The sequence below is a fragment of the Castanea sativa genome, chromosome 7 (assembly GCF_040712315.1).
Source record: "Castanea sativa cultivar Marrone di Chiusa Pesio chromosome 7, ASM4071231v1".
Classification (NCBI taxonomy): Eukaryota; Viridiplantae; Streptophyta; class Magnoliopsida; order Fagales; family Fagaceae; genus Castanea; species Castanea sativa.
Window position 1 is genome coordinate 28,513,141 of NC_134019.1, and position 72,089 is coordinate 28,585,229.

A 72,089-nucleotide genomic window follows, 5' to 3' on the forward strand; every position below is an offset into this window, starting at 1 on the left:
CAGAGAGATAGAGAGGCGCGAGTAGAGAGATCTCTATCCTACCCACGCCACGCCGACGCCGCTACAGCAGTACCCACGCCACGCCGACACCACTACAACAGTAACCATGCCACGCCGACGCCGACGCGAGACGGCGAGAGTCTACCCTGACCCAGTACAGCAGTCCCACGCCGACGCCACCAACCATCATCACGCTCACGTGAGATGGCGAGAATCTTAGTTGTTGCCACCTCCCACGCGAGCCCCATCTTGCCACCGCCGCCGGTTGCTCGAGCCTTCATAGGTATTTAATCTATGATCCTTTCCTAGTTTCCTTCAAAACCTAAAAAATAAATAAAATGTTTGTGCTTGCTTGTGGAGTGTTTGTGTTTTTATTGACGACTGATGATGAGTGATGAACTGATTACTGATGTTGCCATGTTGGTGATTGTGATTCTGTGAATTGAATTTGTGTTGCGGCTTGTGGTGTCTTTTTTTTTTTTGGACTTTTTGGCTTTGTGACTCTTTGTCACTTTGTGTGTGTTTGTGACTCTCTCTCTTGTATTTTATAGATAAGAGAGAGAGAGAGAGAGAGAGAGAGTAGAGTTTGTAGAGATTACTTTGGCTGTTTGTTTGTTCTTTCATCTTTGTTGATTGGTGATTGGGCATAATAGGGACAAGTGACACTGTGACAAAAAAAGTAAAGTTAAGAAAAGTTTTTTTTAGTTGTGCTGATGTCCGCTAGTGCAGAATAAATTTGTAGTATCGGTAGTGCCTTAGTGGGATTGGGTTAGTGGGTCAATGTCAGAAAGATGGAGACAACACAAAGACAAAGATAAATAAAGGCAGACCAAAGAAAAAAGAAAAAAAACAAATCATAAAATATAGAAAATTGTCACACAAGTTTAATATATATGATTCTTATTTTATTTGTAGATTATGAAAAAATCAACTACAATGCTTGATTTTTTTAAAAGAAAAGATTCAAATTCTTTCGAAGTCAACGTGGGATTGCCAACAACTAATGTTGCTATTCCAATTCTAGAAAATGTGAATGTTCCAATTCTAGAAAATATGCCTTCTCCAATTCCAAAAAATGTCGATGTTCCAATCTCTTAAACACAATTTCAAAGATACTTGGTTGATAATTTATTAATACTATATGGATGCGTATTTGGAATTTTTTTTTCACTTATCTCCGCCCCCCCCCCCCCTCCAGCTTGAAATCATGGGTCTGTTCCTGAGACAGAGGGAAGGAAGAGGGGAGGTAGTGGAGGAAAAGGGGGAGGGAAAGGGGAAAGAAGGGAGGGGCGGTGGTGGAGGAGAGAGGGAGAGGCGAATCGGCAGCGGCGGCGGTGGCTGGGAGAGGCGGCTATGAGGGAGAGAGTGAGAAGATGTGAGGGAAAGTGAGAATAGGGTGAGAGAGACATGAAATATGCTTGGTGGGAAAGTGAAAAATATAAGTGTGGGAAGTGAAAAAAAAAAGGGCTGAAATATGTTTAAAAGCTTTAGTGACACGACTTGTATTTCGTCATAGTGCGGCCCTTGTGGTAGTATGGATACATACCCTTATATATTTTATTATGTCTTTGCCTGAAATTCAAACAATAGGAAAACTATATATATATATACAATCTTATCTAAAGGCATTCATCCAATCATCACACGAAGATCTTAACAAAAACTGCTTGATAATGTGAAATAGGACCCTCAATAGTCAACACCATCAAAAGTGGTTACATACCTTGTGTATTAAAAAATTATCATTTGTTATAATCAATCAGACTCAGGGTACTTTATATAACTAATCATTAGGGAAAGGGGAAAAAAATAATAAACCACATTTATATACAAAGGAATACTATTATGCGCGATAATGTGAATTTATGAAAATGACCAAAAGGCGAAAGAGTAGATTAAACAGTCCAAGAGAAATGACCAAAGTATTTAGAGTTTGAACTACATATGAAAACCCCAAGCTCTACGACAAACATAAAGTAGTCCACTAAAAAAAAGTACATTTTCCGTGTACAAATAATGTTATACAGAATACGAAGCATGCATGCATGGTGGGTTTACAAACTGCCTTCGAGTTCGGTGCTTATGAAATTAGAAGTGTTTGAAAATTTACTCGTGATTGTTTGCCAGACCAATGGAGAATGCCAGGCCCGATAACTGAAGCTCATCCCATATCAGTGCTGTTAGTCAGCTCAGTACTAAGTTCATGAGCATAACATTCACTTACACTCATGGGAGTTCAAAATCAAGTCGATAATGCTTTGGTAACAATACCAGCGAGCATAATATATATATATATATATATATATATATATATATATATATATATATATATATATATATTTAAGGACAGAACTAGGATTCCATGTTGAAGGAGGCCAAAGTATAAACCAAAAAAAGTTTACGAAAATCGAAACTAACATCTATTTAAATGTTTGTCGAATTTCATCACCTTCATTAATGTATTATCTCATTTTTGCACAGTTTGGGATCACGTTGCAATGGACCAATACTGATTTTATTGATGGTGATCCTTTGGTGGTAAATTTTTTTGAAAAATTTCAAGAATTTGGACATCAACGCTGGCTTTGAATTATTCGTATTTGCTTTCTTTAAAAAAAAAAAAATTGTAGTTCACTTTCCCATTATCTACAAATCAAATAAATGTTTCATTATTTCCATATCATATAGTTCTAATGTTTTAAAAATTTGTCCAAAAAAAAAAAAAACATACCCCACAAGCTACAACAAAATTAATGTTAATAAATTGTATTCTAAAAATAGCTAATAATTCATAAAATAAACCAACGGTAAGGACACAATTAGTACCTAAGCCCAAAATAGGAAGGGAATAGGCCCAAAGAGCCCAATACAATTAATTTGTAGAGAGTGGATTTGAAATCTAGATTCTAACAAGATTGTATACCAATTATAATGGGCTAAGATCACAACAAAAACAAGTTTATGTAGGGTAAATCGTCATCGGACTCAATCCGAGGAAGCTAGCTCTTCTTTATACGTCTCCCTTACTTAATAACAGATTACAAATATTGTTCCTTAGTTTACAGTGTTTTTCTCTCCTTCTTTCCCGATCAATCTTTCCAGGGGTTTCCTATGCCTTTTATACCATCCTTCCTCCTTTCTTTACCCTCCACGTATAGATCAGATTGTTAGTATGGATACTTGTTCCATTAGCACCTCCCTGAAGCTTTTGAGAGTAGCTATAAGGTTGCACACTGCTGCACAATCATCATCTCCTTATTAATGCAACCAAAGAGTTAGCTGCAGAGCATTCAATGAGGTGATAGTAACTTTCTCCTAAATATTTCATAGTCTTTCCCTATTCTGTGCTCTTACGATGTATGTCCTTACCTACAGGATCTCCTAGAAAGTTGCTTCTGGGTGGTAGGCCATACCTTTCCGACCTCGGCTTTGCTCGGCCGAGGAAGTATTCCTCCTCGGACCATCTTCTTGGACGATCATGATCAAACTTTATTTCTTAACTTACCAACACGGATTCTTAGGAAGATATTTATTCGTCCTCAGACTACTTAATGTCCTCAGATTGGGCCTCTGGCCCAATATATACTCCTGGACCTATCACCCCTACGCCAACAAACAAACATTATTAGTTAATATTTAATAACATATATTACTATTCAGTATCCACACATTTGATTCATAGTTCCCACTAGCTTCACTTTTTCTTTGCCTCAGCTTTCTAGTTTTTCTATCTTTATATTTATTTCTTTTCTTATCTCATTTGTCCTTTTTATTTTAAAATTTTCAGTTAGATATATATACAATGTTGTATTTTTTTAAATTGGGGGGAGGGGGCATGGCCCCCCTCAGCCTTAACGTGGGTCCGTCTCTCTCTCTCTCTCTCTCTCTCTCTCTCTCTATATATATATATATATATATATATATATATATAAAGTCAAAGTTGAGAGAAATTTAATTTAGTTCGAATCTATAATTAGAGTTCAATTTTGTGTCATGTATTCCAAAATTTATATTAATTTTGGTGTCAAATGTGGGGACTACGTCATTAATATCCATCCAAATGTCCATTATGAATAAATCATTTTAAGATTTCTCTTGGAAAAGAAGATAAGAATTGTAGCCAGATTTTTTTCTTTTGCAAATCTTGTAATAGATTCTGAATCTCGGCGGATCAGGTGCTTCTAGAGGCACCATAAATTCCAGACCTACATGACTAACGGTACATATTAGCACACAGTTCAAAAAAATTGTTCATGTACAGCTCCCTTGGCTTTTTGATGAATAATATGAAATTCGAAAGGGATCTATTGAGATTAAGGATGCATGGTTTTAGGTATATATTCAAATGGTTACTTCTATATCTTATATAGGAAGAGGTTCTCTTCCCTTGCATTTTCTTTTTCTATAACTTTTTTATGCACGTTTCGAAGTATTGCTATGGTATTCTTACCCTTACCCCTTTCTTTCTTCTAGCTTCACTTAATTCCTGTTTAGTTGCAGAGAAAATCATGGACTATGATATTGAAAGAAAAAGAAATGACCATGTGAATGTCAATGCAACTGACAATTGCTAATTCACAAGATATTCTCTACCCACAAAAGAAGCTATTCTCAGATTTTCTCTATATTTAGAAATTAAATGTTATGATAATTCGTGATTGATAACATTTTCTTTTTTATGTTTTAGCACAACAAATGAAGCGTATTGATATCTTTTTTCTTTTCTTTTTTGTGAATTTGGAAAGTGTTTATATCTTGATCGAATGACTTTCCTTTCATGTTTTCTCAAGATCTTATGATATACCATTGATATATATATATATATATATATATATATATATATATATATATATATATATATATATATATATGTTATTTTTCTTGAGTGAGTTTCGACTTATGGCGTCTGCTCTTGATTGAACTCTAGATCTCTTATTCAACCATCAGAGACTTTATCAGAGATGTTATTGATATACTTGTTCTGGCCGAAACTCTTAGGTCCATGAAATGAAAGAGACTAGCTAGGTGTTCATTCTTGAGCAAAAGGGGCGTCCATCAAGTGGGAATGTGGTTGTATGAATGTTGTGGCTCCTTCGTAACTTCCTTCGATTGTTTTATATTATTATCTTTTTAAAATTTTCTTCTTTCTTATTGGTAGGTCAAATGATGGTTGGCACCTTCCAAGAATTTTATGCCCATGGTATTATCTTTTTCTTTTGGCTCATTATTTTGGATTGGCCTTGATAGTTAATCTATTGATATGACTATAATTATTGTTCAAAATTAATTAAGAATATAAAAATTCAATGTTTTATGTAGGAACCTAAAACTCCTATATCCATAATTTGAATTTGTGGCTTAGATTTGCTTTTTCAATAGCTATTTAGTTTAAAATGCACTTTTATTTTATTGCTTATGAAATAAAGGGTAGAATCAAGGAAGTCAATACCGTACCGGAGGCTGTACTAGTTTGGCCACTGGTACGATATATTTCGAATACCAGTCAATACCGGTGTACCGGTTCGGGTTTACCGCTATTTTATTTATATATATATACACACACACACACACACACACCAAAATCTCTAGAACCATGTTTATAAGCATATAATATTTCACTTATATTATAGTAAATATAAAAGTTTATCATAAAACATTACCTCAATTCAGAAAAAATTATTCATAGTTTTAGACTTTAGTATCAATTAAAAGGAAAAAAATACACAATATAAAAAATAGAAGGCTTAGTTGTTCATTGCATACTAAGAAAACAAATAATACTAATAAGTTAATGTAAATAAGTTACCATTATGCCCTTACGAAAATTCAAAAATTACAAAACTAAAAAAAAGAAAAAAAAAAAAAAGAAGCTTTTTTCTGTACTGGCCGGTACGCCCGGTATTGCCCGAAATTGGCCGGTATGGCCAGTACGGCTGGTATTTTTTCCGGTACAAAATAAAAGTGTACCGGTACCGGTGCACTGGCCGGTACCGGTACGGTATCGATAACCTTGGGTAGAATTTTGCAAGACTTCCTCTATATCACAATTGTTAGTATTATTTTTCCTTAATGGATGCTTTATTATCATGAAGATTGTAATTTATCTTCTTCTTTTTTTAGAAAAAATTGTAATTTATCTTAAGGAACATTCTGAATTTTTGGTTAGATCAAATAATGTAATGGGTTAATTTGGAAGATAAAAGAAGGTACAGGGACAGACAAATGTTTTAATGCTAAGAATTTTATAATTCAGTATCACCACTTGTCCTCCTCAAGGAAAAGAGTTATGATTCAAATCACTAATCCCCATCATTGTATTATTGTATTATATTAATAAATAAAAACGAATGTTCCAAATTTGAAAAGCTAGTGTAAAATCTAAATATACAGGCAAAAAAAAAAAAAGGGGGGGAAGAAAAGGTTGAAATAAATTAATGCATCTAAAATTTCATGAAAGTTCTAATTAACCAAGACCTTACCTTAAATATTTAAAAAATAAAAAAAAACCATCCAACATGAAATGGAATCAGCAATTGGCAATTTATTAAAGGAGATTCCAAGAAAGTTCCATGAACCCCACCTCCCTCGCCCTCCTGGGCCTTCACCACCAATATCTATCTCAAAGATGTCACCTCTCCTCTCCACCACCTCTATTTATCTATCTCAAAAACTTAAGAATTAAGCTGCCGTGAAACTTCTCATCTATATCTATATATTACTAAAAGCTGAAGTGTAGCGTTTAATGCTGCTACGCTCACGTTGAGCCACGTCAGCGTCCATGTCATTATTTTTTTACTTTCCATTTTTTTATAATTATTTTTAATATTTTTATTTATTTCATATTTACACTTCTCCAACCTTTCTCCCTCCCTTACCTTTTCATCTCCCCACTACCCTCTACTTTAATATTATTCTTTATCTTTCCCTTCATCTTCCTCTATTTTTTCTCTTCTTATTCACACCCTCTTATTATAAATTTGTCACTATTTCTTTCATTCTATGCATAGTTTTCCTTTACAAAAAAAAAGGCTCTCTCTCTCTTTCTCTCTCACTCAATTTTTGGGTGGATTTTTATTTTTTATTTTTCTTGCATCTTCGCTTTAGGTTGATAATTTTTTATATTCTTTAATCTACTTTAGGTTAATGCGATTCAGTTTTGTTTTTTTTTATTTATTTAATTGTTGTGTTTTTTTTTTTCTCTTTAATTGTTAAATGTTATCCTATCTATATATTACTAAAAGCTGAAGCGTAGCGTTTAATGCTGCTGCGCTCACGTTGAGCCACGTCAGCATCCATGTCATTATCTTTTTACTTTTCATTTTTTATAATTATTTTTAATATATTTTTATTTCATATTTACACTTCTCCAACCTTTCTCACTCCCTTACTTTTTCATCTCTCCACTACTTCTCCAACCTTTCTTCTTCCCTCACATTCTTATCTCCCCACTACCCTCTACTTTAATATAATTCTTCATCTTTCCCTTTATCTTCCTCTATTTTTGTCTCTTCTTATTCACACCCTCTTATTATAAATTTGTCACTATTTCTTTCATTCTATGCATAGTTTTCCCTTACAAAAAAAAGGTTATCTCTCTCTCTCTCAATTTTTGGGTGGATTTTTATTTTTTATTTTTCTTGCATCTTCGCTTTAGGTTGATAATTTTTTTATATTCTTTAATCTACTTTAGGTTAATGCGATTTAGTTTAGTTTTTTTTTTTTAATTGTTGTGTTTTTTTTTTCTCTTTGATTGTTAAATGTTATCCTATTGCGTTTTAAATAATTAAATATAGCATATAAAAATATAATATTATTCTACTACATAGCATGATTTGAATAATTTAATTTGGTAGTTATTGTAATTTGATAACATGATTTTTATAGTGCTCAATTTAGATGTAAAACTATGAGACTTTAATTATTTTTGTTTATTTTTTAATCATTTGTGGTGGACAAAGTACTCTTAATAATTGAATTAGAAGTACTCTATAATGCCATTTATTTAGAGAAAAGCAAATGTTGGCTAAACAAAAATTATTGGATGAGAAACAAATTTTATCTTTCGCAATTTTACTTTATTATTATTATTATTATTATTATTATTATTATTATTATTATTATTATTATTATTATTATTATTATAACAATGCATATATAGAAATTTAATTCTTAGGTTTTACTAATAATTGCTTATTTGATAATCTGTTTTGGGTGGACGAAATTACAATTTCTGCAAAGAAAATAACCTTAGTAGATTATAAATAACAAATTGTTTTCCTAATTGATCGAATTAATCATAGTTAATTTTTATTATTATTTTTAGTTACTTTTTTCAGTTTTTTGGATTGTAGGCACAAAAATAAGTTTGAGAAAGTTTGTTTAAAACTAAAAGAATAATTTCCAAATTTTATATTATTTTTAATGACTCACACAATGTTATAAATAAATTTTATTAAAAAAAATACATATTTTAGTTAACTTACCTTTTGAATTTCTGAGAAAAATTGTATTTTTTTTCATTTTAGTACAACAAAAATTATTAAATTTATGATTTATGATTATTCTTATAATAAATAAAAATATAATTACAAAATACATTACTCTTTATTAAATTAGTTTAAATTGTATAAAAAAATTTAATAAAACCATCATAAAAATAATTATCATGCGCAACGCCCAGGTTCACGGCTAGTTTACCTAACAAGTATACATTTTTTGGGATATGCCCACTTATTGCTTTGCCATTGAAAAATATATTGAGATATTACCTAACTTAAAAGCTAAACACCACTCATATGTTAATCAACCAATAGCAACTTTATATGTGAAGAATAGAGCGTTTTGTATTGGCATTCTTTTTTTCTTTTCTTTTTTTGGTATAGGCATTCTTTTTTTTTTATTGTTGATAATATATATATATATATATATATATATATATATATATATATATATATATATATATATATTAAGTGGAAGTATAATTAGAATTCAAATTGAACCAAAATTAGTTTCTAATTGCATGTAGTCTACTTAGGGCGGAGATGACCACCTTATTCACATAAACCATCTTAATATCACTATTATTGAATGTTTCATTGCGTAATTAAGCACAAACTACAAGTTATTAAAATTACAGAAGGGACACTCTAAAGCCATTAAAAATTGAGGTTAGCTAGGGATATGCCCACTTGTTGCCTTGCCATTGAAAAATGTTGTGATGTAGAAGAGGAAGTTGATGGAAGGTCTTTATAGCATAATAAACAAAAGGTTAAAATACCATTAACCTCTTATGGATTTAAATTTTAAAAAATAACGTATGTGAACTTCCCTCATACATTGTTGAAATCAAACTTTAGTTCAAGTCAAATGATTCGGTTAGCAGAAAATATAAATTACCTTACCATGTTGAAACAAATATTAGGATTATGTTTCATTTTAATGAATACATTAAAATATAACATGTGCCTCATGGGGTAGAGAATATACGTTTAAGCCTTTCTGGAGTAGTAAAAGGTTACTTAAGATTCGCATAATAACAAGACTATATGGTATTTCAAAAAATAAACATAAAAATCTTATTTTAACAATGTTCAGATATTTCATACTAGGAAGAATCCTGAAACATGCTGGAGGGTTATACAAAATCTAGTGAGTTTTTCAAAGGAAGCCAAAAAATACTAGCAAGTCAAATATAGTGAGCTTTAAGCCTCCGGTGCCAATTAATAGAAATTGTACCATGTAATTTAGTGTTAATTTATGTCAAATCATTTTGCTTTATGTTAGATTTTTTACTAGTTTTATAAAATGTAGAGCTAATGGAGCTAACTTTTCTGAGTTCTATTTGTCACTTCAGTAATAATTTTTGTTCTCTTGCCAATTTATATCAATGTTTTTATTAGGTGGACTCCACAATATATCATCCTTAACAAACACCTTAAAGTGTCCATTAACATTTCCCTTCATTGTTTTAGCATTAACTTAATTTTATGTATAGTTTTTAAAACTTCAATTTTTTTTTTCATTTTTCTCACTTTTTTTCAAAATAAAAGTATATTTAAGTAAATTTTCAGCAAAAAACTTTTACTAAAAAGTTAGATAAGCTATGTTTAAATTGATAAATAAGAAAACATGTTGAGAAAGAAAGAGTCGATTGGAAAGAATCAACTAGGAATAGTTACACATATAGCCTGATGAGAAAGAAAGAATCAACTAAAAAGTCTAAAATGCAAAGAAAAATATGGAAACATATTGAAGACAGGAGGCATTACGCAGGTAATTTCCTACCAAAACCAAAAAATTTCTAAGGCATTTTGAAACATTCATTAGTATATTTTCTCTTCTGTACCATCATCATGCAATCATATATATGAAAATAATTCCAGGGAAGTTTCTTCAAAGCATAAGGCCACTTTAGGAATTACTTACGTCTACTGTCAAAAAAATAAAAAAGAAAAAGAAAAAAGAGAAAAAAAAAGTAATCACCTACGTCTAATAGAAATGTGAGCTATTTTTTTTTCCTAGGAAAGTTTCTCCAAAGTTATTTTTCACGAATGAGAGACTATAAATATATAGTCACAGAATAGGCACACTATTTCAGGAATAATTGTTGTATACACACTTACTGACTTAAATGGTAAAAAGAAAAGGCATAATTATTCGGTATTTTTAATATAAACGTGGTATTAATTTGTGTAGCCATGTGATGTAATAAGGAGTGGTCAATAAAAAGTCAAACACTTCGGCTTTTTATTATTATTATTATTATTATTATTATTATTATTATTATTATTATACTCTATCAAATTAATGGGACTTCACCTTATTATAATATATATACCAAAATAGTTCTATCAAAAATATATATATTAAAATAGTGGGCAAGTCACAAAATTAAGGAAAAACGTAAAGGAATTACTCAAAAGTCATATATCGAAAATAGATACATGTTTCAATGTAAAAACCAAGTATAACATTAACATCTAAGTATAAGGGAAAATCCAAATAACCTGCAAAATAAAAATAAAAATAAAAATGTGGTGTGTTACAAACTTACAATATCTCCATACAATTAAAGGTTCACTTTGTAATAAAAAAAAAAATCAAAGGTTCACTTTCTTCTTTTAAAAAAAAAATATAAATATAAATATAATAAAAAAGTAGAAGTAAAGGTTCATTTTATTTATTTATTAATGAGAAATAAGTAAAAGTTCACTTGATTCTCCGATGGAAAAAAAAAATTAAAGTTCACTCAAATTTGATCCTATTAATTATTATTTGAGTAAACTATGTATTTGGTCTCTAACTTTTACACCATATTTCAGTTTGGTCTCTAACATTTCAATTGTGTTAATTTGGTCCCTAACCTTTCAATACCATATCAATTTAGTCCCTGTTATTATTTTTAGGATGAAAATTATTAACGTTACTAATAGCCAAAATAAAAAATTAGTTTTTGTTGATGTGACAATAAACTAATTTTTTATTTTGGCCGTTTGTAATATCATTAATTTTCATCTAAAAGAAAATAGCAGAGACTAAATTGACATAACACTGAAAGATTAAGGACCAAATTGATACAGTTGAAAGATTGATAATCAAATTGAAATATGGTGTGACAATAAATTAATTTTTTATTTTAGCCGTTTGTAATATCATCAATTTCCATCTAAAAGATAATAGCAAAGACTAAATTGACACGACACTGAAATATTAGGGACCAAATTAATACAATTGAAAGGTTGATAATCAAATTGAAATATTGTGTAAAGGATAGAAACTAAATACGTAGTTTACCCTTATTATTTTCTTATAAAAATTGAAAGTATTCAAGAATCAACATTTTTAAATATTAAATATTTTGAGGTGAGCCTTTCTTATCTCCCTTTTTCTTTTTCTCCTCCAATTCCTCGTTAATTGAGTTATGCACAAAATAAGTAGTAGATGTAGAACCATTAAAATAAATAAATAAATAAAAGGTGAAAATATTGAATAATATGAGTATTGCTATCATTACATATTATTCCAATTTTTAAGGAAATTGTCTCTAAGAAAAAAGAGTAACATAGGTCTGTTACATGTATAAAAAAGAAGCTCACATCCCGTTCCCACTATCTACCGATTTCAACAAGAAGCTGCAGACTATATATATATATACAAATGAAATTGTTACGAGTATTGCTTATTATACTCTCCATTTTCTCTTATCATTACTCTGCCTCTCTTTGCAACAACCCTAAACTCTGTGTTTTCACAAAATAAACAAATAAGCAAATTCTCTTTGTGCTTTTTTTAGTCTTCGTGTTCACAGACACTCTCTTATCTCTCTACTAGGCTCCATTGCCATGTCTACGTTGAGGTTTCGAAAGCCTAGAGAGATATGTGATGAAACACAAGAAGTCAGGTGCTCAGTCTCCAAGAGCCACAAACGAAGATGGAGGATGGCTTTCACAGCCGCCGTATCTTTCATCAGGCTCCCTTTCACTTTGTCAAAGAAAGTCCTCGACAAGGATGGCTCCCTCTTGTGCACCCTTTCCTTCGTTGCCACTGACGTGCAGCTTATCAACGAGGACTACCCACTTGACAACAATGCCGTTACATTGCTTATTGTTGATCCAACAAAGCTTCCTGACATGGTAAGGGATAAAAACTTTGAATCTTTGTGTGAGTTTGGAGGGGTTCAAGAACTTGCTTTAATTCTTGAAACCGATGTCAAAAATGGTATCAATGGTTGTGAGGCTGATCTTATTCACAGACAGCATGTTTTTGGTGCAAACAAATACTTACAAAAAACCACCACCAAAAATATTTTTAAGATTTTTGTTTGCTGAATTAATTAAAAGATACAACTATTTTAATAATATTGGCTGCGCTGTACTCTCTCTTGGCTTTGGTATCAAGCACCATGGCTGGAAAGATGGGTGGTATGACGGTGGGAGTATCATTGCCTTTGTCTTCTTGGTCGTTTTTGTGTCAGAAGTGATTGACTTTAAGCTATGAAGGCAATTTCAGAAGCTCTCAACAAAGAGCAGTGATATAAGAGTGGAAGTTTTGAGAGATGGGAGGCGTTAACCTATATCAATATTTAATGTTGTTGTGGGTGATATAGTGTTCTTGAAGATTGGTGATCAGATTTCCTCAGATGGGTTATTCTTGGAAGGACATTCTTTGAAGGTGGATGAGTCTAGCATGATTGGTGAAAGTGACCACATTGCGATCACTGAAGGGTATCCCTTTATGTTATCAGGCACAAGGGTCACAGATGGCTTTGGTTTCATGCTTGTCACTTCTGTAGGCATGAACACTGGATGGGGCGAGATGATGAGTTCAATAAACCGTGACTTGAATGAGGAGACGCCATTGCAAGCACGCGTCAACAAGCTAACTTCTTATATTGGCATGGTTGGCGTGGTGGTGATTATGCTTGTTAATGTTGTTATGTTGATTCGGTACTTCACAGGGAGCACCAAAGATGACAAGGGAAACAAGGGATTCAAAGGTAGTAACACAAAGTTTGATTACGTGATGAATTTAGTATTGAACATTGTGACTGCTGCTGCCATTATTCAAGAAAGCTTGCCTTTGGTTGTCACTCTTAACTCTGGTTTATTCAATGAAAAGCATGATGCGGCTGACCATGCCATGGTTAGAAAACTATCTTCTTGCGAGACAATGTGCTCAGTTATAGAGTTTTGGCTTGGAAAGGAAGCAGGAAAGATGACACTTCTGCGGGTTTGGCAGGTAATATTCTCAAACTAATACAAGAAGCAGTTAGCTTAAACATAACTGGTACAGTTTACAAACCACTTCCTATATCAGTTCTAGAGATTTCTGGTAGCCCAACTGAGAAAGCAATTCTTTCTTGGGCAGTATTAAAATTGGATACGAGTATTAATATTGATGAAGTAAAGCAGAATTATCACACAATCCACGTAGAGACCTTCAATTCAAAAAAATAAAAATAAAATAAAAGAGAAGTGGGATTTTGGTGAAGAGGAACAATGAGAATACCATCCATACTCATTGGAAGGGAGCTACTGAAATTATACCGGCCATGTGTTTAGCTTATTATGACAGAGAGAAGGGGTGCTGAAAGTAATGGATGAGGAGGAAAGGTTGCAGCTAGAGATTATTATTAAAAATACTAATCGCTAACCCGTGTGATACACAGAAAATGTATTGAGTACAATATGTAATTTAATCTTGGTTTATTTTACGACAACACCAAAATTGAATTTGTAAAATAAAATCATATAGCTAAAACATTTGTTAATAGTTATACGTTTTAGACATTTATTAAACTATATTATTATTGTTGTTGTTGTTGCTGTTGTTATATCAACTTAATAGTATTTAAATATAGGATACCAACATGCTTCAAGAAAATGTCCAACACTGAAAACAACTTTGAAAACAAACTCAACTAAACAGTTTGATGAATAAATATATTACAATCTATAATATCAGCCAAGAAATAAACTTTAAAACCAATATGAACATAATCCACGTCAAGGAAAACCATTTTGATCATCTAAGAATACTAGTCACTAAAGTCATGAAAAACACAGGATTCATTATAAAAAAAAGAAGCATCTTTAGTCTTTATAGATTTTGCATAAGTACCAAGACACGATGACACATGCTCACACACAAACCATTAAAGAAAGAATCAAAGAACATACACAACATGTACGTATGCTATGAAAATAAAAATAAGAAAAACAAAAGATACATAAAAACACGGACAATTAAAGAAAAAAAATATTTAAAAAAAAAAAAGAAGAAGCTAGGAATAGAAATATAAGATAAAGATGGGTTACCCTCAAAATGAATAATCCATGGATATTCATTGAAATCTTCTTGACAATTTCAGATAATGGAAAAAATTAACTCAAAAGTTAAGATGTTAAAACTTTCAAAATGCCAAAAAAAAAATTAAAAATTAAAAAAAAAAATCAGAAGATTCAAAGCTTCAAAAGTATTGAAAAAGAATAATCCATGGATATTCATTGAAATCTTCTAGACAATTTCAGATAATGGAAAAAATAAACCCAAAAGTTAAGATGTTAAAACTTTCAAAATGCCAAAAATTTTATAAAAAAATCAGAAGATTCAAAGCTTCAAAAGTATTGAAATAAAACAATATATATATATATATATATATATATATATATATATATATATATATATATATATATATATATGCAGTAGAAAAATGCAATAGAAAGAAGGGTTACTCTCAAAAGAATAATCCATGATTATAGCTTTTTTATTATTGAAATTGGCCAGACAATTAAACGTAATGCAAAATGAACTGAAAAATTTATATGTAAATCAAACAATTAGAAGATTTTGAGCCTAGAATATATTGAAACAAAACAAAAATTATGTGACTACACAATGGAAAAATATAATAAAATGATGAGTTAGCCTTTAAAAAAAAAATCTATGTCTATAGTTGTTGAATTTTGAAATCTACCAGACAGTTTCAGATATTGCAAAAATTGAACAAAAAATGTTAAATTTTGAAAGGCAAAAAGAAAAAAAGAAAAAAGAAAAAGAAAAAGAAGAATCAACAAAAAAAATATGTCTACACAACATAGAAATATTAGAGGAATATGAGTTATCTTTTAAATGTTAAAATTCAAAATATTAAAAATTTTAAAAGGTTAAAAAAAATTGAAGATTTAATTAAAAGATTCAGGCCTAGCAATTAAATAAACAAAACAAACAATTGACAAACTTATAAGAAAAAGCAACAAAACTAATATTTTTATTGAACAAATCAAAAACCCTAACCTTGATGCATTGACCAAAGAAGGAGAGGAGTCCAATACATAAGTGGAATATGTGAATTGTGAAGCATGAGCCACCATCAAAAAAAATCTCGAAGAAAAAGAAGTTATAAGGAGAAAATTGTGTTGCGGCAAAAGAAGATAATAGTAGATCTGATCATTGAGCACTTTATGCACACAAGCGCGTGAGAATTAACAAAGTGAGACTTTGTGTTAAAAAAACAAACAAAAAAAAAATTAAAAAATTAAAAATTAAAAACTTAAATTCATAGAAAAGATAAAGAGAAAAAGAGCATTATTATAAGTTTGGCAGTTTCATTGGACCAAAGCAATTGGATTTTCTGGATCTTCATTGGAGATAGAGATTGGAGTGAGAAAGAAGGAAGGAGGCAATTGACGCTTAATTCACCATATGTTTCTTTAGGTTTTTTTAGAAACTTGGAGTCGGGTCTTAAAACTAGATAATAATGAGAGAGAGAGAGAGAGAGAGAGAGAGAGAGGTGTTTGTTTGTTAATTGGTAACTACCACACAACCGAAGAGACAAAATTTTGTGAAAATATCACTGAAACGTTTCTTTTATTCCACCAAATGAAAAGACACAATGTTTTGGTGTTGAATATACAAATAGGTGTTTATTGACCAAAAAGGTACATATTTACCGAAAATGTGTCTATTGAATGAAAATGTGCCTATTGAAAAATGAAAAGTCACAACTATTCAATATTTTTAAATGTATACGTGACATTAATTTATGTAGTCACATGGCGCAATAAAACGCAGTCAACAAAAAGTCAAACATTTCAATTTATGTAGCCACATGGCGTAATGAGGCGTGGTTAACAAAAAGTCAAACATTTCGACTATTAGTTATTATTAGTCATTAACCCGTGCGATGCATGTGTTTATCTCTTTGAGTTGCTTTTGATATGAAACTTGTAAGTTCAAGTAGAACATGTTCTTAGCAACAATAAAAGTCTGTTTGGATACAGCTAAAAACTGAAAAATTCTGTAGCAAAATAATTTTTTAATGTGTGAAAATCACTGTTCATGGCCAATGAACAGTGATAGGTGCGCATCCAGCAAAAAAAAAAGTGCTGAAACGCAGACGCACTGCGTTTCAACCCAATCCAAACCCATCCTAAATGCCACCATAAAAAGGTTCATACCCAAAGCATTTGTACGTATAATGTAGTTTTAGTTGATATAAAGTGTTTTTTATTTATTTTATTTTTGAAACCATTACAAAGTTGGCTGATAACAATTGTGCAAAATTTTTATAAATTGAAATTATGAAATGTCTATAGATTATAAGACACAAGTTGATAGTAAGTTTCACCTTGTGTAGTAACTCATAAAACAAATAATTAAAATCATAAAATCAAATTTCCAAAGTGAATCACACCTTTTGCTAATGAGACAAATTGAAGCATTCTAACATCTTAATTCACGTATAGTACATTGCAATATGTTGAGATATTTTTCTTGATGGATTCTCCTCAGATGTTTTGGTACATCCATTTGGAACATTCACTTTCCACTTCAATTGCTCATCATCTTAATCAAAAACTTCAATTGATACTCTACCCAAGATGAAAATTCCTAAACTTTTTTGTTTTCTCAAGCACTAAGATTCATACACATAAGTACATAAATATACACACACACGCACTCACATGTATATACAAACTAAATAATAGACTAACCACAAAAATATTTAAGCTCATTTGCTTCTTTTTCTTTTTCTTTTTGAGGTAGGTAGATAATGAGGGAGGGAAGTGTGGGGTTTAATCTAATATAAGGTACCCCAAAAATGCTATTATCACTTGAATGCCTGAGTTTTTATTTTGGTTTTAAAAATTAATGAAACTTTATTTTAGTAAAGAATTAGATTTCTTTTCTGAACTTCCAAGAACACCATCAATCTTAACTTACTGTTAGCCTTGCAGAAACGATAATTGCCAACCTACTTAAATGAGTTTTCAAATATTAAGTAAGCAACTTCTTCATATGGTCTGAGTTCTAAAAGAATGCTAGGCCTAGGAGTTGCACAATGCACTGAACAGTCTTTTTTTTTTTTCTTTTTTTTTTTTTTCAGATAATGCAATAGCCAGGTATTCATCTGCTATTTTCAATGGTTAGTTCTTTACTCTCTTCTTTTTTTTTTTTGAAAAAGTCTTGTTAGTATCATTAGGTATATGTTGTGTAATGAAATTTATTCATCTAAGAAAAATAAAATAGATAAGAATGATATTAGAAACAATCAAGTAGCAACATCTCAGTTAATACGAAAGGAAAAAAGTTAATTTTTTTTGAGGGAAAAAATTGAACTTAGTACTGTTTAGTAGGTTTTTTACGTATTTGTTGTGTGATGAAATCTATTCATCTAACAGAGAGAGAGAGAGAGAGAGAGAGAGAGAGAGAGACTTATTAAGCTTGAAGTTCACAATATGTCTCCATAAAACATGTGTAAGATGCTCAAGAGAAGAGATACAGAACTGCCACTGTCAGTCAATAAGGACTATCATGGTTTGTGAGGGCTAGCCAGTTATTGTTAAAATATCAAACGTGCATGAATTTTGTGCTCTATTAGGATTTGAGCACGGGATGGTCATTTAGTAGAACCATCATTTACATATTTATGGTATCTAAACAGTGGCAACCCAAACAAAGTATCATACACAATAGAAATGAGTTTTGCCAGGGACTGAGACTGGCCAGTTTTACAGCATGCCCCTGCCACACACAGGTGCACACGCATGCAGACACACATATGCATCTGATTATACTCTCGTGGCAAAAGGGGTGATGCTCACCATAGAGACTCAGTTCTTTGATAACCACACTAGTAGTTCAATTCTGTTTAGTCCAGTATATCACATAGCATTCCTAACTTGCAGCCAATGTAGCACTGCTCTCATGATTGGTTCTCTATATTTTGAACTCCCTCTAAACAACAGTTTTCCATATGGAGAACTTTGGGACTAAACAGATTGATGTATAAAAAGGACAACAACTCGCCCATTCACTCTTGCTTAGGTGGTAAATTGAAAGATATCATTAGAAAGTCAGAATTGGTAGAGATTTATTGGAAATTTAGAATTTAATTTAGAAAAATCACCTGAGAAGGAACCTGAAAAGAAAATTCAAAAATTCAGAAAATACAAAACATCGTAAAGAAGTAAACATTGATGATCTCAACTTTAAAATTTTCAAACTAAATCCATGCAGATTTGTACCAGCCAAAATTTGCTTAACAACTTCAATAGGGTAATCAAAATTCTATGATGGAGTGAAGCAGAAGAATCAAATTCAATGAAAAACTTCAATTGTTAAGCCAAAATTCTAAAGGAGAGTGAAGTAGAAAATCTCAACCGCAAATGAAAAGAAAAACAGCCTCAACTTAAAAAATAAAATTCCTATATCAAAACCAATAAATATGCAATCAGATTCCAATTTCAGATTCTTTATGGAAACATATTAACAATAAATATGCAAGAAACCGTACAAAATAAAGGAGAAGACGGGTAAATACCTAGCTATTGTAGTCTTGCAGTTTCTAAATTATTCTAGTAGTAGGATTTGTATAACGTATTAAGAGTTTTACATAGATACAGAGAATCCACAGTTCCAAATAACCCAAATAATAAAATGCCAAATCCCTGTAAGCAAAACAATAAGAATCCAATTTTCAACCCACATTCAGGAAACATTAATAGAAGAGAACAGATTGAATAAACCTCAATGTAACTGCAACTGGAAAAGAACTACACATGCAGTCATAAACTTCTTTCTGAAGAAAAAAAATGCAAGCCTTATAGGAGCATTAAAATATTTTTGCAACCCCATCAAACAAAACATTACAATTATCCTTTCAAAACTAACAAATCCCAGTAAATAAAAAAAAATTAAAAAAAATAAAAAAAACACAAAGGCTAAAAAGAAAAAACTGACCTCTTTACATAGACATGGAGAGTGCCACCTAATTGAAAAATAAAAAAGGAACAAAACCCAGAAACTGAAAATTCCTAAATCCTAATAACAATTCAGGTAGAACTTGATCTTCTAGGTGTATACTTCTTTGACCCACATGAACTGCACTTGCACATAACTCTAAGATGGGGGAAAAATAAAATAATAAATAAGCATCTTAATGAATCCTTCAACAAAACAAACAGAAAGTTGCTGTGAGGAGTGCATAAGAAGAAAATGAATGTGGTGGTGAAAAAGGAGTGCATAAAGGTCCTACAAGAATATCAAAGAAAAATATGTCAACATGCATGTAATATTTAGAAATGAGTTCAAGGCTTTCATATTTTGGAATATATGTTCCTTCCATGCCATTGCACACCACAGCTACCTTCTCAAGTAGAACATTTTGTCCACTATTTTCTAAAGACCTGCTTCAAAAATTGTCACAAAATTAGGCTTAAAACTTGATGATAAACTCTTTAGTCTATAAAGTCAAATATAAAATTGCCCCAAAAATTAACTGGAAGGAATAGAATTTTTAAGAAGGAAAAAGAATAGGAAAACTTATAAACCTAATTTAGATTTGCAAGTAATCTCACCCAATTATCGAAAAAGAACGGTCTAATATTGAGGCCGAGAAGGAGAATCTAAAAATTAGAAGAAGAGAGACAGAGATTGAAATTATAGTGTGTTCCAGAAATTTTATGCTAAAAATTCCAGACATTTTCAATCAATGCAATCAATGCAAACAAATTCTCACTTTGGTTAACAGTAATATCATTCTTTAGCTTCATGGAACACAGGAACAAACTACGAATAGTTTGGTACTAATCAGTTGCTCTAATGGCTTGACGTATACAATTGTTTTACTAAAATATTAAAACTTTGAGCCTTTCGATACTATTAAACATGTACCAAAAAAAAAAAATCAAATCTTGATGAACAAAACGAAATCACTCACTATCTTGCAAAAGATATATTATATTATGATACATATTTAAATAATATGCAATTACAATAATCTTATTCTCATGTTCAAACCCATGCAATAATAAAAACACTAAATAAAAAATGTTGTATTAAAAAAAATGACAAAAACCACAAAACTAAAAATACAAACCCACTTTTGAGAAAGCCGAGAACTGTTTGATGAACTGGAACCATTAGGACATATGTCATATGAAGAAACTTTCACTTCTCAAGCTATTGAATTCATTAAGCAGAAACATAAAAGGCAAAGAAGCTAACACTATCATATTGTTATGACATGGTAAATTTAATATTTGTGCACATGAACAAAAACATCATGGCTTTCAATAAATTAAGATGCAATCTTTTTAACATCAAATGTGGAAAGGGTCTTCACTGCCTAATCTAGAATACAGATCTGATTTTCTCATGTCATGCAATGAATTGAAAACTCAAAAACCTCTGTATGCAGTAAACATACCTTGTGAGCCTTATATCAAAACTAAAACCTATACATGAAATCTACCTCAATTTTGGACCCCTAAAGTCAACAATAAATAAATATGAAAAAAATGTTATGCAAGAATGAATGAAAATGATATAAGAATTTAAATCATCTAGCATATATTTAGTATACTTCCAAATACATGTAACCAAATCTAATTCACCTTATTCACCCCAATGAAAATAAAATTTGAGAAGTTTTGAAATTTCTTTTTTGTTGAATGTAAGTTCCAGGTTTTTCTAATTTAGAAAGGTATATGTTTTTAACAATTGTCTAGAATTCATGGTAAATGACCTACTATTAAAAACGACTTCTTCCTCTTTGCCTTAATCTATTCAAAACTGAAATTTTAATTTGAAACCAAAGCTTGTCAATAAAAGAACTACAACTACAAAGAATTAATGTTTTCAAGCAAATCTGTCAATCATACTTTATATGTTCTACCTTTTAAATTTTTTTCCCTTCTAATAATACCATTACCAACTCTCTCATATGTTATAGAAAGCTAATAAGTTAATTGTTAACATGTACCAACTATTACTATAATGATTAGTCCAATCATTAGACAACCAAATATCTAAAAATGGTATCAAAAGCTTATCGTAAAAATAATTAGAAAGACACATTCATTATCAATTCGTCAAGTTCCACAGCCATTTTTATATGGTCATGTGATTGATAATGGATCATCAACATGAAGGACACTGCATTTTAAATTATAATCAACCATGAATGAGTTAGTTCTAGGACAATGTTAAAAATAGATTTTGTTTTTGGCAACTTATGAAGTGTAATTCATGAACTTAAGGTTCTGACCTTTACAATGAGTTAGATCAAGACAACCTCATGCATTGTCTTCAAGAAATGGACCAACACCCAAAATTGCATTCTGCAGCAAAAACAGTAGGCTAGACATGTAGTTTACACGAATTAAATCAAGAATAAGAACAATCTGTCTCTTCTTTTTAGGGGCTGATAAAAACTACTGTAACATGCACATGGTTTGTAATCCTATTTTCCAACTTACAAACCCCAAAGGTGTGCCAATATTCATGGTTTTCATTTATATCAAGATAGGAAAAAAAAGAAAAGATTGAATCAAAGGATTATGTACCACCTGTCTAAGAGAAATTTCCTCAAACACATGACATGCAACATTTTTTAGAGTCCTCCAATCATACGATTGTTTTTCTCATCTTTCTAACTCCCTCAAACCAATTCCAAATTTTAAACCTTAATCAAAACCAAATCTAGGCTAGATGATGCCTTAATCAAAACTAAGCAGTCCATATCAAATTTTTTGTGCATAAGATAATACATTTACCGATGTGGTGACGGCAGTATTACGGTGGTGGGATGCCAACTGAAGGTGGGTGTTGGCTTGACAATGTTGGCAGCCCTCAGACTTCTCTCTTCGGCTCTCTATTTCTTCTCAAAATGCCTTATGAATGTTTTGCTTTGAGGCTTTGCTTGCAAATAGGGAAAAATTGTGTTGCAAGAAATAATGTATGGAGTGACGGAGAGGGGGATAAAAAATACAGAGACTGGGAGAAGAAAGGAATATGCAGTAATGGGCAAAATTTGTAACTGCCCAGTGGACAAAACGTTGTGTCTGTTGTTAGATTAGTCAATTGGCCTTGGGATTGTCAGTGATTTCTTGAAAGACCCAGGTGCGTGGTTTGCAAAATGAAACTCCTTGTGAAGGCTCTTCCAGACTCATTAAGGGATGGTATTTATTTATATAAATTATTTAAGAAATTTTTCCTATTTGAATCCGATTTTTTTTTTTTAAATATTCCTATTTTTTTAGATTTAAGTAGAAACATAATTAAAGGACAACAAAGTAAAAATACATTTTTAACTCCTATCAAAAATATTACCTATAAAATAGGATCACTCTCCCACTATCCCACTTATTCAGAAACAAACTTCGCGTTTAAACTTTTCTCTTTCTTTATTTTTTTAATTAGCCGATTTTTTTTTAAAAACCCACGGGAAAATTTTTTTTTTTTTAATTTTAGAAACCCACGTTAAAAAGTTACGATTTTTTGGGTAAAATTTTAATAATTTGCATCAATTATAATTTGGAATTACTACATTTTTCAATCATAAAAAAACTAAGGGGTGTTATGAGTATTATGCGTTTGTACCAAATATTAAAATTATAATTAATACAAATTATTAAATTTTACAAAAAAAAATAAAAGAACCTCTGGGCATGCGCATGAATGCGTGCTTAAAGGCTAGTAAGTAGTAAGGGAAAAGCAACGTTATTTACCCAAAAACCAAACGATGTACACGGTTACTTTAATGGCTTTAGCGAAAAGGCGCAATTTTTCCATTTTTTTTTTTTAAAAATGTAAATGTGGCATAAATTTATATAGCCACGTGGCGCAATGAAGTGTGGTCAACAAAAAGTCAAATGTTTCGACTATTAGTTATTACTAGCCGATATTCCCGTGCGATGCACGAGTACGTTATAAATTTATTTTAAAATATTTTATAATAAATTATCTTAATGACCATATGCATAATACTCAATATGTGATTTAATGCTTGAGGAATTAGTTGTTAGGATGTATTCCCTTAAATCCTATTGTATGATGCAATGTATGACTTAATGTTATGATTGATAAAGTTATTTTATTATTATCTAAAATAATGGTAACATGAATATTTGGACATTATCATATAGTCCATAAGATGCATAGTATGTGATCTATGTGAAAAGTCACAGAAGATATAAATCACAAATTCTTTATAAACTCAAAATTATAGTTCGTAGTCGATGATGAAATTGGGCATTTCATTTGCGAAGACTATAACGTATCAACTAAGATGATTTATCTTGATCATGGAAGTGGAGACTTCTAGTTGGTCTGTTGATATGTTTTAAGAGTTAAGACATATTAAATTGGACCAGATTTATTATTCTCCTAATAGCTGTCAAATGAATAATAAATCTCACGACTTCTATTTGCATGAATTCTTAGTCCTGAGAGAATAATGGACCCGATCATATGGTGTAGGTTGCTTTGATATATCAGGAGTAAGATCTAAAGTCACGATCAAAACTTTACTATATTGGGAAGTCATATTTAGTGTTGATGGAACATATATTCTCAAGATGGAATTCATAATCTTTTTACAGAAATATAAAATATTCCATTAAGAGAAATTTAATGAGTTTAGTTATTCAGAGTGTTAGGCCTAACCACTTTAGTAAGGAGTTACTAAATTATATATTTATGAAATTGAATTTCATAAATATATGATGAATAACTTAAAGGATTAAACTGGGTACTCAAGGATTAAGATGTAGTAATCTTCAAAGTGGCAGTCTACATTCATGACTTTGTATTACTACGAATATTTTATGAAGAAGTTGCATGTATAATAAAGTCTTGGGATATAATTTATTAATAAGGCCTAGAGTGCAATTATATTTATATAGTAGTATTTAATATAATTAATGGTAACTTTGGACTTATCAAGAGTTGATAGAAAAACTCAATGCCCATTGGAGGTAGTGTCTTATTAGTCCCTTTTAGTCCCACTCCAAGCCACACACTAAAGCCCAATTGGAAAGGCCCAATAGGCCAACCCAATTAGATAATCAGTTAGATATAAAGGGAGAAACATACATAATTTTTTATTAAAAAAAGAGAGACATCATTATGAAATGGTGTGTATATGTGAGTGAAGTCACTCAATTATTCTCCCTTGGAAACTGATTGAAAGACCACACTTTTTGGGCGTAAAGTGGAATTGAAGTGAAGATTAAAAGTGTTCCCAAGTAATTCTAATCCTTTGTTTTGAATTTCTCCACACCAAGGTACGCTATCTTGTTCTTAAATTCTGAAATTTATATAATGCATGTTATAATCATGAATGAAATAGATCCATATTTGTTGTTTCTGTTGTGTGTTTTGATACAAAACCAGATTTTCCAACATTAGTTTCAATTATATTACATGTTATTAAAAATAGAGTAAATATAATTTGTTAAGATTAATATACAAAAGAATATGAACCTAATAATCATATTTTAAATTGTTAAGTTTACTAAAACTAAAATGGCACCTGTGAAGGCTAAATAAAGAAAATGTTGTTCTTTCAAGATAGAAAGATACTTCTATAAAATAAAAAAAAAACATAAATATAAATATAAAAAGAAAGATACATGGCACAAATTTTGAGTTGCAACATAGGTTCCTACTTCATTGATTAAGCCTATCAATGCTCTTATGCCTATCAAATATTGATATGCATGTCGAAAAAAATCATAGTTGATAGGACTTCAAAACTTTAAATCCCAGTCATTCTGTTGAGTTTTCAAAAACACCAAAAAGAAAGACACAAATAGGTAAGTTAAGAATTTACTTTGATCAAAACTTTGTAAAAATGAACTTATTAATCTGTATCATGTTTTATGAGTACATCAAGGGTGACATCCAAAAACCCCATATTTGCTTATTTTTAATATCCCCTAGGGGACTAAGGTTATAGCAAATCTTGAGAAAATCAGTAATTTTTCAAAATAAATCACTCAAGGCAACATGTATTAGAAGCGTAAATGAACCAAAGTGTTGACAGTAAATTAGTAATCATCCTCCTACCTATTTTCGCAATAAACTTATTAGAATTATTACATGCTTAGGGTGCAGCATATAGATCGAATCTAATGATTGGAAATTAATATCGACATAAAAACTTTTACAAATGTAATAGTGATCATAAGGGTCCACATTGGAAGTGCATTTGCCCATAGAGGATAAAAGAAACAAATCAATGAAAAGGTAACAATAATAATATTTTTTTTTAAAAAAAAGAGTCAAAACAAATGAAATACAAAGTGGAAAACATAGAATCATATATCAAAACCACCATGGAGTATATGGAGCAACTGAAACTTTTCTTCTTTGGAAGCATTTTAGAGAGAGATAGTATTTTGGGGTATTGGTGTTTTTTTCCCCCTTAAACTAATCAAAGATAACTTGCATTAGATACTATTCATATTCATTACATCAGTGTTTAGCCAATCAATAAGCAAGTCACACCAATAAATACGCATGCTGATTCGCCTCTCACCTAGAAGTGCTTTACCCTTCATGGTTTGAACAGATTCATTCTTAATATTGCTTCCTCCACCATAGCTCCTAGCATGAATTATCTTCTTTCTCAAATCATAGCTTGTCAAAAAAACTTGCTAAATCTCCATCTAAGATGATATCTCTTGCACCTATTCCAATTGCAAAATTAATAGCCTGGCCAACTGCTACTAGTTCTGCCTCCTCCAAATCCATAATTGCTCTCCCTTTGCAACTCAATGCGGCAATGAACTACCAATTATCATCTCGTATAAAAACTCCTACTCCAAATGTGCTTTGTTCTTTAAACATTGCTCCATCAATGTTTATCTTGAAGGACATCTCTTGCAGCAAAACATATGGCCTCTTTGGCCATCACACCAAACAATTTGTGCTGTTATTTGAAAAGCAATTAATTTCTTTAATTGCACAACATCCACACTATCACAAAAAGTTCCTCCACCACCTCTTCTTCATTCCCTTCTAAAATTTTCCTGCAAGTTAATTGACAAAAAAGTTTGATGAAAAGAATATATTGATTGGAAAAATATGTAGAGAAATAAATATCAAATCAACCAATCCATCGTATTTAACCCATGCAATTCTGCATTAATTGTGCATTGAATCTATCTTAAACATGTAAAGTGATAAAGACATACCAAAGATTTGAGTTGTTTGGCTAATTTAATGTGTAAAAATTCCTTTCACTAATTAGCCAAATCCCTTTTACCCATTTTGTCAAAAGACTTTAATATAAGTTGAATTGAACCACCATAATCTTTGTTCCAACCAAAAAATAATTTTCAAGGAAATCAACCTTAAACAGTGTCACAAAATGGGAAGAACATGGCACATATAAAATATGAAATTTCACATATCAAATCAAAAAGAAATTTTTAATTAACATATGGCATGCAAAAATAAGTCAATAACATATAATCAAAATACCAAAAGAATGTATATAGAACACTGCAGATATTCCACTTATTTTGAATTAGAAGATAAAATCAAAGCCACCAACTGTGCTCTACCACAATAACCGTTATCAAGTAATATGCATTACTATTTTGTTGAGCTTAGGTACATGGGCTTGAGACCCAAGTGGGGGCTTAAATCAATGGACTTGGCGAAGGTTCAGGATTTTCATTAATCTAAAAAAATCAGAGAGGGAGAGAGAGAAAAGAGAATAAATAAAAATTAGATCTGGGAAGGAGAGAGATAGTAAGAGTCGAAGTGGGAATGAATCTGAGATGAGAAAGAAAAAAAAAAGAGTCAATGGATTACAAATCACGTCTAAGAGAATTTCATTAAACACATGACTTGCAACCATTTTTTCTTTCTATAAAGCTAATCTTCCAAATGAAATATGAAAATGAAGGGATAAAACAATTGCATAAATATAGTGACACATTCTTGTTTTCTTTCTTCCTGAGTAGTGATTATTTGCCCTTTTTTTTGGTAGTCTCATATGAGGGGGGTTAACTTTGATGAAGAGAAGAGGGGAGAGAGAGAGAGAGAAAGATAGTAATGGCAAAGAAAATTGGAACGTAAGAAGCAAGAACAACCATTTTATGAAGAATACTAAGAAGAAATAGGAACGACAGCTAAGTTGCACACATGGCAAGACCTCATGCTTTTGAACTTCAAGGTACACAACATTGCAACCCCAACAATAATAACTACCATTGTGTTTACCACATTTCCTTGTGTTTAAATGAAATGTTTCAACTTCTTGTGGCTAAGTGACCAAAGTTAGAGCCAAAACTATGGTTTGATACCATCAATTTTATACTAAAATAGTCCAACCAAAGCAACAGTCATGTAACAATTCTGTAAGTGTTAAGTTTTATATTAAGAAAAATATATGAATAACAATTGTAAATTAGATAGGAATAACCACTCTGATTGATTACCTTAATAGAAATGATAGCATGACCAAGAAGTGGAAGTAGATTGGGATGACTGAACAGTGAGGAAACACAGATATCCTCCCTCACCAATTCCAATTGCTCAGTATTCTGAATCAGAACTTTTTTCGTAGTGTAAGTGTCATCATCTAAACAATAAACCAAATTCAGATCAAAATCAAGATTTCATCCCCTTCCTCATCAACCAACTGGGAAATTTTAAAAAAAAAATAAAAAAGAAACAAAAACAGAAGTGTAGACACTCGATTTTGCACCCATGATTTAATGAAGGAAGATGACTGGAATGACCATCCATGTATCCCAAAACTCATGATTGCATTACATGCATCAATTTTTTCTTGCATTACATGCATTAATTTATTCATTGCATATCATAAAAATGATCTTGAGATTCTAATGGTCGCAACGGCGTGCCCGGTTTCCAAATTGAACCATTGGATCGAAAGGTATCGCATGATCAAGTTTGCACAGTCTGCATGCATTGTATGGGGTGAAGTCGATCGCGTGTGATCAATTGAAATTAATTTTGATTGGTTAATTATTAAAATTAATTAAATGAATTTATGTGAATGGTGGAATATTTTTCTTAAAGTGAGACCTGTTGCATGAGATTAAAACAAATAAGCTGATAATATTTAAAGACTGTGGATAATTAGGCTTTTGGGATAATTATATTTAAAATAATTATTTTAAAAGTCATAATTATCACTTCAAAATGAGGTTTATCATGAAAATAACTCTGAAATTTGTCCAAATACAGTCTTAGATTTGGAAAACACTTCAAAAACGTGCTAATCAAGTAGTAGATTTCAGATTCACGTTCGGAGACTCTTTTGGCATAGTAGAACTCAAAATTCAGACTAGCTATTTCTAGAAACGTTGTAGAGAATCAAATTTCCCTTCAGATGTCAAAATTTCAGCTTTATCCGAATTTTTAGTAAAGAAATATGATCAAAATACGAAACTGGTTTTGATCTGAAAAATCAACTTACTCTTATCCAAATCTCCTTTTTTTTAGGATTTTCCCCATACGTTTTTTGCAGATTTTTTTTCAGCATTCCAACCTCTACAAATAGGGGATGCCTCTCAAAATTTAGGGGATTCTTTTTACACTCAAGGAGGGACCCCTCTTGACACTTTTCACCCCCCAAGAAGAGACCTTTTTTTTACGCTCTAAGAGGCATATGTTTTGAGACTTACAAATTGCTGATATTCTTTGATCCTCTCTAAGATTTGCTATAAGAATTAGGGTTTTTAGGTTTCAAAGAGAACTGAATAAGTTTCTTTGAACCTTAAAACATTCTCTCAAGTAAAAGAGTGCTCATGCAAGAGGTTGTTTTCTAACCCTTCTGTTTTTATGTTTCCTTCTGTTTTTATGTTTCTCTAATCATGATGATGCATGCTTTCTTGTTTCTAAATATTCATATTCTGATTTGTTAATTTAGAGTATCAAAATATGTTTTTGATTTTTTATTGTTACTATAATCTATTTCTTAGTTTTAGAGATCTGCATGTACTAAACTAATTTTTCTTCAAAATGAAACAAATCTACATCTCCTTAGATGTAGATTTGAATTTTTTTTCTCAAAATAAAACAGATCTACATCTTCCTTAGATGTAGATCTGAATTTTTCTTAAAATAAAGATGGATTTTGTATCTTTTTTAGATACAGATTTAATTTTTTATGCATGCAGATTTTTGAAATAAAGAAAGAGATCATGAATTGTGGTTTTCTTGTTTGTCTTGTTCGAGTCATGTAGCATGAAATTATTTTGTGAATGAGATCCTCTACAAAAAAAAAAAAACATATCTTTTTCAAATATACAAAGCAGATCTGATCTTTTACAAAACTTGAAACCATTTTTTTATCTCTTAAAAAACATATCTGATTTTTTTTTCTTGAAAAACCTTCTTTTTACACATACAAAAACAGATTTGATTTTTTAAAATCAAATTTTCCAATCATTAAACCAGATCTGAATTTTTTTAAACAAAAAGAGGATACATTCATAAATGGTTTTGTGTTGTTTAGTTTATTTCACATGTTCAACATATCATTCATGACATGCATAAAATAGTACATTGGTCACAAGAGTCTAGAAGACCAGACTTTGCTTGGGCGGAATGGGTGCCTAACACTTTCCCATTCCGTAACCTAGCCTCCGGATTTAGATTTTTGGTTAAGTAGATCTAGCGTTATCTTTGTTTTTATTTTGGGTAGATTGTAACTAGGAAAAAAAGCTATGTATATTTGGTAGTTTGTAACTAGGACCCAAAGCCATGTAAAGTTCAAGCTTTCAAATTTGTATTTTTTTTATTATTCAATCAATGAAACGAAGTAATTTAGTCATGTATTTGTATAAAAAAAAAAAAAGTGTCCTAAAAAGCACACCACAAAAAATCTCTCTCTTTTTTGAGGGACACTCTCAGGCGAGGTCTCTCACAAGAACATATGTATATATAGTAAAAGAATGGTGAGAGCCAACTAAGACTATTATTTATTAGTGCAACACCCTGTCATAGTTCTTCATATATATAGGGCAAGACAATGATGCAGCTGTGCCTTATAAAATTCCCTTTTTATGTATAACAATCATATTCTTTAAAAATCTAAATTGTTCAAAAAAAACTATAAACATAAGGATGATCAATTTTTAAATTTTTCTTGAATCAACCAAGTTAAAGTAAAGTAATCCATTTCTTTATTTAGAATGAATAGTATTGCATATATGAGCCAAATAGTAACTTTTAATTTCAAGTAAACATAGGGATTCAATGTGTGTGATAGATATAGATACATACACACCATATGAGCATTCACATTAGTTGGTTGGATAATATCAAGTTATCATCAAAGAATAGCTGCTCGCTTAGCGTATAAAATCAAATAAAAAATTATATAACGAATTCAATATGAGATTATTAAGCTCATTTTCGTTCAAACATCAAGGCCTATAAAATTCAAAAGATGTAATTACATACACAGATCATCAAATCCCATATGCAGATATAAGAAAAAAGAAAAGAAAGGAGAAGATAAAAGAACCATAACAACACCTCAGAAAATTAGAACAAAAAAAAAAGATTTCAAGGCTGCCATATTGTAAGATCTAACATCATAGAAAGACGCCATAGTTCCAACAGAATTCCCACATCAGAGTATCAAATCACAATACAGAAATTCCAATAAGGCCATCATTTGAGAATTAAGACTTTCCCAAATGATCAAATCTCACCATGGAACCATAACAATAACAACCAAGAAGACCAAAATCCAAATAAAACTGAATCTAACACAAATACCTAAATCTATACAAATCCATCAAAATGGCCAAAACTAAGTCGTATTTTAAGCCAAATCTAAAGAAGGTAAAAAAAAAAAAAAAAACCTTTCTTGGTGGAGGCTTCAATGATCTAATGGTGGGCGTTGGCGTGAAAACTAACGGTCAAGGCAGCCCTTCTGCTTTATTTTACATCGGTCTTAACAGTGTATTAAGATTCCCAATACTGGTGTAGCCTTTTGCTTTTAAAATGTACATGCATATAATGAACAAAGCAGAGATATGTGGTAGAGAAAGAAAGCAGTAGGAGAAGAATTTAAGAAACAGGGTAGTTTACCTAATGTCCTAGATAATGTTTCCTAACAATCACCATAAGGAGTTGTTAAATGAAATTGGTGCAATCAATCATAGTAAATATAACTTGTACTAAGTTTCTCTACAATAAGTTAGGAATACAACTATATCTATACAGCAGATACACTTGCCAATGCAACTTGGATAGAGTTAGATCAAGAATTACCACTTCAAATAGTTATCTTCTTCTCTAATTTATTTCTCTCTTTTCAATTTCAATTTCAAATGAAGGTACATTCTTAACAATACTCATAGTGGTTCAAGATTAATTTGCATAGTTCCAATGGCTTTAAAAAAGGGACCATTCAAAAACTTTAAAATTTAAAATAAAACTTTAGTGTAGTTTTGATTACTCAAAAGATTTGCACTTTGAGTAACAAAGCAAATCTTCATTTTATGTGACCTCAATATCAAAGCAACCTAAATATCCAAAATCAATTCTAAATACCCAAAACATTGAGCCAAGCCAAATAACCTAAAAACAAAACTTCTTATAACCAAAATCCCTTAGTCAAAACCAAACCTTACCAAAAATACCAATCTAAATCATAATTAACCCCCAATTGATTCTCCAAATGAAAACCAAAAACCCTTAATTTTTTTAGTTTAAAATAGAACTTTACCCGTAGCGATTCTGGTAGTCTAATGGTGGGTGGAGGCTTACGGTGATGATAAACTTGTTGTGGCGCCCCTCTCTCAATCCATGGCGCATTAACTTAACAGTCTAACGATTATTCTTCCTCTTCTTCCAAAAAAAACTCCAATCAGTTAATCTCTCTGCACTCTGTGTCTAACTGACTCTCTCTACCATTCTCAGACCTTTGGCCTCTAAACCTTGATTATCCAAAGCCAATTATAAATACCCTAAAACTAAACCAAAATCAAACACAAAATTAATTGAATCCAAAAACTCCCAAAAGTTTTTAGTATACTGAGAAACTAAATCGAATCAAAAGAATCAAATCAAAACCAAATGTAACCCAAATACCTAAATACAAATCAATCCAACCAAATTTCTCAAAACTAATTCATATTTCATACCCAAATATAAGAAAGAATAAAAAAAAAAAAAAAAAAAAAACTTGCCAATGGCTTGTTAATTGTGAATGTGGTAGATTTTTAGATGGATCTTTTTGTTTACATGAAAATTCCTTCTTAATTGCAGGAAAAGACTTCTGCTTTTACATATAGTATTAGATTAGATTAGATTAGATTAGATATAGATAGATGGCACAAAAAAATTTGAGATGCATGGCATTTGCTTACAAAGAAGTTGAAGAAGAAAGTGGACAAATTCTTGAGAAGCTAGAAGAAAATGGGCTGACATTATTAAGGTTAGTTAGGTTGAAGGATCCATGTTGGCCAAGAGTTAGTATAGCTGTGGAGTCTTGTAGATCTGCTAGAGTGGATATCAAAATGATCACTAGTAACAATGTGCAAACAACATGGGCTATAGCTCTTGAATGCAAGATTCTCAATCCTGACGAGGATTTTGATAATAAAGCTGATGATGCAAAGAAGATCAGTAGACTGGATGCCTCGGACTTGAAAGGACTACTGGTTCTTTCTGCGGCCTGAAAAAAGAAAGAAAAGCGAATCAAAGGCGACCGGGGCTGCCGGCTAAAAATCCTCCGATGGCAAAGTTAGTTTTTTCCCTCTATGTTATTTGAGTTCCAACTTTTTTGGAGTAAAAAATGAACGTACCTTGGCCTTGTCTGAAACAGCCCTTTTATAGTGTTCATACAGGCGGTTATCAAGATTGGAACCTCCCCTAGATTTGAGGAGAGGTAGGAATCAAGTGTAACTTGCATAACCATTTGGGAGTTATGCTTCTGTTCCACAACGGATACCTGGCGGTTATGCGTGGGATAAGGGATTTTCGCGTCATGCTCGGAGATTTTCCTAAGTATGGTACCCTCGTCCTGGGGCTCCTTGAATGTGTACTGGTATGCGCAGGGGCTGTTTCGTCTAACAGACGAATTCTTTCAGGACGAGGTTATTAGCGATCTGGACGAGTGCATCATTCTGGTGATGCTTACCTCGTCCAGAACTCTTCTTCCTTCGACGAGGTAATTCTGGGTAAGTTCCTGAGGGTGTTTACAATGGTAGCCGGGTTATGGACGACTTGGAGATAGGCTAAATCAGCACCCTATCAGTTGCCCCCTATTCAAAGGTCGTCCAAAACCCTTTGGTTTCTGGACTCGCTTCAATATATTATTCCACGTGTCTCAAGGTAAAGGGTACCCCAAATTATGCCACGCGTCATTATTTACTCGGATCAACCGTTGTGTCGATTTGGGTTTTTGAGGAGGCTGCCACGTGGTTCTTCTTGATTGGACACTTCGTTTCAGGTTTTACTTTTCAACACCTATAAATAGTGGTTTTCCTCCCATACCCTCTCCATTTTTCAAATTCTCTTTGTTTGACATCTCTCGTCCATCGCCTCGTCTAGGAGTATTCCAGCGTCTCTAGTTTCCTTCGTCTAGAACCAGGTATTTTCTCTACGCTCGTCTTTAGGCTTCCCTTACATTTCCACAATGTCCGAGATTTTTTCTTCGTCTAGCAATAGTGTTGATAGGGAGATAGACGAGTATCGCAATACAACTAGCTATAGTGGCTCTAGTAGTGATAGGAATAGTAGCGATGGCCATACTACAGACGAGTATGTTTTTGGGGTTCCTGGGGTTCCCTTAGAAGTTTTCCAGGAGGAGTTTAGGACGAGGGTGTTGTCAGGGTCTAAGGCTGGCCCCTCTAGTGCCTCTTCGCCCACTAAGAGGGACGAGGTTGTTGAGACTGTTTATAGCTGTGCTGTAGGGACTCCGACTAGGACGGATGAGAGAAAATTAGCATCCCTACGAAGTTGGTACCAAATTCCAGACGAGCTAAATCCCAGATTGGCCGTACGTAATGAATGGTGTTGCCAACCTCATTTTGGTGTTGGGGTTTATGAAGCCTATCTCCTAGGGGTTCTTAGACTTCCTCTCAATGCTTTCGCTAGGGAGTTACTTTCTAGGTTAGGTATAGGTTTGTGTCAACTAAATCCTAATGCATGGAGGCTAGTTGTTTCTATGCAAGTTTTGTGGAGAGAGGTTTTTGAAGGGGATCGTCCTCTTACCGTGGATGAGTTCCTTTTTTGCTATAAACCCTCTGAAATTAGTCAATCTCGTGGATTTTATCAATTCACGGCCAGGAGAAAAGACTGTAGGATAATAAAATCTTTGGTTACCTCAGATAGGAGTTGGAAGACGGAGTTCTTCCTCGTCTCAGGTCCTTGGGCAGGACATCCTGCTGAGGTGGGCAGAGATTCATTTCCCCCATATACAGGAGAATTAGGGAACCTTCGTCCTGAAGGTATGCTCACCACTACCGTAGCATTACCTTTATTATATATCTTTCTGAGCTAATATCCTCGTCCTTCTTGCAGGTGTTAGAAGGCCGTCGTTGAGCAAATTCCATCTAGGACGCGTCCAGAAAGCTCGTCTTCATCCAGAGAGGGACTTCCACTCTTTGGTCACTTTGCAGCATCTTGCAACTTGGGGACTTGGCCCCGAGCCCTCTCCAGAAGCCTTAGCCCACGAAATTACAGTCCGTCGACGTGAGTTCTCGTCTTGCACTTCCTCTCCCCTTTTTTTTTTGTTTTTACACTTATTATTATGATTATTTATTTTAGGGATGGCTACAATGAAGGAAAACAAAGGCAAGGGAGTCGCAGACGATCGTCCTAAGCAAGACACCGAGACTAGGGCTTGTCCTGCTGCCGGCAATAAGAGGAGCCTGTCGAAGGCTATCAATCTTGAAAACCTCCCCAGCCGGAGGGCCAAGCACAAGAAGTCGTCTAAGTTTGGGGTCGTCTCTCCTGCTGTCCCTGTTCCTCCTCCTTAACTGCCGTCCGTCCAGATCTTCGACGTGGAGTCGTCTGAGCCTGCTCCCACTCCACCGTCCAAGACCAGCGTTCCTGCCTCGTCCCAACCTCCCGTTGATGTTGTGCCCAACCTTCTTGAGAGTGAGGGCTTGGCTTGGGAGAGGTTCCAACAGGCAGTATCTGACGAGGACGTGGCTGCATGCTACAACATGTCCCTGAAAGATTTCGAGCACTCGGGTGTCCACGATCTTTTCAAGGTAACTGATACAAATTTGTTCCCGTCATTAGCTTTTTATGCTTGTTTACTTTGCTTGATACAAAAATTCTTATTTGTTTGTGTAGGCCATGTCCAAGTTTATAGGTGCGTCCAGGCAGGCTACTGAGCTGGACAGGACGAGGTTGCTGTTGGAGAGGAGGATCAAGGAGGTCAAGGATGAGTGCAAGGGCTGGGCTGAGACGGCTGCCGAGGCTAAGGACGCGGCCAAGGGTTTGCTAAACCTCGTCGAGGAATTAAAGGCTGATGTAGTGGAAAAGGACTCTCGTCTTGACCACTTTCAGAAGAAGATCGACGAGCTAGGCAATTCCCTTGTGAGGGCTAGGGACGAGGCCGTGGAGGAATTTAGGGCTTCGAAGCAGTTTACGGACCTTCTGGACGCCAACTATGCTGCTGGATTTGAAGACTTTCGCATGGAGGCGAAAGAAAAGTTTCCAGAGGTTGATTTCAGTCCTATCGTCCTTCAACTTGGAGGTGCTGCTAGTTCTTTTCTTCAGACCAGCTCTGAGGATGTCAACGTTGAAGACGATGCCTCGACCAGACCCGCTGAAGACGACCCTGACGCCTGATATTTTTTGTTGTTGAAAGATTTTATTTCTATTTGTTCAAGTGTTTTGCCCCCCTCCCCTTTTCCTTTTTTTCTTTTTTTTTAATTATTATTATTTTTTTTTAGATGTGTAATGCATTTATCTCGTCTAGAGTACTTTTAGCAAGTTCATAGACAATTGCCTTTCAAGGCTTACTTCTTAAGGGTTTTTGGACGATGGTCGTCCACCCTTTAACGTTTAATGAATGTTTACTTTCGATTATTATTGTTGCTCCATGGACGAGTTTATGCATTTTTGTGTTATTCCATTGCCTTTTAAGCAATATTCACAAGTGTTGGGTGATCGTTTACACAATTCCCTCATGGACGACTAGATTAGGACGATGATGCTTATTTTGCCTGCCCTTTAGGCTATTATTACTCGTATTTTCACGAGTTTGTAATCGTCTTAACCATATGCTCGTCGTTGGGATGTAATGCGTTAATGCCTACTTTCCTTCTTAGACGAGTGGGCGTTGACTAAGGAAAGTTTGGACGAGCATGTCTTAACATTTTCTTTGCTTTATCGTCATTCTTTTCTAAGGGAAACTTGGACGAGCATGCCTTAGCATTTTTTTTTCCTTTGCTTTATCCTTGTTTAAAGGAAAGCTTTGGACAAGCATGCCTTAGCATTTTTTTCCTTTGCTTTATCCTCGTTTAAAGGAAAGCTTTGGACGAGCATGCCTTAGCATTTTTTCTTTGCTTTATCCTCGTTTAAAGGAAAGCTTGGACGAGTTAGTATTCGTCCAGAGATTTTACTTGTCCAAGGCTTTTGCCTCGTCCGTGGGTATTATCAGGGAAACTAGAACTCAAATACATAAGAAATCCAAACCATATTATTACATGAACATTGTTCACAAATTTGGCACATGCTCACAAGCTAGTGCCTTATTTAGATACTCAAGTACATAGCATCGTCTTTCATAAGCTAGTGCCTTATTAAGTAGTGCAAAAGTATAAGAACTAGTGCACTTTTATTCATAACACACCATAACAGTAGTAAAAGCAAAAGTAGATATAAACAAACACGCAAATCACAACTGTAATTTTGCCACTGACTTCCCTCGTCCTTGCTCATCACTGATAGTACCTTCGCAGATGTTCCACGTTCCAAGGATGTTTTAACTTCCGCCCATCCAGGGCTTCCAGGTAGTAGGACCCCTGCCTTTTGCAGTTGATTACCTTGTAGGGTCCTTCCCAATTGGGTCCCAGTTTTCCATGAGCTGGGTTCCTGGTCGCCAAGGAGACCCTTTTGAGGACAAGGTCCCCGACACTGAACCGTCTGGGTTTTACCATGGCGTCATGCTGTCTGGCCATGAGATTTTTGTACCTTGCCGTCCTTTGCTCCGCATCCATTCTTACCTCATCAATAAGATCGAGGTTAAGGCGAAGTTGTTCACCGTTGTCATTCTCCTGGTACTTCATCACTCGGTGACTTGCCACATGGACCTCCGCTGGTATAACAGCTTCACTCCTATAGGCTAGCTTGAAAGGGGTCTCTCCTGTCGGAGTTCGTGCAGTCGTCCTATAGGCCCAAAGAACACCTGGCAGCTCGTCTGGCCATATCCCTTTTGCCCCCTCAAGCCGAGTCTTGATGATTTTCAACAGGGATCGGTTTGCTACTTCTGCTTGCCCATTTGCCTGTGGATGGGAGGGTGAAGAGTAGTGATTCTTGATTCCAAAATGATTGCAAAAGTCCCTGAAGGGTGCGTTGTCAAATTGACGTCCATTGTCAGATACTAATACCCTGGGTACTCCGAACCTGCATAGGATATTCTTCCTTACAAAATTCTTCACGTTCTGCTGAGTGATTGCTGCAAGAGGCTCGGCTTCTACCCACTTGGTAAAGTAATCTATTCCCACCACCAAAAATTTCATCTGCCGGACTCCTACGGGAAAAGGACCCAGGATATCCAGGCCCCACTGTGCAAAGGGCCATGGGGCCGTCATTGGGGTCTGGTATTCTGACGGCTGTCTGGGCACATTGCTATAACACTGGCATTGGTCACATACCTTGACATAGGCTTTAGCGTCTGCTTGCATTGTTGGCTAATAGTAACCGACACGGACGACCTTATGGACCAGGGACCTTGCCCCTGAATGATTTCCACACGATCCTTCATGAACTTCCCTTAGAACATAGTTTGACTCGTCAGGAGCCAAGCATCTTAAGTAGGGTTGGGTAAAGCCTCGCTTGTACAACACTTCGTTAATGAGAACATACTTGGCTGACCTGACCCTTAACTTTCTCGCCTCATCCTTGTCCTCTGGAAGCCTCCCATCCTTGAGGTAAATTATTATCGGACTCATCCAATTCTCTCCTCCTCCTATCTGCTGTATGTCAGGGATGTCTATGCTCGGCATGTACTGGATGTTGTCGAGCTCGTCTATGACCCCTGCCGAGGCGGATTTCGCCAAGGCGTCTGCTTCTGCATTCTCCTCCCTGGGAAGTTGAATAAAACTTATGGCTGAAAATTTCCGGGCAAGGCGTTTCACTTTGTTCAGGTACTTCCTCATTCGATCCTCCTTGACATCACACATCCCATTTACTTGGTTGATGACCAGTTGAGAGTCTCCTCTGATTGTTAACGACTCCGCCCCTAAGGACTTGGCTAATTCCAACCCCTTGAGTAGAGCCTCGTACTCAGCCTCGTTGTTGGTAGTTGGATATTGCAGACGGGCCGCATACTCCAGCTTGTCACCCTCAGGGGACTTCAGTACAGATCCAATCCCTCCTGCATGCAGTGTGGACGATCCGCCTACATTTACCACCCACATTTCATTTCCTTCGTCCTTGTTCAGGTGGTCCTGACTGGGGGTGAATTCTGCAATGAAATCTACCAACGCTTGCGCTTTTATTGTGCTCCTTGGGAGGTACTTGACATCGAACTCGCTGAGCTCAACGGCCCACTGTACTAGCTGTCCAATAGCTTCCAACCTGCTCATTGCCTTTTTTATGGGATGGTCTGTCAGGACGTTGATGACGTGTGCCTGAAAATAATGTCTCAGCTTCCTGGAAGCCGTGACTAATGCGAAAGCTAGTTTCTCCATCATCGGGTATCGCCCTTCTGCCCCTCTCATCGCGTGGCTTGTGTAATAGACCGGCTTCTGGACTCTCCCCTCTTCTCTGACCAACGCTGAGCTCACTGCGTGTGGGGACACTGCCAGGTACAAGTACAACTCTTTCCCAGGTACAGACGGACTCAACAGTGGTGTCGTCATTAGATACGTCTTCAAGTCTTGGAAGGCCTTTTGACACTCGTCCGTCCATTCAAAAGCCTTCCTAAGAACTTTAAAGAAAGGTAAACATTTGTCAGTAGCTTTCGATACAAACCTGTTGAGGGCGGCTATTCGTCCAGTAAGAGACTGGACTTCCTTGGTATTTCTCGGTGGCTCAATGTTCAGTATCGCCTGGATTTTATCCGGATTCGCCTCAATTCCCCTGTGCGACACCATAAACCCCAAGAACTTACCCGATGAAACCCCGAAAGCACACTTGCTCGGATTTAACTTCATGTGGTACCGTCGCAACGTATCAAAAGTCTCTCGAAGGTCGTCAAGATGTTTATCCTTGTCCTGGCTCTTCACCAGCATATTGTCCACATAAACCTCCACATTTCGCCCGATTTGAGGACGGAACATATGGTTAACCAGCCTTTGGTAGGTCGCCCCTGCGTTCTTCAAACCGAAGGGCATAACCTTGTAGCAATACAACCCTTGGCTCGTAACGAATGAGGTCTTCTCCTGATCCGCTTCATTCATCTGAATCTGGTTATACCCTGAGAAAGCGTCCATGAAGCTAAGTATCCTGTGACCTGCCGTCGAGTCCACTAACTGGTCAATGCGCGGCAATGGGTAGCTATCCTTGGGGCAAGCTTTGTTGAGATCAGTGAAGTCCACGCACATCCGCCACTTGCCATTGGCTTTCTTGACCATGACTACGTTCGCCAACCAGTCTGGGTAATGAACTTCTCGGATAAACTTCGCGGCGACCAACTTCTGCACCTCTTCCTTAATGGCATTGTCTCGCTCGGGAGCAAAAACTCTTCTCTTCTGACGCACTGGTTTCGAATAGGGACACACGTTCAGGCTGTGGGTAATGACGCTCGGATCAATGCCAGGCATGTCCTCATGATTCCATGCAAAGACATCGAGGTTTTTCTTCAGAAATCGAACCAAAGCGTGCTTTGCCCCCTCTTTCATGCTGGCCCCAACTCTGGTAGACTTCTCGGGCTGGTCATCGTCCAAAGGGACGTCCTCTAATGCTTCAGTGGGCTCAGCCACGACCCTTCTTCCGTCTATACTCATCGCCTGCATGTGCTCGTCCATGGCCAGCATGGCTAAGTAACATTCTCTGGCAGCCAGCTGGTCTCTTTGTACCTGGCCTACTCCGTGCTCGGTCGTGAATTTGATGGACAGGTGGTAGGTAGAGGTTACCGCTTTCCAGCTGTTCAAAGTTGGCCTTCCAATAATTGCATTGTATGACGATGCACAATCAACGACAAGGAAATTCACCTCCTTGGTTATCTGCTGCGGATACGTCCCGACGACCACTGGCAACGTGATGGTGCCCACAGGTTGCACCTTCATTCCTCCGAATCTTACCAACGGCGAGTTCACTGGTCAAAGCCGATCTCGTCCTAGCTTCATTTGTTGGAACGCGGGGTAGTAGAGAATGTCTGCAGAGCTGCCATTGTCTATCAATACCCTCCTGGTCGTGTAGTCAGAGATGAGTAGGGTGATGACTATCGTGTCATCGTGTGGGTGGTGAATTCGTCCTGCCTCCTCGTCCGTGAAAGTAACAGCCTGTTGGTCTACCTCCCTCGTCCTAGAAGGTCGTCCAGACTGTTGGATGTTCTGCACCACCCTCAGGTATGTCTTCCTTGATTTGGATGACTGCGCCGTCGAGCTTCCCCCTATAATTACCCTTATTTCTCCTAGTGGGGGGCGTGATGATTCTTCCACCTTGGCCTCCATTTTTTCATCTCTCTGGTCTCGTCCAAGGAAGTTCCTCAATTTTCCCTGTCTAATGAGATTTTCTATCTGCTGTTTCAAGTCAAAGCACTCGTCTGTATCATGCCCATGGTCCCTGTGAAAACGACAGTACTTGCTCTTATTACGCTTGTTGGGGTCTCCCTTCATTTTGTCCGGCCACTTCAAGGACGGATCATCCTTGATCTGCATAAGAACCTGCTCTAATGGCATAGTCAGGGGCGTGTATTGCTGATTCCTTACGGAGGAACTGGCCTTCTTACCATCCTTATCTTTTCTCTCGTCTACCCGAACTTTCTTTGGACGAGGTCCCTAATCCGGATAGCGATGGTGGCCTACTTCCGAGCGCTCTGCCCTTTTTCTTTTCTTGGCTATAATGGCGTCTTCAGCATTTATAAAATTCTGGGCCGAATGGACAAGCTCGGCCATAGTCTGCGGTTCCTGCTCGTAGAGCTTATGAATGAACAAGTCAGAATTGAACCCATTGTGGAAAGCGGCCAGCAATAGCTTGTCATCCATCTCGTCTACCGTTAAGGCTTCTCTGTTGAACCGGGTGATAAAGGATCGCAAACTCTCATTGTCCCCTTGCTCTATAGTCAGCAGGCTGGAGGAGGAACGTTTGTGACGCTGTCCTCCAATGAAGTTGTTGACAAACAGCTTACTCAGTTCTTCAAACGATCCCACCGAGTTTGGGGGGATCTTACTGAACCACACTCGCGCTGGTCCCTTGAGTGTGGTGGGAAAAGCTCTGCACATGATCTCGTCTGGGACCCCCTGCAGATGCATGGTCGTCTTGAAGGTTGCAATGTGATCGCAAGGGTCACGATTTCCATCGTACGAGTCTAAAGAAGGCATTTTGAATTTCGGGGGTAGAGGGTGACTGTTGATGGAAGCTGTGAAAGGGGAGTCCGTTCGGTGAACCATATCATCTACTGGGTTTGCTCGCCTCATGTTTTCCCTCATTTCATCCATGGCTTTTCTCATCTGGTCCATTTCTTTTTCCAAGTGCGGCACCCTTCTTGAAGCGGTACCCCTTGTTTGATCTTCGGACTCTACATTTTCCCCTCCCCCTTCCTGACTTGGGGCCCTTCCGTCCATGTGTCCTTGACGCTGCTTCCTGAGGTTGATCTCCCTATTCAACTCCTGGTTTTGACGTGTCAGTTCTGCCATAGCGGCAGCCATGGATTGTATGTGCTGAATAGAAGGCGGTTGCATTACAGGTGCCGATCTACGATCGCGAAGGGGATTGCTGGAAGCATCCCTACTCTCCTGGTGGCCTGGGCTGGTAGCCCTTGATCTTGTTCGAACCATTCAGCCTTTTGTCTGGGATAGAATAACTTTCCCCACAGACGGCGCCAACTGATGATGCAAAGAAAATCAGTAGACTGGATGCCTCGGACTTGAAAGGACTACTGGTTCTTTCTGCGGCCTGAAAAAAGAAAGAAAAGCGAATCAAAGGCGACCGGGGCTACCGGCCAAAAATCCTCCGATGGCAAAGTTAGTTTTTTCCCTCTATGTTATTTGAGTTCCAACTTTTTTGGAGTAAAAAATGAATGTACCTTGGCCTTGTCTGAAATAGCCCTTTTATAGTGTTCATACAGGCGGTTATCCAGATTGGAACCTCCCCTAGATTCGAGGAGAGGTAGGAATCAAGTGTAACCTGCATAACCGTTTGGGAGTTATGCTTCTGTTCCACAATGGATACCTGGCGGTTATGCGTGGGATAAGGGATTTTCGCGTCACGCTCGGAGATTTTCCTAAGTATGGTACCCTCGTCCTGGGGCTCCTTGAATGTGTACTGGTATGCGCAGGGGCTGTTTCGTCTAACGAACGAATTCTTTCAGGACGAGGTTATTAGCGATATGGACGAGTGCATCATTCTGGTGATGCTTACCTCGTCCAGAACTCTTCTTCCTTCGACGAGGTAATTCTGGGTAAGTTCCTGAGGGTGTTTACGATGGTAGCCGGGTTATGGACGACCTTGATGGACGACTTGGAGATAGGCTAAATCAACACCCTATCAAAAGCTATAGTTGAAGGGGTACAATTCAGAAACTACTCACCTGAAGAAAGAATGGAAAAGCTTGATAAAATCCTAGTAATGGCCAAGTCATCTCCTTTTGACAAGATTCTTATGGTATAGTGTTTGAAGTGGAAAGGTCATGTGGTTGTAGTCACAAGTGATGGAACCAATGATGCACCAGCTTTAAAGGAAGCAAACATTGGACTTTCCATGGGGATCCAAGGAAGTGAAGTGGCAAAAGAGAGCTCAGATACAGTCATCTTAGATGACAATTTTACCTCTGTGGTAACAATATTGAGGTGGGGAAGGTGTGTAAATGCTAACATTCAAGTTTCTTTAGTTTCAGCTCACAATGAATGTTTCTACTCTTGTTATCAACTTTGTTGTAGCTGTTTCTTCTGGTAAGGTCCCATTGACTATGGTCCAACTATTATGGGTGAATCTGATAATGGATACATTGGGAGCTCTAGCTTTTGCTACTAAGGAACCCACTAATGATCTATTGACAAAGTGTAAAAACACACGCAATCTCACTAAGAAAGCAACAAACACTTAGAGAAAAAAACAGAGAGAAACAAAGCTGGAAAACTCAGATATTATTGACAAAGGAATTCGATACAATAATGAGTCTCTGATACAAAATATATAACTAATAGTAGTGAAAGAAAGAAAAGAGAGAGAGCGCGAGAAATACGAAGTCAGTGAATTTTCTGAGTTACTCCTATCTTCTTCATCCCCCCTCAAACAAAAGGGGAATTTACATATGAGTTTGGAAGTAAGTCAATGAAATCTGAGAGAAGGAAGACCCTTGGTAAGCAAATCAGCAAGTTGATCATGAGTGGAGATGAATTTAACCAAAATATCACGCCTGAGCACTTTCTCATGAAGAAAATGGTAATCAACTTCAATGTGGTTGGTCCTAGCATGAAATACACTATTGGAAGCAATTGCTAAGGCACTAACATTATCACACCAAAGGATTGGAGGTTGAGGAAGAAAAATGCCAAATCCACGAAGGAGCATTCTAAGCCAATACAATTCAGCTGCTGTGGAAGCCAAGGCACAATACTCAGCTTTAGTGGAGGATCGAGAAACAGTGGCCTGTTTCTTAGCAGACCGTGTGATTGGACAATTCCCAAAGAAAACCACAATATCGGTGATTGATCTCCTGTCCATAGGATCCCCAGCCCAATCTGCATCACTATATGCAGATAAGGAAGTGGGACCTAGAGTAAAAGCAAGCCCAAAATGGAGAGTACCTTGAAGATATCTAAGAATCATCTTGGCTGCTTAAAGATGGTTTTGAGTAGGACTACTCATGTATTGACAAGCTTGTTGAATAGCAAAGGAGAGATCTGGGATCAAGCAAAAGAGGGCTTTCATTGGGAAGAAGGTGGTGATTAGGAGAACAAGGAGTCTTACAAGGCTTGTAGTTAGTCATAGCAAACCTTTGAAGCAAATCAGAAGCATACTTGGTTTGATGCACAAAGAGACCAGTGGATGTGTAATCAATCTGAAGACCAAGAAAATAATGAAGCAGTCCAAGATCCTTAAGATCAAATTCATTGCCCAAAAACTTAATAATAGAAGAGACAAAGGATGAACTATTGCCTACGACAATAATGTCATCCACATAGAGCAATAGATACACCAGATTAGAACCATGCTTCAAAATGAAGAGATTACCATCAGCTGCAGAAGCAAAGAACCCAAGATAATGCAATTGTGAGATAAATCTCTCAAACCAAGCTTTAGGTGCCTGCTTGAGACCATAAAGAGCCTTATGAAGAAGGAAAACATGCTTTGGAAAAGTAGGATCAACATACCCTTAAGGTTGTGCCATATAGACCTCCTCCTTGAGAATACCATGTAGAAAAGCATTACTAACATCTAGTTGCCTCAATTTCCAACCGTTGTTAACAGCCAAAGCAAGAAGAATCCTCACAGTAGTAGACTTAACCACTGGACTAAAGGTTTCATCATAATCCAAGCCAAACTGTTGAAGGTACCTTCTAGCCACCATCCTAGCCTTGTACCTTGCAATTGAGTCATCACTTTGTCTTTTCAATTTATAAACCCATTTACAAGTGACAATGTTCTTATAAGGAGGAAGAGGGACCAAGGACCACATGTGTTGCTTTTGTAAGGAATGAAATTCAACATCCATTACAGCCACCCACTGAGGATGCTTAGAAGCAATTACAAAGGAAGGAGGTTCTGTCACAGAACAATCACATTGAACCTGCATAGCCTTAGGCTTATAGATACCATACTTAGACCTTGTAATCATAGGATGAGAATTACCAGAATTAGGAATAAGGGCAGTGGACTCAGAAACTGCAGAAGAAGAAGAAGAAGAGGAACGAATCATAGGATCTGCAGTGACAAAAAAGGGTGTAGGTGATGTGGCAACAATAGATAAAGGTGTCTCAATGGGAGGAGGAACAACAAGAATAGGACAAGGAGAAGAAAGAAAGGAAGGAATCAAGGAAGAGGTTAAATCAGGAGAAGTAAGGAAAGAGTTAGGAGCATTAGAAGTAATAGAAGTAGAAGTGGCAGAAAGAGAAGCAGACTGAGTGAACCAACTAGGCAAGGTTAAGGAAAAAGGAATTTGAGAATTGGTAAAAACAAGATCATGAGCAAAAGGAAAAAGAGATTCATTAAACAAGGCATAACAAGCAATATAGATCCTATTAGTGGTAGGATCTAAACAGATATACTCTTTAGACAAAGGAGGATAACTAAGAAAGGCACAAGTTTGGACCTAGGTTGCAACTTATTTTTGTTATATGGTCTAAGATAAGGGTAGCAAGCACACCCAAATGCCTTAAGAGCTAAAAGAGGAGGAGGTTTAGAGTAAACTGTTTCCCAAGGAGAATGAAAATCTAGGACAGAAGAGGGAAGCCTATTGATAAGGTACGTAGCAGTAGAAAAGGCATATGACCAGTAATTATAAGGAAGGTGGGATTGATAAAGAAGAGCTAGGCCTGTTTCAACAATATGCTTGTGTTTCCTTTCAGAAACACCATTCTTCACAAGTATGTGAGGACATGTAGTTTGGTGAAGAACACCATTAGCAAAATAAAAAGATTGAAACTTAGCATTAGTATATTCAGATCCATTGTCAGTTCTTAGAATCTTAAGTTTTGAGATGTGTTGAGTTTCAACTAGAGACTTGAAATTTTTAAAGACAGATAGAACTTCACTTTTATGCTTAAGAAGAAACATCCAGGTGAAACGAGTGTAATCATCAACAAAAAGCACATAGTAATTAAAGCCAAGTAAAGAGGTAATTGGAAAGGGACCCTAAACATAACTATGCACAATTTCAAGAACAAAAGTGGATACAATTGGAGTTTTATTCAAATGATGTTTGTGCATCTTAGCACTTATACAAGATTCACAAGAGGAACAAACCTCATTAATCATTGACAAAGAAAGTGAAGGAAATACATGCTTAAGAGTTGATTATAAAAGCCTAGAGCTTAGATGTCCAAGTCTGTGATGCTAAAGGAGAAGTTGTTATGGTTTGACAGACACAAAGGAAGAATTCTTGAAATGACTCAAAGATGGAGATGAAGACAGTTCAGAAAGTGTTGGAATGGGATATACCCCATCTTTACTCAACCCTGCGCAGACGATCTTCCCTGAGGGAAAATCCTGAATTAAGAACTTATTTGCATCAAAATAAGAAAATGCATTATTTTGGAGACAAAGCTTATGAACATACAAAATATTAGAAGCAAGGTCAGGCACTCTTAATATATTATCCAGCCTAAAATTAGGAGGCAAGGTTTGAAGCTCACCATTACCAATGTGAGTGACTGGCAGTTCTTAACCATTGCCTACTGTGATAGTTTCATTGCCTTGAACTAGTTGTTGATGAAGAGAGAGCCATGACAAGTTAGGAGTCACATGGTCTGAGCAACCTGTGTTAGTGAGCCAAGAATTGGAGGCCTGAACCTGAGCAACATTAGCCACCATGGAAGTAATCTTAGCAGGTGCATGCCTTCCTTGATATGCAAAATCCATATGATGGTAGCAGTCAAGTGCCAAGTGTCCGCTTTTACCACAAATCTGACAAATTGGTCTATTTGACTAACCTTAACCTTGATTGTTTAATGACTTAGCTTGATTGAAATTCTGAAATTGAGAACCAGATTAGGATAACTACCTCCACTGTAATTGGAATTCACTCCTCTAGAATTATTACCATTTCCACGAGTACCTATACCTCTTTGGTTGTGATTTCTACCTCCTCTTCCTCGAGGAAAACCCTGAGAATGGAAATTGGTAGCCATAGCAATGGAATTAGGATCAACATTATTAGATCTTTTCTTAATAACTCTATCTTCAGCATTAAGCAAAGCATTCAACTCTTCCACTAATAAAACATCACTTCTAGTCCTTATAGCAAAGCTAAAGGAATCATACTCAGAAGGAAGACCATCAAGAACAATATGAAGAAGCTCTTCATCATCCACAAACACAGAAATAGCAGCTAATCTATCATGAGCTTGTTTAATCTTCTGAAAATATCCATCAATAGAATCAACACCTTTCTTGACTGCATTCAATTCATTACGCAAACTTATAACATGAGATCGAGAAACTGATGCAAATCTCTTCTCTAACACCCTTCAAACTCTTTTAGCAGATTTTTGTCCAACTGTAAGAGCAAGAATCGCAGGAAAGAGTGTTGAATTTAGAAATGTAAACATAGCTTGCTCACGATTCTTCCAAGCTATGAATGCTGGATTAATCTCAACAGTAAAATTGCTAGATGAATCTTTCAGAAATTGATCTGGAGCCATGATTGAATCATCAAGAACATCAATCATTGAATAGGTATCAAGAATTACCTCAATTTGATGCTTCCAAACAATGTAATTGCCATAGTCAAGTTTCACAATCATCATAGATTACATATTTGATAACAAAAGTAGCGAAGCATTCACTGGTAAGCTAGAAGTAGCCATAGCAAGCAAAGCACTTGAAGTAGACGATGAAGAAGATGAACCAGAGTTTGCAGAGGCCATTGATATGGATCAAGCTCTGATACCATGTAAAAACACACAATCTCACCAAGAAAGCAACAAACACTTAGAGAAAAAAACAGAGAGAAACAAAGCCGGAAAACTCATATATTAATGACAAAGGAATTCAATACAATAATGAGTCTCTGATACAAAATATATTACTAACAGTAGTGAGAGAAAGAAGAGAGAGAGAGCACGAGAAATACGGAGTCAGTTACAACTGCTACTGTACATGTGCAATAACTGAAATGTACACGTGAGATAACTAACTCTCACTCAAGACTGAAGATTAATGTAATACAAGAACGACAATGTTTATATTAGTGAGAAACGACAACGTTTGGCTTTAGATGCGTCTTGTATTTAACAATTCTCACTGACGACACCGTTTTGGCAATGACCGTTGGAACAGTGCTCCCATCTTCTTCATTTGAATTTTCTGAGTTACTCCTACTGCTTTCACAAAGCCTCCTGTTGGTCCCTTGGAGCCACTTATAACCACAATCATATGGAGGAATCTTATAGCACAGGCTATATACCAGGTAACCATCTTACTAATTTTACAATTTAAGGGAAAATCCATCATTAGAGTAAAGGAGAGCACCAAGAGCACCCTCATTTTCAATACTTTTGTCCTCCGCCAAGTCTTCAATGAATTTAACGCAAGAAAACTGAAGGAGAAGAATATATTCAGAGGAATACTTAAGAACAAGTTGTTTTTAGCATTCATTGGGATCACCATAGTTCTTCAATTGCTGATGGTGGAGTTTTTGAAGAGGTTTGCCAATACTAAGAGACTAGATTGGGGGCAATGGGGTGCTTGCATTGCACTTGCAGCTTTCTCTTGGCCAATCGGTTGGCTTGTAAAGTGCAACCCAGTTTAGGCAAGCCGTTGGCAAACCAAACATCTTTGTCCTAAAAGACTGCCAATATAAGCTATTAACCGAGCAACACAAATGTTTTAGGCTAGCTTTCATTAGTTTCTCATTCAAGTTTACGTAAATATTCTCTTCTCTAAAAAACAAAAAAAAAAGTTTACGTAAATATTCAATGTAATTATTACTAGCTATTACCTCATTATGTTATAAATGGAATTTTTTGAAGATATATATAAAATGGTAAGATTTAGGTACAGTATTTAGGTGTTGTTCCTTAAGTTCTTTTTTAAAGATTTTACCATTAGATTTTTTTTTTCATAGGAAGAAAATGTTTTTTTTTTTTTAAATTAAGTAAACACATGATTGAGTCTTAAGAAATGAACTTAAGGAACAACATTTAAGGTAATATACCTAAGTTTAATATTCTCTTAAGTGCTTAAGATGCAAACCGATAACTTTTTTTTGGACAAAGATTGACGAACGTTATCATCGTTTACCAAGGTTACAACTTACAAGTAAATAACTAGTACTCTTTTTGCAAGCAACCTATAAACATCCCAGTATGTAGCCCAGTAGTAGGTTGATAGACACGTGAGGGGAGAGGAAGAAAAAAGAACACAAGCAAGGAAGTGACAAGAAAAATGGGCATTTGTCCCTAATTTATAAACTATACAGCAAAATGCTCTTGATTTAAAACTATTTAGCAAAATGTCCCTGTTTTTTAAACTTGATTTTGACAAAATCGAGTTCTATGTAAAACTCGATATCCTCAAAATCGAGTTATATGTATATTTTCAAATGAAACTCAACATTAGCAATGTCGAGTTTCACTTAAATTTTCAAAACAAATTTAAGTGGCAAAATATGCATAGAACTTGACCTTACTTATGTCAAGTTCCACTTGTAACTCGATTTTGTTAAAATTGAATTTCAAAAACTGGGGTGTTTTGTTACATAGTTTCAAAATAGGGACATTTTGTTTTATAGTTTGTAAATTAGGGGTAAATGCCCATTTTTCCCAAGAAGTGATTCTAGAAATGCATTCATACTGGTCATTTCCAAAAAGTCACATAACAAAAAATAAAAAGGAAAAAGAAGAGGAAGAAAAAGAAAGAGAGAAGTTTTCTATTAATGGTAACACAGAATAAATAAATAAAAATGATTTTTTATTTTTTAAAAAGTGACTTTTTTTTTTTGTCCTCTTACTGCATTTTCATCTTCATCCTATCTCTTCCATTGATCATGACAATTATTAGTCATAGTCTCAAAAATCAAAATAACAATTAAAAAGGGTTATGTTAACAGGCACTGTAAGGATGCCCGTTAACACACCACTTTATGTCAGAATTTATTACTTTATGACAGAATTCTTGTCAGTCACTTAGCTTTATGTCAATGTTTTGTTAGTTTTATAAACTTTAAGGTAGCTTTATACAGTTTCTATTATTTATCGAATTTTTTATTAAGTAGGACCCACATTATTAACAAATACTGCACTGTACTTGTTAACATTTGCCAAAATAGTCCATCAACTCTTGATCATGACAAGTAATACTCATAGGCTCAAAAATCAAAATCACATTTAAAAAAGTTTGACTCTTGTGTAGATTTACAAGGACATATATTTTCAACAACAAAAAAAATGAATACATTCCTAGATTCTACGGTGCTATTAACAATTTAACATGCATGTTAGGAATGCTAGATTTATGAATTAGAAAACCCAATTATGCTACTGTTATGCGCATAGGCCATGAAAATACATTCAACTATTTTTGGTTTATCTTTGTTGTTAGGACATATGTGTTTCAATTTTTAAGAACAAATGTCATTCATTATTTATGTAATTGGCTAATCCTTTGACAAAACGCACTTTACTTGTAATTGGGTAGAATTAGGATGAATTTTATACTTCAAGAAACTGTGTTTCAAGATCAAGTGTTGAAGTCATCAAGTCTGTCCAAGAAACAAGCTGAAAAGTGCACAGTCATTAAAGCTCGACAGCTAGCATGTGTCAAGGTTTAAAGAGCTGTTTTAGCCTTGTGGCTCGACAGCTGCTCGACAACTTCTCGATACCTCTATCTGTCGAGATTTAAGAAAAACAGATTCTGAGTGTTTTGATTCCAATCCGTGGATGTGTCTTTGGGCCTTCTTTTCTCCTAACCCTAGACATATAAAAAGATTATTTTAAGAGCCGTCAGAGTGTGGCAAGTTGCACAAGGATTGAGAAATCCTTGTTCATGCAAATTATAACTTGAGACGAAGTTCTTGCCCTAGTTCATATCTATTGTGAAGAAGTTGCTGTGTCTTTGCACCGTATGGTTTTGTAACCAAGCATCTTCTTGATCTTCATCGTATGGATGAATTGAAGAACTTTGCAGCCAACAATCTTCTCTAGTTGGTGATTGAAGTAGCATACTGGGATCCGTGCAATTGGTTAGTCACGTACTTGGGAGCCATGCATTGAAAGGAAATATTGTTACTACAGAACAAGTCCAATTGGGTATTGGGGTAAAGGTTCAACTGTAGGTTGGTAAGGTACTTGGGATTCCTTTACTTGTAACCGCTTGTTGTGATAATAGTGGAATTTCGGAAGTGGTGACCTTAAAATCACCCGGTGGGATTTTTTGCCATGTAGGTTTTCCTCATTCATAAACAAATCACTGTATCATTTAATTTTCGCTGCATAATTAGTTTATTAGTGATTTGTTTGTGTTACCACGCATTTGCATAGCAATTTGATTAATTAATAAACTTGGCTAATTAATTAATTAATCCATCACAATGGGTCAATACGTTTTTGGCCTTTCATTTGTCCTTTAGGAATAGGAATCAGCAATTTTTTTTATCAAAACACCTACACACTTATAAGAATTTACAAGAAGGTGTTTAACATTTTTATAATTTATTAAGTGCCTCATTAGTTTTCTTTTGAATCAACTCATTGAGAATATAATTGGTGGAAATAATAGCTCCCCCAAAAGTTTTGAAGTAAACTAAAACTTATCAATATTAATTGAATTCATCATTTCCATTAATGCTCTATTTTTCCATGCAACAACTTTGTTTTGATAAGGTAAATAAGGTGCAATGGTTTGGTAAACAAAAATTCTTCTAAAGGTGATTCTTATGCCCTGCTTGGCTGCTTCTAATACTTCTTAGAACCTTTGCCCTTTTCTTGAGTTGATTCTCATCGTCATTCATATAGATCTAAAAGTTGAAGTGTGATATTTATTGTTGCTACGCTCATGTTTTAAGCCATATCAGCGACTACATTATCCACCTATTTTCAACATTACCTATTTTTTTTTCTTATTAATTTCTCAACTTATTGTTATACTTTCTCAAACTTTCCCCCTCCCTTTTACCTTTTCATCTCTCCACTACTATCTACCTTAATATTACTTTTCCTCTATCCCTTTATCTTCTTTTATTTTTCATTGTTCTTATTTCCCTCTTCTTACTATAAATTTATAATTCTCTATCTCATTCTATGCATACTTTTCCCATACACAAAATATTATTTCTCTCTCTCTCTCTCTCTCAAATTTTTTTTTCCATTTTTTTGTGCATTTTTATAAAAATTTTCTTGCATCTCTACTTTAGGTTGATGAATTTTTGTACAATTTTGAACCCTACTTTCAGTTGATGTGATTAATTTGTGTTTTTAAGTTGTTATCTTTTTTCTTCTCTTTGATTTCATAGATGTTATCCTATTACATTATAAAAATAGTACATGAGAATATAATATTATTTTATTACATAATATAACACAACTTTGATAGTTTGGTATTTATTACTATTTTTTTTTACTTTTTTTCTTCTCATATAATTTTCTATAAATTTCTGATTATTTTTCTCTCACATTCTCTCTTGAAAAAATGGTTATTTTCTCTCTCTTGATTTTTTATTCTTTCTTGCAATTCTACTCTCTATTGATAAATCATTATGATTTTTAAAATTTTATTTTGGGTTCATACATTTTAATGTTGTATTTTTTTTTTTAATTCCCCATTACAAGTACTCCCTCTCTCTCTCTTAGTTTTGGTTTGATTTTTATTTGAGTTAATACTTGATTTTTTTGGAAGTAAGAAGTTGAGTTTATATCAAAACAGATTTTGACTATACTAATACAGATCAACATTTAGTCCATTTCGGTCTATTATCACTTCATTTATTCGGTCCAGTTTGATCTACTCCAATTCACTTTGGTCCACTTCAACTCAATTAGGTCCATTTTTGGTCCACTTTTGTCCTATTCGGTGTATTTCGGTCCATTTATCCAATTAGGTCCATTTTGGTCCAATCGATCCACTTCGGTCCAATTTGGTCCATTGTGCCCTTAGGCCTATTCGATCCAATTTAGTCCACTTTGGTCTATTCAATCCATTATTGGTCTATTTCAGATCATTTTGGTCCAATTCGGCGTACCTAAATGAGCAAAAACAAGTTTAGATTAAGAGTACTATTAATTATTTGAATAGTATCAATTATAATTATATGATAAGTTTTGGTTATTGTAAGGGGCGCTTTGTTGGGATAGCCCAAAGAAGAAAAGGACCAAGGCCCAAAGAGTCCAAAACAATGAATTTGTAGAAAGTGTGTTAGAGACTGAACTTCAAAGTGTTGGACAGTAATAACAGTAGGCTAGATGATACTTGAAAGAATAAATAAACAGTTTAATGCAAAGAAAATCCTCCTCGAAAAAGTCCAAGGTTGGTAGTTCTTATATATTTCTTTCAGACTTAAACACTATTACAATTCTTGAGTGTGCAGTGATTTTTTTCTCCCTAGATTCTCCGGTCCCCCTCTGTAATGGGGTTTCTTTCCTTTATATTCCCCTATCTTACTTCATCTTAGCCCTCCACGTGTAAATCAGATTGCTAGTGTTGATCCATCTTCTACTAGCACCTTTGTGAAGTCTTTATGGGTAGCTGTAAGGCTGCATGACCCTATTCAGGTATCATCTTCACATTAATGCGGCCAGAGAGTTAGCTGCAGAACATTCAATGCGGTGGTAGCAGCTTTCTCTTAGATATTTCTCAGCTTTCCTTTGTCCTATTCCCTTTTGATGCTTATCCTTACCAATATGATCATCTGGTGTATTGTCCTTAATGAAAGGTCGGGCCTTTGTCCTCTACTCAGCTAGGCCGAGGAGATATTTCTCCTCGGACTACACTTCCAACCCTTTACGACCAGACTTCTTCCATAACTTACCAATTTGTATGTCCTCGTTGATGTCTACCTGTCCTCGGACGACTTAATGTCCTGGTCCCACAGCCCAATATCTTTTTCTGGCCCTTTATCCCTACAGTTATTATAATAATCTCTTTAACAAAATGAGAATTTGAATATAAATTTGAAACTTAAAACTTTTAATTGTACCAAAAGAAACTAGAAAAATATAATGCATAATAACAATAGTGAGAAGAATATTGATTATTTAAAAAAGAATAATATCGATAAAACACATAAAAAATATATTTGTAAAAATAGAAAGATGGAAATAACTTTTTGAAATTGTTCAATTTTGAAGGAGAACAATTATGTACAATAAAAATTAGAGATTAAATTATACATATTCAGTATAAGTTTGTTATGAGTTTTGATTATCATAATAATCTATTTTAAGAGAATGAAGAATTTGAACTCAAGCAATTCATTTAAAAGTAATGACTTTAAAAAAATTGCCCTAAAGATTAGATTTGTATATTCATTACTTTCATATATAGAAAGACTTTTACTTAAATTCAACCAGAATGAAGTAGATTGAAATGCTACGTTAATGTGGCTAAACAAAAGTGTAGCAAAAATAAATGTTACGCTTAAGGGTTTTAGATATTACGAGTTTAAGATCTATATATATATATATATATATATATATATATATATATATATATATATATATATAAATTTAGATTTAGAAAATGTGCTCTCAACCCAAAAATGTTTTTTCTCTATATGTAAGTGCACAAAAATGGACAGAAGTGGACCAAAATGGACTGAATGAGACGGAAGTGAAATGAAGTAGACCTAATTGGATCAAATAGAAATTGTTTAATTTTTAGGAAGAATAAATTATCTTCAAAAAAATTTAGAGAACAAATTATACATTATATTATAATTACAAAATAATTATTTATTTTTATAATGATTAAACATTCCCAAAACCTCAACTTACTCCTTATAATTACATAAAAATTATTTATTTTTATAATGATTAAACATCCCAAAGCCTCAACTTACTCCTCAGCAAGTACCCATAACATATCTTGTGAATTCCTGATGTTAAATAAATAAAAAATATGCGTCAAATGATAAAGCAATAAACATAAATAAGTGAGGGCAGGAATTTGTAACCCTCAAACTCATAGAATTAACTGTAAAAGTATGTAGAAATGTGTGTAATGTTGTTTAAAATATAAAAATGTGAGTTTAAAATGCTAAACCAAACATGCCCTAATATTTCACGTTAAAGATATGTTGAAGCAACAAGAAGGTAATATTTCTTTATTTGTTTTCTTCGTCTTGAGGTGAAAAAGTAAATGCCTTGTCGGCAGGATTTCAAAACCTGTAATCTAGACTATTTTGGAAAATTGGGGCGGACAAAATATGGAATTGACATCCTTAACTATTGATTTGTGCTTTTTATTTTTTATTTTTTGAGAAAGAATATTGATTTGTGTTTATAATAAACATAATGTATGGTTTATATATTAGAAAACCTTATGCTAACTCTAGACTAACTCAAGTTTAGGTTGCTTATTTTACAAGTACATGAATTTGGAGACTTCTTCTCTCTACGCTGGACAAGGCCACGATAGGAGATGACCCAATGATACTGATAAGAACCCTAGCAATAGTAGCAAAGACACCCATGCTAGCTCGATCATGGACAGCGATAGAAAGCCTATTCCTGATGGTTAGATGTGTTTAAGGCACAACAGGATAGTTACTTGGAGGGAGTATGGAAGCAGTTGACAACCTTCATTTAAATGGGGCATGACGTCATCTGTTTCTCACAAGTGCCAAATCTCATCTCACATATTTTGTTTTGCTTTCTTTTGTCTTTGTTTCAAAAAATAAAAATAAAAAAGAGAATGGGGTAGTCATAGGAAATGGCGCACTGCAATAGTGGTGAATATTTTCCTAGCTATAGGTTACATGAAAATATACCTCCTGCATGTAACAACTAACAAGGCCAAATGTGGACAAAAAAAGCAAAAAAGACTGGCTCAAAATGATTCTACATCTATCCTGTACTTAGTATGATTGACTATAGAGTATGTATGATTATTGCATCATCTGCCTCATCATCTGATTTGGAGAATTTATCAACTGGGGGCATAAGATCAGATTCATTTGCCATCTTTATTCTTTTCTTGATTTCATCTAGCTCAGCTTGAACAGTTGATAGCTGTGACATTAGAGCAGATTTTTCTTCATTCCAGATAGTCTTCTCATCCTCATGTTCTTCTTCGATCTCACCCATTCTTCGTTGTAGTCGAATGCACTCATTGCGAATGAGATTTAGCTCATCAGTTTGTCTATCGCCAGTTGCAGCTGGTTCGTCAGCCCAGAGGAAATATCCACATTTCTAGCAGCGTTAAGAACAAAAATAATGCAAATCAACAGAAATCTTAACCAAAAAATTTTCAATTACATGAAAAGAACTAAGTACTTACATCATGAATACCCTTGGAACAATTATAGAATAACCTAAATGGATTCTTGGGAGTTTCAGATACTCTCAGTTCTGCAGGAAGCCCACAGGTGCATTTCAGCTCATCAGATTCTTTAGAATCCTCAGGTGTACTCATCATGTAAAATATGAATCCTGTTGAAAATGAACATTCTTTGATGCGAAATATATTGTTTATGATATATTTATCTATTTATTTGTAGACAAGAGGCCCTAGAAACTACCAAAAATTACAAGGAAATGCCACAATACAAGTGCCTGCACCAATGCTTATACCAATCCTCGAGGTAAAGCTCCAATACCAAAATTGATACTCTGAAATTGTACAGTCAAATTATACTAAATCATCCACTGGTCTATAGTTCTCATTTCTAAAGGAACTTAATTTTAATTTTAGTAAAAATCCAAAGAGTTCTTATTTATATCAAAGCATTATCAATAGCTTTGCTTGGCAACAATTCCTGTTAAATCAATATTAGTCACTAGTTTGATAAAACACAGCATGTTGTGTGCCTATTCTAAGAAAAATACACCAAAATCCAAACCCAACTTATTGAACAGTAAGTACTAACTGAACCATGAACTGCGGCCAATTATACCATCCACTGCCCTAACCTGTCAGACAATCCACTTAATTTCCATTATTCGCTTACGAAGATAAATAAACCAATAGCTGATGTATATTCATCACTACTTGCAGTTACATCCTTATTCAAACAAACTTGGGACGATTTAAAGATAATGATATAGATCATGGGTAGTTTCTTTATATTCTACAAACTCATCTACATATACCAAATACCTATTTGCCATGATCATGTAATATCAGAGATCAAATCAAGAGGGTTGGGGGAGAGAATTTATTGGAAGCTTTGCTTGCAATGAAGCCACTGCTTTAGCAGGTATAGGTTAGCAAATCAAAGGAGAAGGGATTTAGTAACTGTCTGTCCAGTCATGGAATTCCATCATGTATCAAGTAAGCAAAACCAATTTTGGTAATCGAATTGTTGATTTTCTATATAATTTATATAAAATTGTTACTTCATATAATATATCAAAACATTTTATAATAAATCAAAGAAGATAAGAGAAATGAAAATCAAGGACAGAACAAAAAAACTCAAGAAAAGATTGAGCATTGAAGTCTTGTTACTTAATGGGCAATTTATGAGCTATGACTATGTCTGCACATGGTTGAAAGCTGTGCATTTATCTAGCAGAAATGAATCTCAAGGCACATATTTAAAAGATAAACTGTATATATATTGTCAAATGATGGTCGGGAACACGCACAATTACAAATGGAGTTTATTAGAAACATTCCATTGTGAAGCACACTCTTAAATCAATATCGTATAAAATCTTGACACAAATAGTACTAAATTTTAAATTAAAATCTAAAACAAAAATCAGTACACTACAGGCTGTCCTCCTTTGGTAACACTAATTTAGCAATTTTGTGGAAGCTTGCTTTGAGTTCCTAACACAGCCCAAAAGATATGAGCCCTAACGAAGCCAAAAGATATAGGATGCTTGGTTTTTGTTTAAGTTATTTTAAAAATGAATATCATCTTGTTAAAGGCACTATATGTCAAGAATCCGTCACCCCTGACATAGGGCATAAACCATGACAATTGTTCACTGGACCAAGGGATTGATTTGTGAATGACATACATTGTCTTAGATTACCATAGACATGTTGTCTCACTCAATAAGGAATGTGATACTTTTTTTTTTTTTTGATGACATAGGAGAACTTTACTTAAGATTAGTTGCACGTCGCAGAGCATACTGTACAACAATCCTCAATGTTAATCAAACTCTTACGGGCAACTGATCCCACCCACTAGAACCAATTACCAGGTAATTCAAGGGCTTTTCACCCTTGACGGGCTAAGCAGTTTATCCTTGCTCAATAAGGAATGGCATACTTAAGCTTTCATTTGATGTCCACAAAACACATACCAAAAAACCAATGTAGGTTTCTCTTAAAATGCAACTAGAAAATTTGCAACTTATAAAAGGAGATAAGTATAAGCATCCCTTAAGCAAAAGGTCATTTAAAAGATAATTCTTTCTACAAATCTCTAACAAGCTATCTTCACGGGTGTTATTTAGAAAGCCAAGACATGCATTTTCACTTGTGAGAGGTATCCCTTAGGACTCCTGTTTTCAAACAACCACTTTCCATAAGAGACCAAGCTACCATTTTTTAAAATTACCACACACCCTACTTTGTCTTATCGTAAATCTAGACATAAGCTAAGTGAAACTGTTTTCCAATATATTATGTTCTACTAAGGAAGAAGGGAAAGTGAGAAATCTATACTCTTCAGGGGCTGTATCAGCAGTACTCGTGAATAGTAATGCAAGAAAGATAATAAGAAAAGAGAAGAGAAAAGAAGAAAATGAACAATAAGGTCAGTGTGCCTTAATACTCAAAATGCTCAATATTTTTATTAATCAACTCAGTACAATACGATGCATCAGACTCTAGATCTTATCTTTTTTAAGATAACTAGAATCCTACTATGACAAGTAAACAAACTCCTAATTAGACTAGTAAACTAAAATCCTAATAAGGTGATAAAAGGCTAACTTTGACTCAAAGAAAATATACCAAAGATACTTAGGATCTAATCCCAGACTCAATTGAATTACCTAATTACCCTTAATTCGCAGTAGTTATTGAAATGACAGCTTTGACCATGATTACAAAAATGACTGTAACATGTAAAACAAAAGCCCAAAATTAAAATGGTTTTAATCTTAGAACACATAACTAAACCTTTAAAACTGCATGATTTGTATTTCAATTGGACTTCACAAGGGGACCCCATTAGATAATCCTGAATAGACGAACTTGCAAACTAGTAACAAATTGACCTTCCATGGCTACATCATAATACCTTAAAACAAACCAGTTTTATGAATGAACTAAAAAAAAAGTGCTGAATTTTACAAATCTAGACATACCACAAGCTCACAAGGCATAAACCTATTAAGATCCACATTCAAAACACACTCATCCCTACCATATATACCTTGTCCATGATGGTTTCAGGTGTAAACAGCACTATGACTATGCAAGCTTGACTAGGTTAAACCTTGGAATTCATTCAGACTCAAGACTAGGCTAATAACAATGTTTAACTACACCCAAGTTTGCACCTATAAGCATTTTCCAGAAGTGTACAAAGTACTTTTTTATCAGTGCAATTAATCATATGCAAAACACAAATAATTTTATCAGAAATTGGTTGTTAGATTCTTGGTAAATTACCAACATGAACATATATTTTATGGGTTCCATCAATTGAACTAATTGGGATTTGTTTTTTCTTTTTCTTTTTGCTCTTGCAGTATGTATGTATGTATGTGTGCGCAATAATTCCACAATTCTTAGAGGAAATACAACTTAACACATAAACCAAGACCTCAAATTTTAAGTTCTAACTGTTTTTTTTTTTAATACATACCATAAAATTTTAACTTATACCATCCGCTCCTTTATGATTTTTTTTCTCGTCAAGTCAATACATCAATTGTTATTAGCGTAAGTGGGGTTCAAACCACAGTCTCTTATTCGACCACAAAACACTTTACTAATTAAGTTAACTAAGATCCGTCTTCTAACGGTTAAGTTAACCAAAACAATGCCAATATATATATATACACACACACAAAAACAAAAAGAATTGCAGTTTAGTGAAGGTCGAATATAGTAACATAAAACAGAGTGAAACAAATTATATAGATTAAAAAAATAAAATAAATAACCTGATGAGGGATAATTATAATCTTTCAATTCGTCCCAGAAGAAGATCTTTCAGCTCGACCTCAGAAAACAAACTGACAAAAAAATACGGAGAAGAACTTAAAGAGACATAAATTTAATTTAATAATGAGGAAGATAACGAGTTTCTTTCTTTCTATAAGAAAAACGAATATATGAGGCGAGGTCCAGATTCCAGGCGGTGGCAATATATGGACCGGGCTTAAAACCAGGGTAACCATGCCTAGCCTTTTGAGTTTCCCAGGCCTGATCCAATCCTTTTGTTTATTTACTCTCTTTTTTCTTTTCTTTTTTTAAATGAGTAGTGATTATCACAGTAGTATGTATACAATATACATACAGGCACTGAAGTTTTTAAACACGGTTTCAATTAAAATTGTAAAGAAAAACTTATTTTGATTGGTTTATTTTATTTAATAATACATAATTGTATTTTTTTTTTTTCCTTTACTTTTCTAGTCTTTCAAAATTTTAAAATATAAGAACTTAATTCTTTAGTGTATTTTTCATCCATTTATTACTTTTTGTCTATTTTCAATTTTAGTCCATTGAATATAAGGCTAGTTCGATTTTAGTGCCTTAAATATGAGGTCAATTTAATTTTAATCCCTCAAGTATGGGATTCTTCAACATTTTGTTAGTCACACAAACCAAAAAATAGAGGAAATACTAAACTGTTAAGTTTTAAAGTTTTGAAGGATCAAAATCGAAAGTTTAAAAATTGAGTAACCAAAATCGAACATACTATTGAACAATAAATTACACAAAAGTATAATTATACCTAAATGTGAGATTTTAAAATATTATAAATAAATTGGTAGTAAAAATAAACAATAGTTTTAACATAAGCAAAGCCTAAATAAGACAACTCTTTTTTCTTTCAAATTTCAATGGAACATTTTTTCACAAAAATTATTAGATGTCCTCCTATACAAAGTTGGAGAATAGTGTTCTCAAGTGCATAACCTCTCTCACTTCAAATTATTATAGTTAAAGTTATAAATTTATAATAATTATTATTTATGTTTATTAATGACTTACTTATCAATACTAATTTTTCTTTTAATTTTTCTTATTGTGGAAGATACATTGATTAGCTAATTAATATAAGATTTTGTTGCGTTTAGCATAGGCAAAACAAAAATTGGATTGTTTTGTTGTGAGGTTTGTGGATTCTAAAGAAAGATTTATTTTCTACAAAAAGCCTCCCTAGGTGCAGAATGATAAGAGGAGCATTTGATTTTTGAGGAAAGATTATTTTTGAGCATAATTACAAAATTGTGATGATTTTTCCAAGAGTTTTATAGCTTGACTAGTTGGCACCTCTTAGTGTTTAAGACAACCATGATTCAAATATCCTCTCCTTTATTGTAACTATCGAATTATTAAAAAGACATTCTGGTGTTTATGTTGTACAATTTAACCGTTCTACAGTTTAATGTGTTAGATATTTAAAAGAAGCAAATGAATTATTTATTGTATATCAAAATAGAGCTTGTGAGCCTCCATTTATATTTTGTACTTTCTAATCCAATTAAAAGTCTAATTTCTTACCAAACGTTATGATAGAAAACCCACTATAATTAAATACGGTTTTTTTTTTGCCAAAGGCCCTGTAGCTGAATTGACACCTCTTCATGTACAAAGAGCTTAGGGGTGTAGGGGGGAAAGGGTTCGAGCTGCGAGATTAGCAGCATGTTGTAATTATTTTTCAAAAAAAAAATAATTTAATACGGTTTTGAGGTCAAAATGAAGTGCCAAATGGGCCATTTGTCTAGTAATCTTGGTTTGAAGTATGGTTATCTCTTAATCTTGTGTCCCAAATGAGATTCGACATGGTTAGGATCACGCCCGACTAGTTGTTCAAAGCCAAGTTTGGGAAGCATTTGCTTAGTTTGTAGCCCAAGTTAGGCCGACTTTGATATGCCAAGCTACTTAGGGAACTTGATATTTATTATTGATTTTGATGTATTTTAATTGAGAGAAAATTTGAATTCTAGCTATCTTAATTAGAATCAATAGGAAATTGCATATTTTTTTTCTAAGTAATTAGAGGGAAGGAAGGCTACAGTAAGATTTGAACCCTAATGTCCAGGTACCACAAGCGGTGTTGGGATCATTGGGGTATTAGTCAAACCCTCTAAGAAATGCTATTTGAATAAGATCATTGACAAAACTTGGGTTTTTTTTTTTTTTTTTGACACTTGAATATATGAGAGATGGTCTTCTACTCAATAAAAATATTAAGGTATATAATTAAATATACGAAAGTTGATTCAATGTGATTAATTCGTTGTCTTATTTAAAAGTTGTGGGTTCCAGTTAGCTCAACTGATAAAGTCTCTGATAGTTGAATAAGAGATCTAGGATTCAATCCCCGCCTATATTAAAAACCGATTGGTGTCTTGGTTTGATGATAAATAACTATCATAAGAAGCAGATGTTATAGGTTGAAATTCTTAAAAAAAACTAGTTTCTCAACAAAAAAAAAAAAAAAAAAAAATCATAGTCTTATGCTATATGATTTTGATAGTAATGCGGTTAGCATGAGTAAATTATGATGCTTAAGTTTGGAGGATAAGTTTTTTTTTTTTATATATATATATATATATATATTTTTTGTAGAGATAATTACAATATATTGCTAATTTCGCAGCTTGAACCATTTCCTCCTAGACCCCCAAGCACTTTGTGCATGAGAATGTTTCAATTCAGCTACAAGGATCATTATGGAACTCTTTTGGCCACATAATCCATCGTTATTCTAGTGTAAGAGGCCAAAGATCAAAGTGGGTACAAATGTTGCAACCAAATTAAACAATATAAAGTTCTTCCTTGCATCAATATATTGATGTAAAATTGGGGATGTCATTTAAACTAAATCATGAGTGTTGTAATCTCTAATGTTGGAATGTTTGGATTAAATCTAAAGCATTGTTCTCCCCTTTCATGTAGCAAAAAATTAAATCATATGGCCATGTGAGAGACCGGGAAACTTGGGTGCTCTTAAAAAAGAGATCTGGGTACTTTAAGGCACCTCTCTTTTTGGGTAAGTGGTGTGGAGTTGCCACTTTTTTTTTAATACAAAAAAATAAATACAATTACATATTCAAAATACATCAAATGCCATTGATTGAATAAAAAAGGTACAATTTGGTAGATTAACCTTACAAGGCTTTGGTCCTAGTTACAATCTATGTAAAAAAATACAAAGCTTTGGTCCTAGGTACATTCTACCAAAATTAAAGACAAAACACTAATCTACTAACCAAAATTCTAAGTTCGGAGGCTAGGTTACGGAAGGGGAAGGTGTTAGGCACCCATTCCACCCAAACAAAGTCTAGTCTTCTAAACTCTAATGACCATTATATACCCTTTTTGCTTGATGTTGAATGATATGTTGTAACACATGACAAACACTTGACAAAGTTAATTTAAATAAATTTGTCTTATGGATATGTCCTCTTTTCAAAGAAAATAGATATGTTGTTTGTAAAGTTTAAAAAATGAGATTTGATTTGTAAAAATCAGATCTATTTGTGTGAAGGAAAAAAATTGAGATTTTACCAAGAAAAATCAGATATGTTGTTTGTAAAATTAAAACAAGTGAGATTAGATTTGTAAAAATCAAATCTATTTTTGTAAAAGAAAAAAAAAAGAGATTTTATCAAGAAAAATCAGATATGTTGTTTGTAAAGTTAAAACAAGTGAGATTAGATTTGTAAAATCAGATCTATTTTTTTTTTAAAGATTTTAAAAAAGAGGATTCATTTTCATGAGACAAACTTATTATACATGCATCACATATTAAAAAATAAAGACTTTAACCTAACTCTTAATTCCTTCTTTGAAATTTCAAAATCTGCAATCTTATAAAAAGAAAACATTTTCAAAAAAATTTTCAGATTTGTATTTAATGAAAATACAGATCTATTTTGTGGTTGAAAAAAAATTCAAATCTTTATTTAATGAAAATAAAGAACAGTTTTGTGACCAAAAAACAATACAAATTTGTATTTAATGAAAATATAGATCAGTTTTAAGACCAGGAAAAATTCAGATCTGTATTTAATGAAAATACAGATCAGTTTTGAGACCAGAAAAAATTCAGATCTGTATTTAATGAAAATACAGATCTGTTTTGAACTTTAAAAAAAAAAAAAAAAGATTTTGATGATCATCAACAAATTTTGAAATCAAAGAAAAAAAAATTAAAACAAACAACAACTAAATGCACAATAAAAAATAAAACATATTAACCGTATTCATGCAACGAACACCAACAACATACTAACTAATGGAAAAGAAAAAAAAAAAAAACAGATAGAAGAATATAACTAAATACCTCTTGCATAAGCGTGCTCTTCAGTAGAAGAATATTTTAGAAATCAAAGAAGTTTTCACGTCTTTGATGGCTAAAATACTTTACTTACAAAAAAGAAGTTTTTAAAGCCAAAGTCTCCAAAGCGTCTTCAACGTAAGGGGAGCAAAGAAGTCAGAAAACAAGAGCCCCTAATTCTGATCTTTTTCCTCTATTTATAGAGGTTAGGATGCTTAAAAAATAAGCTGAATGAGATCAAATACGAATTGGAACGTGTCCTTATCTCTAAAAAGTCAAAAAAGATAGGCTTTATCTCAATCAGGAAGCTCCCGAGCCAGGTCGAGCATTTGGGCCAATCGACACTTGGGAAGTGCCAATCAGCACAAGCCATGTGTCGATAAGCCCTCTTGGACACTGAACCCGCTTTTCAATTTTGGTTCGGTTTGGACTCTTTTTTAAGGATTTTTTAGTTGGGAATTGTACCTAGACGCATTTTTGATTCATATTCTAAAAATTAATCCATTTTTCTTGATATTCAAGTCTCTAAAGTGATAATTATCTTATAGATAAATATTCCAAAAAGACTTGATTATCCATAACTTCTTTGTTATCTAATTATCCACTTTATTCCCATGCAAGCAAGCCTATTTTTGACACTAACCAACAACCAATCACAAAATTATTTAATTAATTTTAATTTTTTAACCAATTAGAATTAATTTAAATTAATCGTGCGTGGTTGGTTTCACCCAAACAAAATGCATGCGGACCGTAAAAACTTAATCATGTGATATCTTTCAATCTGACTGTCCGATTCAGGAATCGGACATACCATTGTGATTGTTAGAATTTCAAGATCATTTTTATGATATGTAATGAATTAATTAATGAATGTAACGCAACTCTAAATTTTGGGTATATGAATTGTTACTCTAGCCATCTTTCAAAATTAAATTATGGGTGCAAAATCAAGTTTCTTCGGCCAAACATTTCTAAATTATTGAATGCTAAATTAGATTAGCTTTGTAGCTTATAACAATATTTCCAAGTATACCACAAATATTGGGCTACTAGTTTTAAGCACCTGACCGGATTTTTTAGGCATGGCCCATGGCCCATGACCCACCCATCCATTTGATTTAAATCAAACTCAAATGTCAATAAACATTTGGCTTAAGGGAATTATTGCAAATGAAACATAAAATTCATATCGAAAACGCATATGAAAGAAAAAATAGCCCCCCTCTGAGTGTGCAAAAAACTGAGCATTTCACCAACCCTAGAAAAATCAAATCAGAAAGTATCAAAATGAGAGAGAGAGAGAGAGAGAGAGAGAGAGAGTTGGTGAGGCATGGAGAAGATCTGCCTTGCAATTTAAGTGAGACCTTCGGTATCCTCAGGCTCCTTCAATAGAGCATACTGGAATGTCAAAGACAATCGCATTTCTCTTCACAGGCTTCACGCCACCCCTATTTCTGACCTCTCTTACACTTTTGGTACTCACTCATACATACATGTTTAATCTTTTTCTTTATTTTAAAAATCTGCATATGTTAAAGAAAATTAGATTTGTATCTAGGAAAGATACAAATCAGTTTTTTAATTGAGAAAAATTCAAATCTACATCTAGAAAAGATGCTGATCTGTTTTATTTTAATAAAAATAATTATTTACATGCAAATTATTGACATTCAAGAAAGAGATTATAACAATCACATAAAAAAAACGACAATCAACAATCCATATTATGACTTTTTGAAATAGAAAGAGATATAAGATGCATCATCACATCATAAGAAAAAGGGTTAAGAAACAACCTCTTGCATAAGCACTCTTCGTCCTTGAGAGGATGTTTTAGGGTTTAAAGAAATTTGTTCAATTCTCTTTGAAACCTAAAAACCTTAATTTAAGCAACAATACTCAGAGAATGGATCTGAAAATATGGGTGATTTAAGAGCCTAAAACGTATGCCTCTCAAAGCGTAGCAAAAATGTGCTTAATTATGAGGTTCAGCCTCTATTTTTAGGGGTCAGAGGACTCTAAAAAATAGGTACAAATGATTAGGGTTTGAATCCGGACGCATTCTTTTGCGAAAAGGTCGAAAATGGTGTGCTTTATCGTCACCTGAAGGCCACTGGGCCAAAGCCCAACAAGGTGCAATTCGGCACTTTTAGAGTGTCGTTCGGCACTCCAAATGTGTCGTTTAGCACTCCAAAAGTGCCGAATTGGCTCTTGGAGGCCAAACGTGCTTTCGTGCTCAGGTGCCATTTGGACTCCTTTTCTAGGTTTTTTTGACTGATCCTTATATCTAGAAGTGTTTTCATCCTCCGTCCATGATTTTTTATCTCTCTTCTAGATAATTCAAGCTTTTTAAGAACAATTATCTCGACCCATTATCTTGTGGATAAATCCCTTAAAATAAATCTTGATAAAGTTCAGATTATCCACAATTTTATTGTTCTCCAATCATCCCTTTTATTTCTATGCATGCATCCCTATCTTAAACACTAATTATTAACTAATCAAAAAATTATTTAATTAATTTTAATTGTTTGACCAATCAAAATTAATTTAAATTAATCGTTTGTGGTCGACTCTTCCTAGACACAATGCGTATGAACCATGCAAACTTGACCATGCAAAATCTTTCGATCCGATGGTTCGATTTAGAATCCGGACACACCGTTGCGATCATTAGAATCTCAAGATCATTGTTATGATATGTAAAAAATGACATGATGCATGTAATGCAAGAACAAAATGATGTATGTAATGCAATAACAAACTGATGCATGTGATGCAATTATGATTTTTAAGGTACATGGATGGTCATTCGAGTCATTCCCCTTGATTAAATCATAGGTGCAAAATTGAGTGTCTATATACACCTTTATCTCTCTCTCTCTCTCTAATAGAGTTTTGTTGCAATAAAATATTATTATTATTATTATTATTATTACAACAAAAAATATTATTGCTACAATTTATTGCAACAAAATTTTTGTTGTGATAAGTTGCCATAATAGTACAGTTAATCATTATAAACAAAATTATCGTCATTGTTACCAGCCACATGAACTAGTGGCGGCTCCATGAATTTTTCCTAAGGTGTTCTTTAAGAAGCATAAATTACACAATCTAATAAAAAGAGAAATTCATATATTGACAACAACAACAATAAAAAAAAAACAAGCAAATACATAAAGTTTACAATTGCTTTTTATGAGTTTTCATATTTTGAAATCATTGCATGATAGTCTCATTATTAATGTTACAAGCTACATCACTTTCAATATACACAATTAAGTAATCATCCATCCACTGATCTCCCATTCGATTACGCAATTCATTCTTTATATATTTCATTGCTGAAAAACTTTTTCTACTGTTGCAGTAGCGATAGGAAGGGTCAAAACTAACTTCACAAGCAAATAGACTAATGGATAAATCTCATGTTTCCCTGTGTTCACTAACTTTTCAGCAAATTCACAAACTCCTTGAAGCTCTAAAAACAAGTCATTGTTGCGCATATAAAAAATGTAATTTTGAAGTTGAGAGTTAAGTGCCAAGATATCTATCTCAAGAAAATCAGATGGATAGAACTTTGCTAGACCTATCAACTTTTCCTTATCAAAAGCCACAAATGAATCACTTGGATTCAAGCAAGCCATACAAAGTAACAAATCGGTATTCACCTCTAAAAAACGGTTGTTAAGTTCTTGAAGTTGCATATCTATGACTGTGTAGAATAGCTCAACATGATAATAATGTAAATTTGTATTTTGTTAGGTGTTGCATCGCAGTCTCCCACTGACCACAAATATTTCATCCATGTTTAAGATAGGAATATCATGTGTGGTACAAAATGAAGACACTTTAGTCAACAAAGATATTCATTCATCATCTCTCATCACTTATAATCGTTGCTTAGACGCTTTAACAAGATCCATAGCATTTATTATATCTTGATTTTTTTTTTTTTTTTTGCAATGCTATTGACAACTCATTTGTAATCCCTAAAATGTTTTTCATCAAGTGTAGAGCAAAGACAAATTCAAAAGATAGAATTGACCTCATATTAGATTGAGCTTCAACTTTTTGGTCGGAGAGACCATCTTCTTCAATAATCTCAAGTATATCAACGAAAGCAGAGAACATCAAAATCAAGTTGAGAATAGTCCCATAATATGATCCCAACGTGTATCACCAGAACGTTTAAGATTTGTCTCTTGATTCAAACCTTGCCCACTTCTACGTACACCATTCTCTAAATTTTCTTTAATTTTGGCAAATTGTGCATCTCGAAGAGCATCTCGTATCTTACTAGAGCCTCCAACAACAGTTACTAAATTGCTAACCACATAAAAAATTTTAGCAATGTCAATGTGATTTTTAGAAACGGCAACAAGTGTCAATTGAAGTTGATGAGTAAAACAATGAACATAAAAATGCTGACTTATTTTCTTTCAAAATTAAAGTTTTGAGACCATTGATATCAACTTGCATATTACTAGCCATGTCATAACCTTGCCCACGTAGTTTCGATAAACTCAAATTATGTTCATAAAGTAAACACTCAATAGCATATTTGAGTGACAAAGCAGTGGTATTTGCTACATGTACATGTTAGGGTTTGCGCCCTAAAATCCAATTTATTAGCATGTCATAGTTAATTTAATTGTTTAATTATATGAGACTATTTATAAATGAACTAATGGGATATTATCATAGTCCATGAGATGCATTGTATGTGATTTATGTGAAAAGTCACAGAAGATGTAAATCACAAGTTCCTTGTAAACTTAAAATGTAGTTCGTAATCGGTGATGAAATTAGGCGTTTCATTTACGAAAACTATAACACATCAACTAAGATGATTTGTCTTGATCATGGAAGTGGAGACTTCTAGTTGATATGTTGATGTGTTTTAAGAGTTAAGACATATTAAACTGGACCGCTGTAAGATTAATTATTCAATCAACAACTGTCACCAGAATAATTAATCTCACGACTTCTAATTTCATAGACTCTTAATCTTGAGAGGGTAGCGGATCTGATCATGAAATGTAGGTTACTTTGATATATCAAGAGTGAGATCTAATATTCATGGTCAAAACCTCAGTATGTTGGGTAACTACATGTAATGTTGAGGGAACACATATTCTCAAGATGGAATCCATAATCTCTTTTAGTAGAGATATGAAATATCCCCTTGAGATAAATTTAATAAGAACTGGTTATTCAAGGCGCCCACTTTAGTAAGGAGTTACTAAAACTTATATTTATTGAAATTGGATTTCAATAAATGTAAATAACTAAAAGATTAAACCGGGTACTCAATGATAAAATAGTTGTTTACAAAGTGATAGTTTACTATGACTTTGTTCACTATGGATATTTCATGGAGGGGTCAAATGATATTATTAGAGTCTTGGATATAATTTATTAATAAGGTCTAGAGTACAATTATATTTATATAGTGGTATTAAATATAATTAATGGTAACTTTGGACTTGTCAAAAGTTGACAGAAAAGCCAAGGTCCATTGGAGTTAGAGTCTTATTTGTTTTCTTTGGTTTCATCTCAAGCTACAAACTAAAGCCCAAATGTGTAGGTTCAAAAGATTAACCCAATTAGATAATCAGTTATGTATAAGGAGAAAAACATACAAAATTTTCATAAGAAGAAAATTATGTGTATGTGGGTGTATGCCACTCTTATTCTCCCTTGAACACATACATGAAAACTGATTGAGAGACCACACTTCTTGGGCACCATGTGAAATTGAGATGAAGATTAAAGGTATTCTCAAATCTTGGTTTTGAATTTCATTGCATCAAGGTACGCTTTCTATTCTTTGTTCTAAAATTCAAGGCCACATGTTATTTTTCATGAATGAAGAAGATCCATGATTGTTGCTTTCTCTGTGTTTTTTGTATGAGATGCAAAACCAAGTTTTCCAACAGTACAATACCAAGGAACCGCTTTATAATAATTCCTTTTTTGTTCACATAACGAAGAACAAGGGTCATTTGCTCTTTCACTGAGATATCACGTGACTCACCAACTAATATTGAAAAGAACCCATTGTCAAGATCCTTGATGATGGCTTTGGATGTTTCATGTGCAATCGCATTCACAATGTTTTTTTGAATATCATGATGGGTAAGCTTGCAATTTGTCGGAGCTTTCTGCAACACTTCATTGACAGATTCATTGTGATCCCCCAAAAATTATAAAAGCTCAAGGAAATTTCCTTTATCACTTGAACCTTGAGATTCATCGTGACCACGAAAAGCTAATCCCCGGCATAAAAACAATCTTATACAATCAACTATTGCATTTACTTGAACCTGATATTCAATTTTATCTTGATTTGATTGCTTAACCAAAACACTTTGAATGTGTTGCTTTTCCTTCAGTAGATCTTCACTCTTCTTGACAGCTTGGTTATAAGCACTATTAACTCATCCAACATGAGAATTTAACTTTTCTTTCAGATTCCAAAGTTTTAATCCATTTGTTACAAAAGTCTCACCTCCTCCTTGCTTACCAACATCTTGCCCAAATAGGTAGCAATAAAAACAAAATATTGCATCCTTGTCTAAACTATATTCCAACCACTTTCTATTTACATACCATTCAGATCTAAATCGATTGGGCTTTCCAGAAAAATATGATAGAGGGTAATCATCATGGTGTTGGAAAACAGGTTGACAAGGGTCTT

The 72,089-nt window shown here is 34.1% G+C and overlaps 1 protein-coding gene, 1 long non-coding RNA gene and 1 pseudogene across 5 annotated transcripts; 1 reads left to right on the top strand and 2 right to left on the bottom strand.

Annotated features, from left to right (window-relative positions):
• Positions 1-12,328: 12,328 nt before the first annotated feature.
• On the top strand, positions 12,329-49,549 carry LOC142642569 (putative calcium-transporting ATPase 13, plasma membrane-type; annotated as a pseudogene).
• On the bottom strand, positions 19,520-22,941 carry LOC142642570 (uncharacterized). Of its 3 annotated transcripts, XR_012845681.1 has the most exons (4): positions 22,560-22,941; positions 22,052-22,124; positions 20,361-20,408; positions 19,520-20,189 (listed from the first exon to the last, which is right to left on the bottom strand). It is a non-coding gene; the product is annotated as an uncharacterized LOC142642570 (long non-coding RNA). The 3 variants fall into 3 exon arrangements; XR_012845680.1 differs by having other exon boundaries at positions 19,520-20,408; XR_012845682.1 differs by lacking the exon at positions 20,361-20,408 and having other exon boundaries at positions 22,052-22,941.
• Positions 49,550-56,650: 7,101 nt separating the features above from the next.
• On the bottom strand, positions 56,651-61,276 carry LOC142642852 (uncharacterized). Of its 2 annotated transcripts, none has more exons than XM_075817281.1 (3): positions 61,026-61,276; positions 57,229-57,380; positions 56,651-57,140 (listed from the first exon to the last, which is right to left on the bottom strand). In XM_075817281.1, exons 2-3 carry the CDS (start codon positions 57,364-57,366, stop codon positions 56,820-56,822), a joined length of 459 nt encoding a protein of 152 aa, XP_075673396.1. In that variant the 5' UTR covers positions 57,367-57,380; positions 61,026-61,276; the 3' UTR covers positions 56,651-56,819. The 2 variants fall into 2 exon arrangements, with proteins under 2 accessions (XP_075673396.1, XP_075673397.1); XM_075817282.1 differs by having other exon boundaries at positions 57,229-57,560.
• Between the last annotated feature and the right edge of the window lie 10,813 nt (positions 61,277-72,089).

What these genes read in the sequence shown, in the direction of transcription:
- LOC142642852 (XM_075817281.1), bottom strand. Translation starts at nt 57,366, where the DNA reads ATGATGAGTACACCTGAGGATTCTAAAGAATCTGATGAGCTGAAATGC. An exon ending in GTTCCAAGGGTATTCATGAT is followed by an intron (nt 57,141 to 57,228) that starts GTAAGTACTTAG and finishes TAACGCTGCTAG; the next exon opens with AAATGTGGATATTTCCTCTG.